The 72,089-nt window shown below is 40.1% G+C and overlaps 1 protein-coding gene across 1 annotated transcript; it reads left to right on the top strand.

Annotated features, from left to right (window-relative positions):
• Nucleotides 1-12,587: 12,587 nt before the first annotated feature.
• Nucleotides 12,588-32,496, top strand: LOC135553118 (galactose-3-O-sulfotransferase 2-like). Its single transcript, XM_064985237.1, has 4 exons — nt 12,588-12,785; nt 21,670-21,780; nt 23,709-24,513; nt 24,873-32,496. Exons 1-4 carry the CDS (start codon nt 12,712-12,714, stop codon nt 25,899-25,901), a joined length of 2,019 nt encoding a protein of 672 aa, XP_064841309.1. The 5' UTR covers nt 12,588-12,711; the 3' UTR covers nt 25,902-32,496.
• Nucleotides 32,497-72,089: the final 39,593 nt, after the last annotated feature.

Here is a 72,089-nt window from a genome sequence, read left to right on the forward strand (position 1 = left end):
GTCTAGGGTGGCCGGTAAGGTGGAGGTGAAATTATCCTTGACTTGTCTCTCAAAGCACTTCATGATGACAGAGGTGAGTGCTATAGACGGTAGTCATTTAGTTCAGTTATCTTTGCCTTCTTGGGTCCAGAAACAATGGTGGCCATCTTGAAGCATGTGGGGACAGCAGACTGGGATAGGGAGCGATTGAATATGTTAATGGCTGTGATAGCAGAAACTGGATGGATCAACAATGGATCAACAACATTGTAGTTGGCCAACAATACTAACCTAATTGGCAGAGGGAAAAGAAGGAAGCTTGTACAGAATACAAATATTCAAAAACATGTTGTTTGCAACAAGGCACTAAAGCAACACTGCAAAACATGTGGCAAAGCAATTCACTTTTTATGTTTGGGGCAAATCCAAATCATCACATTAATGAGTAGTATTCTCCATATGTTCAAGAATAGTGGTGGCTGCATCAGGTTATGGGTATGCTTGTATTCGTTAAGAACTGGGGAGTTTTTCTGGATAAAAAAGAAACGGAATGGAGCTAAGCACAGGCAAAATCTGGTTCAGTCTACTTTCCACCAGACAATGGGAGATTAATTCACCTTTCAGCAGGACAATAGCCTAAAACACAAGGCCAAATCTACACTGGAGTTGCTTACCAAGAAGATAGTGAATGTTACTGAGTTACAGTTTTGACTTAAATCTACTTGAAAATCTATGATCAACACAAATTTGACAGAGCTTGAAAAACTTTGAAAAGAAAAATCGGCAAACGCTGCACAATCCAAGTGCAGTACCTGGGTACGAATAGATTCACAGCTGTATTCACTGCCAAAGGTGCTTCTACAAAGTATTGACTCAGAAGTGTGAATACGTATTTATATACTTAATTTTCAATAAATTAGCAAAGATTTCTGAAAATGTTTTCACTTTGCCATTACGGTGTATGTGTGTAAATGAATACAAACAAATCCATTTTGAATTCAGTCTGTAACACAACATGTGGAATAAGTCAAGGGATATGAATTATTTCTGAAGGCACTGAAACAAAGAAAACTGAAACAGGGCCAGCCAACAAGTCATAGGAAGTTAAAAAAAATAGAAAACAGTGAGACAATCAAGAGTTTCTCTACTCTCCTCTCTACACAGCTCAATTCAGGAGAGGAATGAGGCTAGATGTTGTCATGGTGTGTTGTTGTGTTGGGTAAATGATGTTAGTGAAGTTGTCAGAAGGCTGAATAAGGCTTGCTAGGTATTAAAGTTTCATAGAGACTTGAGAGTAGGTCGAGACGAGAGGAAGGCTTTTTTTGCCCTGGTTTTGAAATGCATTCCAGCATCAGCAAAGAAGACTGAATTATGAAGAGAGGGAGAGTAGCTTTCACTGCTTTTTCTATGTCAGGAGGAGGGATTTGTGTAAGACGGAGAGAGAGCAACCAACTGGAGAAGGAAGTAAAAGAGAAAGAGAGACAATAAAATCAGTAAGAGCCATACTATGTCTACTTCATATACAGGCAAGTCTGCTACATACAGTTGAAGTCGGAAGTTTACATACACCTTAGCCAAGTACATTTAAACTCCGTTTTTCACAATTCTTGACATTTATTCCCAGTAAAACATTCCTGCCTTAGGTCAATGTGGATCACCACTTTATTTTAAGAATGTGAAATGTCAGAATAATAGTACAAATAATTATTTTTTTCAGCTTTTATTTCTTTCATCACATTCCCAATGGGTCAGAAGTTTACATACAATCAAGTAGCACTTGGTAACATATCCTTTAAATTGTATAACTTTGGTCAAACATTTTGGGTAGCCTTCCACAAGCTTCCCACAATACGTTGGGTGAATTTTGGCCCATTGACAGAGCTGGTGTAACTGTAGGCATCCTTGCACGCACACACTTTTTCAGTTCTGCCCACAAATGTTCTATATGTTTGAGGTCAGGGCTTTGTCATTGCCACTCCAATACCTTGACTTTGTTGTCGTTAAGCCATTTTGAAAAAAAATTGGAAGTCTGCTTGGGGTCAATATCCATTTGGAAGACCCATTTGTGACCAAGCTTTAACTTCCTGACTGATGTCTTCAATATATCCATATATTTTTCCTCCTCATGATGCCATCCATTTTGTGAAGTGCACCACTCAGTCCTGCAGCAAATCACCCTCATAACATGATGCTGCCACCCCTGTGCTTCATGGTTGGGATGGTGTTCTTCAGCTTGCAAGCCTCCCCCTTTTTCCTCCAAACATAACAATGGTCATTATGGCCAAACAGTTCTATTTTTATTTCATCAGACCAGAGAACATTTCTCCAAAATGTATGATCTTTGTCCCCATGTGCAGTTGCAAACTGTAGTCTGGCTTTTTTATGGCTGTTTTGGAGCAGTGGCTTCTTCCTTGCTGAGCGGATTTTCAGATTATGTCGATATAGGACTCGTTTTACTGTGGATATAGATTATTCTGTACCTGTTTCCTCCAGCATCTTCACATGGTCCTTTGCTGTTGTTCTGGGATTGATTTGCACTTTTTGCATCAAAGTACTTTCATCTCTAGGAGACAGAACGTGTCTCCTTCCAGAGCGGTGTGACGGCTGTGTGGTCCCATTGTATTTATACTTGAGTACTATTGTTTCTACAGATGTACGTGGTACCTTCAGACGTTTGGAAATTGCTCCCAAGGATGAACCAGACTTGTGGAGGTCTTACATTTTTTTCTGAGGTCTTGGCTGATTTCTTTTGATTTTCCCACGATGTCATGCCAAGAGGCACTGAGTTTGAAGATAGGCCTTGAAATACATCCACAGGTACACCTCCATTTGACTCAAATGATGCCAATTAGCCTATCAGAAGCTTCTAAAGCCATGACATCATTTTTTGGAATTTTCCAAGCTGTTTAAAGGCACAGTCAACTTAGTGTATGTAAACTTCTGACCCACTGGAATTGTGATACAGTGAATTATAAGTGAAATAAAAGTGAAATAATCTGTTTGTAAACAATTGTTGGAAAAATTACTTTGTCATGCACAAAGTAGATGTCCTAACCGACTTGCCAAAACTATAGTTTGCTAACAAGAAATTTGAGGAGTGGTTGAAAAACGAGTTTTAATGACTCCAACCTAAGTGTATGTAAACTTCCGACTTCAACTGTAAAGCTCAGTACCCTCTTAGCAAAGAAGCAGAAAAGGGCATAATTCCCATCCATCGGGCCCTGGTTGAAAATTGGGCTTTGAACCCATGCCCAAATTCTCCCTGTAACACCACTATTTTACCTGTCAGGAAGCCATCTGGTGAATATCGTTTGTGCAAGATCTTAGAAAAGGTCATTCGCAGGTGTTTTGCTGCCTCAATATGGAGTTGCATGTGCATTAAATCAAATTTGAGATTTGGCTACTAAAGATGAGAAATGGGAAATGCTACTAGAGACGCCTTGGTTGCTCTGTATGAGGGAGTGCAAAAATACTTTAACGATCAGTTAATTGTTTATTAATGTGGAAGAAATTATTAATTTATAAACACAATTTATAAATGCCTTATTTAATGGTTTGGGGACTCTTAAAATAAATTGTTACCCATCCTAGTTGTGAATGAATAAATACATATATTAGACAAAGTAGAGTCACTGAATTAAATGTCTTGAAGATGACCATTGACTTATATAATACTTACGTATAACAGCCTACCACCATATTTCAAATGAGTGCATTTCAAGTGTTCCTCCCTGCCCACTTAGCTAAGTGTTTTAATATTAAGCAACATATAATTAAAGGGAAACTGCTTCCTAGAAGCAACATCTCTGATTATAAACGGCCTATGTGGCATCGATATGAGTCAGAAACATTAACTATAGTGTTAAAATTGACTACAAAGTGCAAGTAGTATAATTTTGGTTATAAAGTCTTATCCAAAACGAGATATGGAAGTGAGTGTGTCACGACGGGTGGATTGTGTATTTATTATTACATGCCCACTTTTGCAAATGATGTCCAACTGCCCAGAGAGAAGTTGTGGTCCGCCCCCAGCTGCTATGTAAAATTACACAGCATGTTTCATAGTAACAGCGACAGCGTCACTAAGCTGAATCTATTCTGTACTTACAGTCACTCTATTAGTACAATTACTTGCAGATTCTAGAAGTTATTTTTCACGCGATATGTTTACTGACTGATAATATTTTATTTCATTCACAGGCTTCTTAGAAAAGAGATAGATTTGTTGTTCACCAGTGTTGTGTCAGCAAGACAAAAGAGCTGATCGTGGTCTACAGGAAACGGAGGGCCGAGCACAACCCCATCCACATCGGCAGGACTGTAGTGGAGCGGGTCGAGAGCTACATGTTCCTCTGTGTCCACATCACTAAGGAATTAACATCGTCTACACACACCAACACAGTTATGAAGAAGGCACAACGCCTCTTCCCTCTCAGGAGGCTGAAAAGATTTGGCATAGGCCCTCAGATCCTCAAAAAGTTATATACTGCACCATTGAGAGCATGTTGACTGGCTGCATCACCGCTTGTATGGCAACTGATTGGCATCCAACCACAAGGCTCTGCTGAGGGTAATGCGAACAGCCCAGTAACTCACTGGGCAGAGCTCCCTGCCATCCAGGACCTCTATACCAGGTGGTGTCAAAGGAAGGCCCTAAAAATTGTCAGAGTCCAGCCACCTAAGTCTTAGACCGCTCCCGAGTAGCGCAGCGGTCTAATGCACTGCATCTCGGTGCAAGTGGTGTCCCATAGGGCGGGGCACAATTGGCCCAGCATCGTCCGGGTCTGGCCGGGGCAGGCTGTCATTGTAAATAATAATTTGTTCTTAACTGACTTGCCTAGTTAAATAAAGGTTAAATAAAAAAATGTTGTGTATTTATTCCATAAGTAAGCGTTTCTCTGTTAGTCTACACATGTTGTTTACAAAGCATGTGAGAAATCATCTTCATTCAATTCTCGATTGGGGGTTTTCAACATACTACAGTGTGGGACAGCACCCAGTACTTCATACAGAGACCACTGTACATCAGATCAGACAGCAATACTCCGTCCGCTGTAAATTCCTCACCATAGTATATTTCAGCAATTGTCACTGCTTAGTCCATCTTTGTTGATATTCAGGGTCTTCTCCACATGAGGGGACAGCTGCTGTGCAGTGAAGATGTTCCGGGACCTCCCATGCACAGTGTTGTGGGGAGGTAAATGATCTCTCTCGTAGTCCACCATCCACTTCAGGATCGTTCAAATGCAAGGCATAATAACACTGGGACATGCATGGGTATATCCCGTTTGTAGGGGAATGGAGGGACAAACCCTCAGCAGTGCAGGTAACAGTCAGATTCATCTTGCACCTCAGATCTCTTCCCAGGATGTCTACAGGGCAGGTGGAGTACAGAAATGAATGTTTCCAACTTCTATCTTCCCATTTAACATTTTGGGGATAAGTGAAGCATTCTTCAGAGGTTAATTCCTGATGCTCCAACAGCGTGGAGGGTTTTTCTAGAGGGAGTGACCTTCAAGGCAGATTGTTTCAACACTGAGATAGCAGCCCCAGTTTCCACTAGGAATGGAATCTTCTGGCCAACTATTTCAATTTCTACCAGGGGATTTTCAGTCGAAAATGTGGAAAGTTTCAACATCATGCTTCTTGTGGTTCTTCAACATCGGAGTCCTCTTCTGTTTCCACCTCTTCCTATGTTCTTTGCCCACCAAAGGGATTTCCAACCCTTACATGTTGGAAGAATACATCCCACCACCATTCAATTCAATAATAACAAAATACAATAAAAAGTAATAGGAGTGCAAAGTCTTTAGCAGTGCAGACATGCGTATCAAACTGTCTTTAATTCAAGGGTCTCCGTGGCAAACCATCCCTCCTGTCCTCTATCTGTAGAAAAGCAAGATAGAATTGATATACTCAGCACTATTTATGTTATCAATGGATTCCAGGACAAACAGGTGATAGTATTTTGACCTATGACCAGTACAAATGTGACCAACCTTAAGTGGGACATTTTTTTAACAAGCCATGTATTTTCAAAATTCTGCCCCTGCCTGGAGCAGAACAACCTTTTCAGCTTGGGGATTTGAACTTGCAACCTTTCAGTTAGTAGTCCAACATGCTAACCAATAGGCTACCCTGCCACCCCTGGTGAATACACATACTGTCTCAATGTTCTTGGGGGGGGGGGGGGTGTTCCCATGACACTGCTGAATAAATCCATCAGGTTTTCTAAGAGGCAAGAAAAATAACTGCTCTCTAGTGTGGAGCACGCAGGAATGTGAGCGGGTGTGGATAAATTGTCTCAGCACATCCCTGCCTGTCACTTCTGTAAAATTCTCACCCTTATATTTTTGTCACAACCTGTGATAATAGCTATTTTTGAAGATTTTCCATGCAGTTGAAGATAGCCTTTTGGAACATTGGAGTACCTTCCTGGAACTTTTTGAACAAATGTTGTAATTTTTCTTTCACTTTGACATTACTAAGTATGTTGTGTAGACAATTAAACTCATTTTAATTCCACACAATGAAATGTGGAGAAAGTCAAGGGGTGTGTATACTTTCTGAAAGCACTGTAGTAGCAGATAGGGCAGTTGTGGAGACCGTATTACCGCTACACCAGAGGTCACCAGTCATGAAAGCAGTCAAATTCCACGTGAGCATTTCGTCATGGTAATAAGGCTCTGATGCTGCTGCTGGTCATTCGTAACCTACCAAACGTGCTAACTGCCTGGTACTCAGCACTCTGTTGTCCCTCTAATCACTCTGACATCAATGCAAACGTAATCAAAAATCTAATCAAACACTTCATGAGAGCCCATGAGCTCATGTTGCGCAACATTTCTATAGGCTATGCAATTGTGCTAGAAAACAGAGTGATGGGCTCTACTAAAAATAGGATGATCACATCAGCTTTCTATAGGCTAAGCCTACTATATTTATTTCTCAACGTTCCTAATATTAAGCATATTGCTTATATTTACAACAGCCTACAGTACCTGGCTGGAATGAAAACCAACCACGGGAAAAGCTTCCTCCATTCGCTCTTTAAGTGTATAGATGACATGTATTTTTTCCGCTGCCCCTGTTGTATACAGCTGCATGATAATGGTCCATTCTAAATCAAAACAAATTTAGCACATATATTATTTAGTATAAGTAAAGACAAGATTAAATCAAGAATAGTCTGATGGGTGACAATATTAGGCTATCACTTGTGAATTATAAATTGTCACCTGTGAATGATGCCCAGCATAAAAAACAAAGCCTTTTTAAAAAACGTTTTCTAATCATAGTCGCACACCTCATGTAGACTAACCCATAGGCCTATATGTTTTGATAAGGTTTGTATCGCAACTAAAGTGGCCAAATAACTTTTAAATTAAGCACATTAATCCGCTTTACAACGGGTGTAGAGCCTTACTGGCAGACATAAGCAGTGTGTGATTTTCAAGTTTGGGGAAAATAATTTTCACCGTAAAAGTGCACCTTTATAATAAAAGCCTTACATGCATAATTGCATTTGTGGTCACTTTTTATAATGGTGTTTTCCACTAATAGACCAGTCGGGCTAATAGCCTACTACCATTTGCGCATTGCTGTGCTTATAATGTGTAGAAATAGCCTAATAGTTTATCAACATTTTAAGCTAAATGTTCTGATCTGTTGCGTCAGCCACATTGTGTAAAACATTTTTTTGATGCTTGTGGTTGTATTCATTTAGGATCTATCGCATCCCACAATTGTCCCAGAGAGGGAGAGGTGATTGGGAGTGCAGGGAGAAGGGAACAACGGCCACTGCCCACAAAAAGGGTGCATTACGGACCACACAAAGGGGATGAACCATGAAATTACAGGCATTATCAAGTGCTTGTCAAATTGTGAATAAGATGTGGTGTTTACAGCCTGCACAAAAAAACAACAAATCAGAGCTCATGCCTTTCAAGCAACTTTTTTTTCGAATCATCATTAGAGTCTCATCATGCAGCCTTACACTGTATTGACAATCAAAACATATTGAAGTTACATTAATAACTCTAAATTAAGAATATATGAAAACCTATTTATTAGTTAAAGCTCAACACAGAATAGCCGCATGTGGAATAATGTGGAATAAAGGCGCCGGAGGAGATGACTGCCGTTTTACGATCCCCTAACCAATTGTGCTATTGTGTATGTTTTTCACATTATTTGTAACTTATTTTCTACATTATGTTTCTGCAACCGTGTCTTATGACCAAAAAGAGCTTCTTGATATCAGAACAGCGATTACTCACCCCGTACTGGAGGAATTCTTTATCTTCATTCGCAGGAGGAAAAGGCGGAGATATCGTGGACGACGGTCCGGGTGCCTTGTAAGGATCTGTCGCTGAGATGGTAATCTACCTTTACCATCAGTCCTATTAGCCAACGTACAATAAATTGATAATAAAATAGACAAACTATGAGCATGTATATCCTACCAACGGGACATTAAAAACTGTAATATCTTATGTTTCACCAAGACGTGGCTTAAAAGACAACATGATTAACATACAGCTGGCTGGTTTTAAGCTTTTTCGGCAGGATAGAACAGCGTCCTCTGGTAAGACAATATTTGTAAACAACAGCTGGTGCACAAAATCTAAGGAAGTCTTGAGGTTTTGCTCGCCTGAGGTAGAGTATCTCATGATAAGCTGTAGACAACACTATTTACCAAGAGAGTTATATTTTTCGCAGCTGTCTAAATATCACTGCAGATTGATGCTGGCACTAAGACAGCACTCAATGAGCTGTATATGGCCATAAGCAAACGGGAAAACGTTCATCAAGAGGCGGCACTCCTACTGGCGGGGGACTTTAATGAAGGGAAACTCAAATCTGTTTTTAACTCATCTCTACCAGCATGTTAAATGTGCAACCAGAGGGAAGGAAAAAAATCTAGACCACTTTTACTCCACACACAGAGACGCGTACAAAGCTCTCCTTGGCCCTCCATTTGGTAAAATCTGACCATAATTCTACCCTCCTGATTCCTGCTTACATGCAAAAATTAAAGCAGGAAGCTTCAGTGACTCGGTCAATAAGAAAGTTGTCAGATGAAGCAGATGCAAAGCTACAGGACGGTTTTGCTATCACAGACTGGAATACGTTCCGGGATTCTTTCGATGGCAATGAGGAGTACACCACATCAGTCACTGGCTTCATCAATAAGGGCATTGGTGATGTCATCCCCACAGTAACCGTATGTAAATACCCCAACGAGAAGCCATGGATTACAGCTAACATCCGCACTGAGCTAAAGGGTAGAGCTGCTGCTTTCAAGGAGTGGGACTTTACCCTATACCCTCCGGCGAGCCAAGTCTAGGACAAAAAGGCTTCTCAACAGTTTTTACCCCCAAGCCATAAGACTCCTGAACAGGTATTTGCATTGTGTGCCCCCCCCAACCCCTGTTTTTACGCTGCTGCTACTCTCTGTTTATCATATATGCATAGTTACTTTAACTATACATTCATGTACATTCTATCTCAATTGGGCCGATGAACAAGTGCTCCCGCACATTGGCTAACCCGGCTATCTGCATTGTGTCTCGCCACCCACCAACTGTTGTATTCGGCCCATGTGACAAATACAATTTGATGTGATTTGATTTGTGTGCACCGCCCTCAAATCATTTGGTGAAAATATTCTTTCTATTTTATTCAGCTTTGTTCAGTTGTATTCTTCATACAATAAAATAATGCCATGGAATTCTAAGCAAATCTTTTCTGCTAAATGAACTAGTGTAGCCCACAGCCATTTGGCATAGCCAGATCAGGACCTAACATAAGGACAATTCAGAGTATGCTATTCTTCTGAAATAGACTACATTTTATGCATATCATGCTTCTTTAGACCCGTGTAAAATAAATAATGGACTTATTGGACTTTTGAAAATGTAAATACTCCAAAGGTTTGCATCAAAGGCTTGTAGGCTATGTGTGGAAGCCAGGAGATGCTAAATCAAATCAAATCAAATCAAATGTATTTATATAGCCCTTCGTACATCAGCTGATATCTCAAAGTGCTGTACAGAAAGCCAGCCTAAAACCCCAAACAGCAAGCAATGCAGGTGTAGAAGCACGGTGGCTAGGAAAACTCCCTAGAAAGGCCAAAACCTAGGAAGAAACCTAGAGAGGAACCATTCTATGAGGGGTGGCCAGTCCTCTTCTGGCTGTGCCGGGTGGAGATGATAAATAACAGAACATGGCCAAGATGTTCAAATGTTCATAAATAACCAGCATGATCAAATAATAATAATCACAGTAGTTGTCGAGGGTGCAGCAAGTCAGCACCTCAGGAGTAAATGTCAGTTGGCTTTTCATAGCCGATCATTAAGAGTATCTCTACCACTCCTGCTGTCTCTAGAGAGTTGAAAACACCAGGTCGGGGACAGGTAGCACGTCTGGTGAACAGGTCAGGATTCCATAGCCGCAGGCAGAACAGTTGAAACTGGAGCAGCAGCACGGCCAAGTGGACTGGGGACAGCAAGGAGTCATCATGACAGGTAGTCCTGAGGCATGGTCCTAGGGCTCAGGTCCTCCGAGAGAGAAAGAAAGAGAGAAAGAGAGAATTAGAGCGAGCATACTTAAATTCACACAGGACACCAGATAAGACAGGAGAAGTACTCCAGATATAACAAACTGACCCTAGCCCCCTGACACATAAACTACTGCAGCATAAATACTGGAGGCTGAGACAGGAGGGGTCAGGAGACACTGTGGCCCCATCCGATGATACCCCCAGACTGGGCCAAACAGGAAGGATATAACCCCACCCATTTTGCCAAAGCACAGCCCCCACACAAATAGAGGGATATCTTCAACCACCAACTTACCATCGTGAGATAGTGATTGCAAGTGGGAATTACAAGTCAGTTGTATATTATGAGTACAGCGACTGCAATTAGAAGGCATCATGTTAATGTTACTACTTAGCTTCGGGTGTTGGAGGTCCTGATGAACCACGTCCAGATAAAGCGTCCGGAGTGAAAAAGTAGAAAGAAAAAAAGTTGAGTGAGGGAAAAAACAAAAATATTAACGGTAATTAAAAAGTAAAATATGTAAAGTTGTCAGGTAGCAAAGTAAGGTTGGCAACAAAACGCACAGCAACACGTAAACAAGTCTGCAAGTTTTGACATAAAGTTGTGACATAAACATAAATGTGTTTATGTTAATTATTGGTCAAGTACTGACCCAAACAACATGCCTGTTAAATAAAAGTAGCTCGCTACCTAATTTACAAATCCAGATTAGTTTTCATTGTCTTTGTCCGAGTTGAAAGGGGAGGGGGGGTACCTATCAGCATTTTGTCTGTTGGTACATGTTAGTTAGTTAATTTAATTTATTTTATTGAACCTTTATTGAACTAGGCAAGTCAGTTAAACAGATTCCTAACATGTTTGAAGAATACACAGCCCCCACCATTCATTTAAATAATAACAAAAGATTATGAAAAGTAATAGATGTGTCTTGTGTCTCTTCCAGTTCAGAAAATCTGCATCAACCTGTCTCTTAGTCAGGGCACTCCCTGACAAACCATCCCTCCTGTCCTCTATCTGTAGAAATGCAAGATAGAATTGATGCACACAGTACTGATTAAATTATCGATAGTTGTTGAGTGAATTCCAGGACAGACAAGAAGTGATAGTATTTTGACCTATGACCAGATCAAATGTGACCAACCTGAAGTGGGACTGGTGCCTGGTCACATACTGCCTCAGCGTTCTTCTCCTGATATGCTGGGGGGTTCCCATGACACTGCTGAACAACAAATCCACTAAGAAGCCTGTGAAATAAATAAAATATCATCATTCAGTAAACATATTGTGAGAAAAAGAAATGCTCTGTAGTTTGGAGTGCACACAGGAATGTGTGCTGGTGTGGCTAAAATGCCAGGGCTGAATTTTGCCCCAGTACGCCCCTGCCTGTCACTGCTGCAAAATTCTCACACTCTTATTTTTGTCACAACCTGTGAAAATAGCTATTCTTGAAGATTTCCCTGCAGTTGTAGATAGCATTTTGGGACAATGGAGCACATTTCCGGACCTTTTGGTATTTGGTGCCACTTTAAATGCAGACTCTCAGCTGGAAAAGTCATTATGGATGTTGCAGCTATTATATTACCGGATTTATTCCAAAAAGGACCTAAACAGCCAGGCGGTTTTATGGTTATAAGCCTGTTACAGTAAAGTGTTATTGGGCTGTAATATTAACAACCATCACCTCATAAATGTAATATGCTCCTAGATATTTCACACAAAAGACAAACCTACTCACACTTCCAGTAAATTCGGCATGAATGTGATTTTACCCAAACTGTTAATGCTACAAATCCCATTTGACGCTGAGCAAGGTTGCATGTAACTGCTTTATCCTTGTGAAGAACGGTGTGACAACTACCTAGCTGGTGACAAAGAATCCCTGCCTTTGTTCTCGATTTCATCCGCTGTAACCTCCTGCCTCCTCCCCTCTCTCTCTCCTTTCTCCATCCCTTTCTGACTCCGTCTATTTGTTTTGTCTGCGCATCGAGCCAATGAGTCGGCAGCGGGAGGAGTTATGAACTGAGAGCGGGGGGAACCCTACTCTAAAAGGGGACTAGGGAGTCTGTGGCTTGGGAACGGGGAGTCTTGGGAGAGTGACTTGGGTTGGTCGGAGTTGCATGCAGGACCGGGGTTCCTGAGCACCCCCCTCCTGGGACAGACACGCGAGATGCCACCCTCGCCAAGGAAATCTATCAAGGAGCGCGAGCTGTTCTCCCTGACCTCATCTCTACCATGTTGCTCGTAAGTGAATTATTTGTGACTTCTGGTCTTTTGTATTGTGTTACATTCCTTTAGCGATAGTTCATTGGAAAGCTGTTGGTCGGTGATGCGATTGCCCACAATAGTCCATAATATGCGAAAGAGCGGACTACAGATACATTACGTTATTCATATGCGCACGCAGAGAACGACATCTAACAGCGGAGTGCCACACGATGAGATGTTTATTTAGATTTGATTTAAAGTCCTCGTTGCTACAGCCTAGGCCAACTTGCCCATACTTTGTGAAAATAAAAGCCAGACGCAAATGATTTACTGTAATTAAATAGCTATTGCTCCCATTCACACTGACCACACACTGTCGACTATGGAGAGAAAATAATACAATGGCACTGTTGGCATTTACTCAAATCGGCAGTTATTGTAATGGATTTGGTGAATCTTTTGGTTCAGAATGATTTTTATTACCGTTCTAATAGAAGTAAGATGGCACGTTTCAAAGACGATGAGATTTAATTGCAACAACAAGCAATGTAGAATAGATCCACAAAACTCGTAAATTATTTAACTCTAACATTTAGATGCCGTAGGCGTAGATTGGCGTGTTTGGGGGGCCCTACTGAAATAATAAATAGCTCTTCTCAGTTAAACTGAAGGGAATCCTCGTTTTCTTAAAACATACATTTAAAGCCTAAACTGCACTGAGAGCACTTTTTAAAACAGTTAAATCAAATCGAACAGAAATTATGGTGAACAGGTCATGAACAGGTACAAATCTAAATGTCAGGCTAGATCTGATGTGTAATAAAGTGACTCAAAGTTCAATTTCTAATTGTCCAATAGTCAAACCCATAATAGTGTTCAAGAACATGGATGAAAAACAGTCCTGAAATTCAGTTTACAGGTCATTGGCTTGTCATTTGGAACCGATAAGAACAAGATGGAAAACGTGTAGGATGTCAGTGCCTAGTACAGCCTAATACAGCAGATATCAGCACCATAACAAACCGGTCTGCCCGACCTTACGCCACACAAGGACACAGCATCAAACACTATACGTTTTCCTTTTACTGATACAGATAATAGCTATATTACTATGAACAGACTGCATAATCTTACTGTTTACACAAGTAGCTACTACTGTATAATCCAATACAAATATTTTACACCTACGAAAAGACCTAGAAGTCATTCTGTAGGGTTGTGTGTCATGATAAGGGATCAACGTCCAGGGAGATTACCACAACTCCCTGTTTAACTGGTCAAGTCCGGATCAGCCAGGTAGGAGTTGGGTAATGTTATTAAATACATAAATGTGACCTGGGAAAGCATGCAAGCCTGCAATCCATCATATATAGTAGGACTGGGTTCAGGGCCTTTCCATCCCTTGTGACCAAAAGTCCAACCCCAGGTAGAAAGTTAGAGGGAGGGAGAGTGACGGAAAATGCTCAGTGTATGTAGGCTATGTTTGTGTGACTCTATGTGTCTGTGCATGCATGATCCTGTCTGAGTGTGTGTGTAGCGCCCAAAGTAGTATATGAGAGAATCTGATGTACTTTAAATGCCTGTGGGAATGTATGTGTGTGTGTGTGCGGGCACGTGTGTGTGGGTGTGTGCATGTGTGTGTGTACTGTGTATATGTGTCGGCTGGCATACAGGAGTGTAGCTCTGCAGCAGGCAGGGAAAGGCAGGCCATTCTCCAGATGTCTCCATAGCCTGGGAAACCTGAAGCGTTTTGGTAAAAAGCCCTTTTATTCATTCCTCATGTCCATGGCCTCCTGGTGTTTGTCTATCTCTCTGTCGGCTGCTGCTGCTCAATTTAATACCTTGGCAATATGACTGTTGTTCCTGCTCATATCACAAAATAAGTATTGTCATTGTGTGTGTGTGTGTGTGTGTGTGTGTGCGCGTGTGCGTGTGTGCGCGCGCGTGTGTGTGTGTGTGTGTGTGTGTGTGTGTGTGTGTGCGTGCGTGTGTGCGTGTGCGTGTGTAAGTATGAATTCTACAAATTGGAGAAATTGGATATAGTGCTGATCACACTATAGTCTAATCCTTAGTTTGCATGCAGTGAGTTTGCATACATCTGCTAATCATGAATGAGGTTTCCTTCTCTAAACTGTGTTTGTATTGGATCTGTGCTGAACTGTAGCGCCGTAGTTTGATTATTATCGACTGTGCTACCCTGTAGGGGTCCTCAGTGAGACATGGATGTCGGTAGTCTTCAGTGACTGACATGTATGTGACTTATGTAGAAATGTCATTCAGCTATTGGTATCACGACTATTAAATCAACTATTCTCTCTCTTCCTCTCCCTCTCTCTTCATGTGGAAGGGATTTTGGGGGTGCCACCGTCCTCCAGTTAGACTCAAACTAACCCCAGTCCCTCTCCATTTTCTGTTTGACCGGCAATTGTTTGCGGTGCAAGACTGAGGAAGGTTTTTTGGAAAGTCTGTGTTTTTATTTAGTGTAGTGGAACTGGATGTGACCACAGGGCATGACAAAACCAGTTAGCTGTTCTTATTCCACTCATTGGTTAAGTAAATCTAAATTAGTTGGCTCTGGATCTTTCTTTAGAGGTAACCTTTGATTTGTTCTCCTCAGAAGCATTTAAGCCTTTAACTGCCACATCCAAATGAGCTGCTAGTGTGTGTGTGTGTGTGTGTGTGTGTCTGTGTATCGGAGTGTGGTTTGTGTGCAGAGAATGTGTGTGTTAGGGGTTGTGAGTGGAGTCAGGCAGAGTATTTGTATCCAAGAAAGACAGAGAGCGAGAGAGAGAGACACAGACAGACAGAGTGAGAGAGAAAGAGAGAGAGAGACAGAGAATGAGAAAGAGAGTGATGGAGAGAGTGTGGTTGTCATTACTATTCTAAGTATCTGGTAAAATTGAAAATTCATTAGGCTATATCCAAACCTGATATCTTATTTCACCTGAAGGCAGGCAGGAGGCAGAGACAGAAATGTCTTCAGGGTACAAGGTCACCACAATGTTGTTTTCTTTGATTTATGTACAGCAACTTAACCGGTTGTAATTACCATGGCTTTGGACAGACTTCAATTGCAAATACTCTCTCTCCTACTGTGGTATCCTTTCCTGTGTCCTATACCCTATGAAAGTCTTGCCTACTTCCTGGTTCAAGTCACATGCAGTTTTTTTTAATGAGCTTCAAGCTTATATCATCGAATTCATGAAAATGGGGTCATTTAAGATACATGTAAAATTATAATTGTGGATTAATTTACTTTTACCTATCCAGTGCCTTCAGAAAGTATTCATACCCCTTGACTTATTCCATATTTTGTTGTGTTACAGCCTGAATTCAAAACGGATTAAATTGTTTGTTTTTTCTCACCCATCTACACACAACACCTCATAATGATGAAATAAAAACATGTTTGTAGAAATGTTTGCCATTTTATTGAAAATTATATACAAAAATACTGTCTCTCATTTAGATAAGTATTCACACTCCCTAGTCAATACTTTGTAGAAGCATCTTGTGCAGCAATTACAGCTGTGAGTCTTTCTGGGTAGGTGTCTAAGAGCTTTCTACACCTGGATTGTGCAATGTTTGCCCATTATTCTCCTGAAAATTCTTCAAGTTCTGTCAAATTGGTTGTTGATCTTTTTGGTAAGCAACTCCAGTGTAGATTTGGCCATGTGATTTAGGTTATTGTCCTGCTGAAAGTTGAATTAATCTCCCAGTGTCTGGTGGAAAGCAGACTGAACCAGGTTTTGCTCTAGGATGTTGCCATTCCGGAAATTTTGTACCTGAAAAATGATTACAAGCATACCCATAACATGTTGCAGCCACCACTATGCTTGAAAATATGGAGAGTGGTACTCAGTAATGTGTAACATTGGATTTGCCCCAAACATAACACTTTGTATTCAGGACAAAAAAATCTATTTCACTATTACTTTAGTGCCTTGTTGCAAACAAGATGCTTGTTTTGGAATATTTGTATTCTGTACAGGATTCCTTCTTTTCACTCATTCATGTACATTAGTATTGTGGAGTAACTACAATGTTGATGATCCATCCTCAGTTCTCTCCTATCACAGCCATTCAAGTCTGTAACTGTTTCAACGTCACCATTGGCCTCATGGTGATATGCCTGAGCGATTTCCTTTCTCTCCGGCAACTGGGTGTATTGATACACCATCCAAAGTTGTAATTAACAACTTCACCATGCTCAAAGGGATATCCAATGTCTGCTTTTTGATTTCGACATATCTACCAATAGGTTCCCTTCTTTTCAAGGCATTGGAAAACTTCCCTGGTCTTGGGGGTTGAATCTGTGTTTGAAATTCACTGCTCGACTTAGGGACCTTAAAGCTAATATTATGTGTGGGCTCTCGAGTGGTGCAGCGGTCTAAGGCACTGCATCTCAGTGCTAGAGGCACCAAGTCACACTGACCTGCCTAGTTAAATGAAAAAGTTAGCAGAGATTAGATTCATTATTTTTGGTAGTCATTAAACACTGTTATTGCACACAGAGTGAGTCCATACAACTTATGTGACTTAATTAAGCAACATTTTACCCCTGAACTTTAGACTTGCCATAACGAAGTGGTTGGATACTCGAGACATTTGAGCTTTAATAATAATAATTTGTAAACATTTCTAAAAACATAATTCCTCATTTACATTATGGGGTATTGTTTGTATGGGGCATTGTGTTTAATCCATTTTAAATTCAGGCTGTAACACAACAAAATGTGGAAAAGTCAAGGAGTGTGAACACTATCTGTAGGCACTGTATGTAGATCAGTGATGTATCTAAAATAACAGTCTCTCTCTCTCTCTCTCTCTCTCTCTCTATTTCTCTCTCTCGCTCACTCCTGACAAATATCAGTTCAAACAGCCAACTCTTTCATAGTGTTTTACTCCATTATTCATTAATGTCAAAAAGGAACGTCATCCCTATTCCGTTTGTGTCGTAGTGGAGTTATCCATGCACATGGGAAAGTACAGTAAAAAAAACTGATCAAACGCAAACCAGAACCCACACAAACCATGTTGCGAGCACACAACCACAGGGACATATTTAGTCAGTGCCACAATGCATAAGCAAGTTGCAACAGAGTTAAATGAAAAACCACTACAAACAGAGAGGATGGTATATAATGGTATATTAAGGGCACATGTTGTGTCATTTCCCTAGCAACTACATTGCCTGGTATTTTCATGTTTGTCTCCCTTGCCTTTACTCCATTTGTAACACGGGTCAATCAGAGTTTGCCCATTAGCTGCTTCCATGGGGGCAACTGAACTAGAGGATCAAGGGTAATGTGTAGTGTTGTTTAGTCATGGTAGTGGCATGCCTGTTTGAGTCAATCAACTAGCTCCACAGTGACATCATCATCCCATGTCTTGATGATGACCCATCAGTGATGGATGTATAAGGAAATAAGCAAACAGGAAACCACTCACCCAGAGGCGGCGCTCCTAGTGGCCGGAGACTTTAAAGCAGGGAAACTTAAATCAGTTCTACCAAATCTCTATCAACATGTTACAAAACATGTCACAAAACCAATTCTTTCTTTGGCCGCCTCTCCTTCCAGTTCTCTGCTGCCAATGACTGGAACGAACTACAAATATCTTATCTCACTTATCTCCCTCACTAGCTTTAAGCACCAACTGTCAGAGCAGCTCACAGATTACTGCACCTGTACATAGCCCACCTATAATTTAGCCCAAACAACTACCTCTTTCCCTACTGTATTTCATTTATTTATTTATTTTGCTCCTTTGTACCCCATTATTTTTATTTCTACTTTGCACATTCTTCCATTGCAAATCTACCATTCCAGTGTTTTACTTGCTATATTGTATTTACTTTGCCACCATGGCCTTTTTTTGCCTTTACCTCCCTTATCTCACCTCATTTGCTCACATCGTATATAGACTTGTTTATACTGTATTATTGACTGTATGTTTGTTTTACTCCATGTGTAACTCTGTGTCGTTGTAAGTGTCGAACTGCTTTGCTTTATCTTGGCCAGGTCGCAATTGTAAATGAGAACTTGTTCTCAGCTTGCCTACCTGGTTAAATAAAGGTGAAGAAAAAAAAAGTTAAATGTGCAACCAGACAGAAAGAAATTCTAAATCACCTATACTCCATACACAGAGACGCGTACAAAGCTCTCCCTCGCCCTCCATTTGGTAAATCCGACCACAACTCTATCCACCCGATTTCTGCTTACAAGCAAAAACTAAAGCAGGAACCACCAGTGACCTGGTCTATAAAATAATGATCAGATGAAGCAGATACGAAACTACAGGACTGTTTTGCTATCACAGACTGGAACGTGTTCTAGGATACTTCCGATCACATTGAGGAATACAACACATCAGTCACTGGCTTAATCAATAAGTGCATTGAGGACGTCGTCCCCACAGTGACTGGACGTACATACCCCAACCAGAAGCCATAGGAAACATTCGCAATGAGCTAAAGGGTAGAGCTGCCGCTATAAAGGTGCGGGACTCTAAACCGGAAGCTTACAAGAAATCCCGCTATGCCCTGCGACAAACCATCAAACAGGCAAAGCGTCAATACAGGGCTAAGATTGAATCATACAACACCGGCTCTGACGCTTGTCGGATGTGGCAGGGCTTGCAAACTATTACAGACTACAAAGGGAAGCACAGATGCGAGCTGCCCACTGACACGAGGCTACCAGATGGGCTAAATCACTTCTATGCTCGCTTCGAGGCAAGCAACACTGAGGCATGCATGAGAGCATCAGCTGTTCCGGACGACTGTGTGATCACGCTCTCCGTAAGTAAGACCTTTACACAGGTCAACATACACAAGGCTGCGGGGCCAGACGGATTACCAGGACGTGTGCTCCGGGATGTGCTCACCAACTGGCAGGTGTCTTCACTGACATTTTCAACATGTCCCTGATTGGGTCTGTAATACCAACATGCTTCAAGCAGACTACCATAGCCCCTGTGCCCAAGAACACAAAGGCAACCTGCCTAAATGACTACAGACCTGTAGCACTCACGTCCTCTGATGACACAACAGTGGTAGGCCTGATCACGACAACGACAAGACAGCCTATAGGGAGGAGGTCAGAGACCTCGCCGGGTGGTGCCAGAATAACAACCTCTCCCTCAACGTAACCAAGACTAAGCAGATGATTGTGGACTACAGGAAAAGAAGCACCGAGCACATCCCTATTCTCATCGACGGGGCTGTAGTGGAGCAGGTTGAGAGCTTCAAATGCCTTGGTGTCCACATCAACAACAAACTTGATTGGTCCAAACACACCAAGACAGTCGTGAAGAGCGAACGACAAAGCCTATTCCCCCTCAGGAAACTAAAAGGATTTGGCATGGGTCCTGAGATCCTCAAAAGGTTCAACAACTGCAACATCGAGAGCATCCTGACCGGTTGCATCACTGCCTGGTACAGCAATTTCCCAAGTCTAGGACAAAAATGCTTCTCAACAGTTTTTACCCCCAAGCCATAAGACTCCTGAACAGGTAACCAAATATCTACCCTGACTATTTGCATTGTGTGCTTCCCCAACCCCTCTTTTACACTGCTGATACTGTCTGTTCATCATATATGCATCAGTCACTTTAACAATACCTACATGTACATACTACCTCAATAAGCCTGACTAAAATGTGTCTGTATATAGCCTTGCTACTCTTTTTTCAAAAGTATTTTTACTGTTGTTTTATTTCTTTAAATTACCTACACACACACACACGCACACACACACACACACACACACACACACACACACACACACACACACACACACACACACACACACACACACACACACACACACACACACACACACACACACACACACACATACCTTTTTTTTCGCACCGTTGGTTAGAGCCTGTAAGTAAGCATTTCACTGTAAGGTCTACTACACCTGTTGTATTCACATGACAAATAAACTTTGATTTGATTTGATCTGGCTCTGTGTGTGTCATGCTTTAACCCCCTGGTGGCCAGACTAATGTACTACACTGACAAACAGCTGGGGGCAGCTGAAGAACAGGATAGTGGTGCCATGCACTTATGGTGGATGTGTGAGAGAGAGGAGTGGGAGTGGGAGATATAATGAAGGAGGAAAGTAGAAAGGGGAAGAGATGGAGGAAGGGGGAGGGAGGTAGAACTGTCTGGAAATCATTCAGGCAGAAGGCAGATGTTCCAGATGTCTCTGGATGTAGCTGTAACAGAAGCAGAAACACACACACACAGAATGGGCAGAGTGGTCCAGAGGGTGTATTGAGGATTGTTGTTTTTCTTCTTCTAATTTAGCCAACGCCAGTTCAATGGGCCGAATCAAACAGGGCAGCTAATTGCTCTGATTACAACATGAAGCACACAAACAGATGGGAAAGGTCAATGCACCACTACGCCACAGGCATTCCAATCCAACAGTCATAGTGACGTTTCCTCTACGGTTGGAAGAGTTTCTGTGAATCACTGTTCCACTCATTGAGATGCTGTTGGATTACCTTGTAAATCATTGAGATTATCTCTTCCCTCTCGCACACACCATGTGTATACAAACACATGCGCAGCAGTCATCCTAATTATAGCCACCAAGCCTCAAGAAAAAACATCCAACAGTACAGAGATCATTTCTGTGGTCCAGCATAGATCAGTACTCATTTTAATCCAAAGGTGTCAGTCATGGTTATGATTTGAAAATTAGATTTGAAAATAAAGTTACAGCTTTGGAATGAGATTATATCAGCAGGTTGGTATAAAATAATTTAGTTAAAGACACAAGATATTCTTGAGATTCTTTAAATGAGTTTATAGTCATAGAATCAGTCCCGTTGTCTGTAGTATTTCTGTACCTGATGCTGCTGCAGACTCTAAAGTGGTTCCTATGGTTGGTCTCCCCCCCTGCAGGTGGCTGAAGGTAGTTCTGTGCAGCCACATGCGTAATCTATGGATGGTGCTCATGGCCCTCACTGTGCTCTGTGTGGCCATTCAGATCCTAGGAGTCGTCTGGCAATCCAGGTGAGTCTGGTGCTACTGTACATACACATGTAGGATCTTTATTTGATCAACCTGTTGCAGGAAAACCTTCCTGCAAGGCAGGAAATGTAAAACTTTTAGTCTATTTTAGGTTATAAAAGGTTTTATAAAGATTTGTCATTTCCATTTATACATTTTAGGCTTGATTTTAAATTATGAAAAATGTAACATCCACTACAAAAATGTCCATTAATTATAATCCACTGTTGTTACAGGATCATTTTCCTGCTGTAGCAAACTGGCTCAAATTAAGATCCTACATCTGTAGGTATTAGGTCAGATCTTCATACTACCTGAATTGGTATTACAGGCAATGAAACCAGAGAGGAATGGGTGAAACGAGATGATTTTTCTATGAGAGAATGTCAAATTGAGTGAGGCTTGTTTGATCAAATATACATTCACAAAGTATTCAGACCTCTTTACTTTTTCAAAATGTTGTTACGTTACAGCATTATTCTAAATTGATTAAATTGTTATTTTCCCCCTCATCAATCTACACACAACACCCCATAATGACAAAGCAAACATTTTTAAAATATAAAAGGTTTTCAGGTCTCTCTAGAAATGTTAGATCGGGTTCAAGTCCGGGCTCTGGACATTCGGAGACTTGCTCTCAAAGCCTCTCCTCCGTTTTCTTGGCTGTGTGTTTAGGGTCGTTGTCCTGTTGGAAGGTGGACCTTTGCCCCAGTCTGAGGTCCTGAGCGCTCTTTTCATCAAGGATCTATCTGTACTTTGCTCCGTTCATTTTTCTCTCGATCCTGATTAGTCTCCCAGTCCCTGCCGCTGAAAAGCATCCCCACAGCATGATGCTGCCACCACCATGCTTCACCGTAGGGATGGTGCCAGGTTTCTACCAGACATTACTTTTGGCATTCAGGACAAAGATTTCAATCTTGGTTTCATCAGACCAGAGAATCTTGTTTCTCATGGTCTGAGAGTCCTTTTGGTGGCTTTTGGCAAACTCCAAGCGGGCTGTCATATGCCTTTTACTGGGAAGTGGCTTCCGTCTGTCCACTCTAACATAAAGACCTGATTGGTGGAGTGCTGCAGAGATGGTTGATGGAGGCCACTGTGTCTTGGGGACCTTCAATGATGCAGAAATGTTTTAGGAACATTCCCCAGATATGTGCACAATCCTGTCTCTATGGACAATTCCTTTGACCTCATGGCTTGGTTTTTGCTCTGACGTGCACTGTCAACTGTGGAACCTTATACAGACAGGGTTGTGCATTTCAAAATCATGTCCAATCAATTGAATTTACCACAGGCGGAAGTTGTAGAAACATCTAAAGGTGTAGAAACATCTATGGGATTGTAAATGGAAACAGGGTGGCCCTGATGTCAATTTCAAATCTTATAGCAAAGGGTCTGAATACTTATGTAAATAAGGTTTCTGTTTTTTTATTTTTTTATACATTTGCAAACATTTCAAAAAAACTGTTTTCACTTTGTCATTATGGGGTATTGTAGTTTAACATGTAAAACATATAATTTAATCCAGTTTAGAATAAGGCTGTAACGTAACAAAAATGTGGAAAAAGTAAGGGGGCCTGAAAACTTTCTGAATGCACTGTAAGTTTCGCAACCTTTAGTCTGTTACAAATGTTCTGATATAAGTGGATGCACTTGGAATTCTGACAACTTTGAGAAAAACAACTGTTGTTCACACACGTATCTGCCCTTTCATTGGCTAGAATAGTCCCACCTGATCGCGCCTGCCTTCAATCATTGAGGACATGTATTTTGATTGTTAGAGTGGTCACTCTCCTAACTTGTCAATATAATAGATCATGTTTGCTGAAACTAACAAGCTTTTACATTCCACTTCACTGTTCTGGATAATTGTTTTTTTTTTAAACAGGCTGACAGTGATTGGCTAACTGTAGTCTAACATTGTTTGGTTTCAGGAATGATAAGATGTTAAGTGAGAAGCTCCTGAATGTGCAGTTCACCATCAAGATCCAGAGAACGCTCCCGACGGAGCAGAGGGACTGGGTACACTTGCGCTCTTCGCACGCCCCTGTTGTGGAAGAGGAAATGAGGTCACAGGAGGAAGGAGCTCGTAAAGAACGGGCCAAAGGGAAGCAGAAGGTAGCAGAACATCAACATGGCAGAGATGAGCCAGGTGTGGAGAGGCGTGTCCAGGAGCATCACCAACATTTAAAGCTCTCATACACTGTCAATAAGGTCAAAGACTCTAGGAAAGCGACCTGGGGTAAAGTTTCAGCAGTAAAGGCAGCCCTGCCCAAAGTCACAATGGGCGATGATGAGTTGCATTTGGGGGTTCCTGGGTCTGTAGTTCTCCAGCTGAGCCACCCATCTATCAAAGTGGTATCCACCTTACCTTACAAACCTCCCAAACTCCTCTCAACCAATCAGCTGAAGAGTAGAAACAGCCCTGCCCCTTTAGGCACCAACTCTGTAGTTGCCGGGGTGATAAACGAGGTGAAATCTGAGGTAGCCAGCGCCACCTGTCGGCCGAAGAACCACATCGTCTTTCTCAAGACGCACAAAACGGCCAGCAGCACCATCCTGAACATCTTATATCGCTATGGCGACAGCCGCAATCTGACCTTCGCCCTTCCACTGAACAAGCACAGCCAGCTGTTCTATCCCTTCTTCTTCGCCTCACACTTTGTGGAGGGAGTGAGGAGCCGCAGTGTCAAAGAGTTCAACATCATGTGCAACCACATGAGGTTCAGACCACCAGAGGTGAGTTCTATCATCATAGCACAGGAGGTTGGTGGCACTTTAATTGGGGAGGATGGGCTTGTGGTAATGTCTGGAGCGGAATCAGTGGAATGCTATCAGATACATCAAACACATTGTTTCCATCACACTCATGGTTTCCATGTGTTTGATGCCATTCCATTTGCTCTGTTCCGGCCATTATTATGAGCCGTCCTCCCCGAAGCAGCCTCCACTGCATCATAGGTAATATTGAGGTTCAGACTAACACAAGATTAATTTTACTAGATTTTTTAGCCAATAATTGTTAAATTATTATACACCACCAAGGCATCCCACTAACACATTTTGTTCTTGTTTTGGTCTTTTCTGTTGTGTCTCAGGTGAGGAAAGTGATGCCCCAGGACACGTTCTACTTCTCCATCCTGAAGAACCCCGTTGCCATGATGGAGTCCATTTTCATCTACTACAAGAGCATCCCTGCCTTCCACAAGGCCCGCAGCCTGGACGACTTCCTTGACAATGGTTGGCGTGGTTACAACACTTCCCTGCCCAACAACCATTATGCCCGTAACATCCTGACCTTTGACTTTGGCTTCGACAACAACGTCGCAACAGAGACACCCGGAGACCTGGAGACGCGGGGCGCCAAAGCCATTGCCGCCATTGAGCAGGACTTCCACCTCATCCTCATCTCAGAGTACTTTGACGAGTCCATGATCCTGCTCAAGCGCGCCCTCTGCTGGTCTCTGGACGATGTCGTCTCCTTTAAGTTGAACAGCCGAAGCGAGCGCACACGGCACATGCTCTCCCCGCACACCGCCGACAAGATCAGAGCCTGGAATGCCCTTGACTGGCAGCTCTACCTGCACTTTAACATCACCTTCTGGCGACGCGTGGACGCTACTGTGGGGCGTGAGGAGATGAGACGGGAGGTGACTCGGCTGCAGGAGCGACGTGCCGAACTAGCCAAAACCTGCCTGAAGGATGGTGGTGCAGTGGACCCGTCGCAGGTGAAGGATGCCGGGCTGAAGCCCTTCCAGTACGGGGCGGCCATCATCCAGGGATACAACCTGAACCCTGGGCTGGTCGGGCCTACCAAAACACACTGTCAGAACCTGGTCACTCCAGAGCTACAGTACACAGACACTCTCTACACCAAGCAGTTCCCTGAGCTTGCCGCCAGGCAGAGACAGGCTGCCAAACTGGTCGCCTCACAGCGTCAGCCTAGTTCAGTTAAGGTCAACCCGAACAAAGCAGCCATGACAGGGCCGGTGAGGGTGAGAGAGGCCAGACACAGTAGGACAGCCAGGAGTGGACATAGAAACCCTCATGCTCAGAAACAAAATGACCTCCCCTCAAGTGCCCTGTCTAAAATCACTGCAGCTAGAAGTGGCAGAAACATGCCTTAAGGGGGGGGCTCTTTCAACACAGACTGGGGACTAGTGGGAAGATCCACAGGAGCTCATTGCTGCTGCGTACTGGGGTCTTTTTAAGCTGAACAGCCAATGGCTATGTTTTGTCTATACAGTGAGGACCTTTCGCTGCACGTTATGTTCACTCTGGCTGGCTGCAGTGCACGGGGCCAGTTGGCTGACTTTGGCGGCACTAGGATAAGCTCTAGTGTTTCTGCCAAACGATGCTGGACCTGTGTGGGTGGAGGGGATGGAGTTGGGGGACGAGAGAAGGAAGAGTAGGAAAGAGAAGGAGAGTGCACCTGCGGTGACTGTCCTGCCTTGGCTGCTTGGACTGGAAGTAGCCTTTGGTGGCACACATCTCCTAAACCCTCTCATCTAATATTTCCCCTGGATCTTGTTACACCCTGAGGTTTACAATTTGAACCCTTGGGGTGTACAGTCATGGTCAAAAGTTTTGAGAATGACACAAATATTAATTTTCACAAAGTCTGCTACCTCAGTTTGTATGATGGCAATTTGCATAAACTCCAGAATATTATGAAGAGTGATCAGATGAATTGCAATTAATTGCAAAGTCTCTCTTTGCCATGCACATGAATTAAATTCCCCCAAAAACATGTCCACTGCATTTTAGCCCTGCCACAAAAGGACCAACTGACATCATGTCAGGAATTCTCTCGTTAACACAAGAGTGAGTGTTGACGAGGACAAGGCTGGAGATCACTCTATCATGCTGATTGGGTTCGAATAACAGACTGGAAGCTTCAAAAGGAGGGTGGTTCTTGGAATTATTGTTCTTCCTCTGTCAATCATGGTTACCTGCAAGGAAACACGTGCCATCATCATTGCTTTGCACACAAAGGGCTTCACAGGCAAGGATATTGCTGCCAGTACGATTGCACCTAAATCAACCATTTATCGGATCATCAAGAACTTCAAGGAGAGCTGTTCAAATGTTATGAAGAAGGCTTCAGGGTGCCCAAGAAAGTCCAGCAAGCGCCAGGACCATCTCTTAAAGTTGATTCAGCTGCGGGATTGGTGCACCACCAGTACAGAGCTTGCTCAGGAATGGCAGCAGGCAGGTGTGAGTGCATCTGCACGCACAGTGAGGCGAAAACTTTTGGAGGATGGCCTGGTGTCAAGAAGGGCAGCAAAGAAGCCACTTCTCTCCAGGAAAAACATCATAGACAGACTGATATTCTGCAAAATGTACAGGGATTGGACTGCTGGGGACTGGGCTAATGTTGTTGTCTCTGATGAATCCCCTTTCCGATTGTTTGGGGCATCCGGAAAAAAGCTTGTCCGGAGAAGACAAGGTGAGCCCTACCATCAGTCCTGTGTCATGCCAACAGTAAAGCATCCTGAGCCCATTCATTTGTGGGGTTGCTTCTCAGACAAGGGAGTGGGCTCACTCACAATTTTGCCTAAGAACACAGCCATGAATAAAGAATGGTACCAACACATCCTTCGAGAGCAACTTTTCTGAACCATCCAGGAACAGTTTGGTGATGAACAATGCCTTTTCCAGCATGATGGAGCACCTTGCCATAAGGCAAAAGTGATAACTAAGTGGCTCGGGGAACAAAACATCGATATTTTGGGTCCATGGCCAGGAAACTCCCCAAACCTTAATCCCATTGAGAACTTGTGGTCAATCCTCAAGAGGGGGGTAGACAAACAAAAATCCACAAATTCTGACAAACTCCAAGCATTGATTATGCAAGATTGGGCTGCCATCAGTCAGGATGTGGCCCAGTTAATTGACAGCATGCCAGGGCGGATTGCAGAGGTCTTGAAAAAGAAGGGTCAACACTGCAAATATTGACTCTTTGCATCAACTTCATGTAATTGTCAGTAAAAGCCTTTGACACTTATGAAATGCTTGTAATTATACTTCAGTATTCCATAGTAACATCTGACAAAAATATCTAGACACTGAAGCAGCAAACTTTGTGGAAATTAATATTTGTGTCATTCTCAAAACTTTTGTCCACGACTGTACTATGGTTTGAATGGGACATACTTGATACCATTGATTAAATTGATTGGGGTTGGGTAAGACCTGCAGTACAGTCTGTCTGCTAACACCAAAAGACAAGCAAATACCTCCACTTTACCACGTGCTCTCTCATTTAGACAGGACATATCTCAGGTCTCATTTCTCTGAGTTGATCTAATCTTTACTCAGAGATAAGGTGGCTCAATTTGGAGATGAATAAAATACATGATGGTCTGGTAATTATGTAGACATCAGAGGAGGCTGGTGGGCAGAGCTATAGGAGGAGAACAAGCTCATTGTAATGGCTGGAATGGAATCGATGGAATGTTTCCAAACACATCAAACCCATGAAAACAAGGTGTTTGACTCCGTTGCATTGATTCAATTCCAGCCATTAGAATGAGCCCATTCTCCTATAGCTCCTCCCACCAGCCTCCTCTGGTAGAGATTTAAGGGAAATTGGTTTTCCTCAAGATGTAGTCAAGATGTATAGAAATACAATTCCAGAATGTTTAACTTAAGAGCACATCTCAGCTCTTCTGATACCACCTAAAGAGAGCAAGGGCTTGTAACATTCTGTAATAATAGATTTGTACATAAACTCAAATGCAGACAGCAGAAAGTTCCTAGAATTGTATCATCCTTTTAGGTTAGTAACTAAGAGAGATTGAGTTACTGAAGTTATTCAGTAACTGAAAGACATTCAGTAGGCCACTATGGGAAAAAATTCAGTTACCAAGACATAACAATGGAGGTCTCAATTCTCACCGAGATGGGAATCACATTAAAATATTGTATTTCTTAGAAGACCAAATGATTTGTCTCTTTAAATTAAAGTGTGCTTTTACAGTTTTTTTTACAATCACCTTGGCACTAATTTCGGAACCTTGATGTCATTTTTCAAAACTTTAGACACAAAACTCACAACCAATGGTCAAAATGCTAATTTTTCAAAACTCTTAACACTTTTTCCAATTGCTTGGATACAGTACACATAAAGCTAACATAATTTGTTCATTGAACTAAAATCACCTGTTCAATCTGACACAACTTAACATCAAAGTATTACCATTTCAAAATGCAATTCACACATTGCATCTGAAATGACTGTCTATTAATTTCATTACAATGATCTAACTATCAATTGATACAACTGCTCAAAATGATAAGTAACTGTTGCATTACTCTTAATGCATAGTTTTATGGAAACTGACAAACAATATTCCATGTTTAGATCATGAAAGTTTCAGGATAACGAGATCCATTGACACCACTTACCGTGGAACATGAACCAATTAAACTACATTATCTATGGATGTCATATTTAATTATCATTCTTTATCAGACCACGTTTCTATGGTCCCATGTACCACTTTTCCAGACCATGTTTTCAGATTTGACATTACTGTACACTCACCGGCCACTTATCTAGTACTGGGTAGGACCCCTTTTGCCTCCACAACAGCTTGAATTATTCACGGTGTTGTACAATAAGAGAAGCCCTTCTGCACCACTGTTTTAAACAGCTGTTATTTGAGCATTTGTGGCCTTTCTGTTAGCTTGAATGAGTCTGGACATTCTCCTCTGACCTCTCTCATTAACAAGGTGTTTTGCCCCCAGAACTGCCACTCACTGAATGTGTTTTGTTTATCGCACCATTCTCTGTAAACTCTAGAGACTGTGGTGCGTAAAAATCCCAGGAAGGCAGCTGTTTCTGAGATGCTGGAATCACCATGTGTGGCATCAACAATCATACCACGGTCAGTTGCTTAGATTATGCATCTTGCCCGTTCTAATGTTTGGTCGAACAACATATAAAGCTCTCTACTCTATATACTCTATATATTGAGTTGCAGGCAGCCACATGATTCACTGTTCGAATGTAACCTTCCTGATGAGCTAAATCAGGTCTGTAGAGCTGATTGCATGACCTATGTCATTGTGTGGGATAATGTCAGGTTCCACCATGCTCAAATGGTGCAAGTCTGGTTTCAGGCCCATCCACAGTTTACCACCCTGTACTTACCCCCATACTCTCCTTTCCTAAAACCCGATTGAGGAATTTTTCTCCACATGGAGGTGGAAGGTATATGATAGGTGCCCTCATGAACAAGCCACCCTTCTCCAGGCCATGGATGACCCATGTAATGACATCACGGCAGACCAGTGTCAGGCCTGGATTCGCCATGCCCGAAGATTCTTCCCAAGATGTTTGGCTAATGAAAACATTCATTGTGATGTGGATGAGAACCTGTGGCCAAATCCACAAGACAGTGTTGATGGAAATATAGAAGTACAGTAATCAATCTTTTGTTTTACAGTAAGCCAGGTGGGGAACACTGCAGTGATGTTTTACAGTAAGCCAGGTGAGGAACACTGCAGTGATGTTTTACAGTAAGCCAGGTGAGGAACACTGCAGTGATGTTTTACAGTAAGCCAGGTGAGGAACACTGCAGTGATGTTTTACAGTAAGCCATGTGAGGAACACTGCAGTGATGTTTGACAGTAAGCCAGGTGAGGAACACTGCAGTGATGTTTTACAGTAAGCCAGGTGAGGAACACTGCAGTGATGTTTTACAGTAAGCCAGGTGAGGAACACTGCAGTTGAGATTTAACTGTTTTTTTCTTTTTTGTAGCAAATGATTTTTGCTTTGATTCAAAGAAACCTATATTGGGATTTTATTGTATTTCATCAATAAATTTCATATTTTGTTCAGTGTCTGTAGTATTCTCTCAACTAGTCCTTTTACAGTGATGTATTTACGTGTAGTAGCATAATGAAACATGTTTCACATGTTTTGTACTACAATATTTAATGATTGTACGAAAAACTACACAGTAAAACTATCGGTACCTTGTGTGTGGGTGATCTAAATGAATGTTCCTATGGCATTTCATGATAAATTAGTTATTTGAACCTATGATTCTGCAAGTGCAAGGTTTCTTTAAATATGAATGCACAATGCCATGTGATGACCGTTCTGAGTTTTGTGTCTAGGGTTTTGAAAAATGACCACAAGGTTCTGAAGTTAGTGCCAAAGTGATTTTTAAAAACTGTAAATCATACTGCACTTTAGAGTAAATATATTTGGGTTGTAAAGAATTGATCGTAAAATGGAAATGTAGATTTTGTATTTAGAGATGATTTTGTGATGTGATTCCTTACAGCCTCATTCTAAAAGTGATTATATAAAAAGCGAAAAAAGTTTTTTAAAATTTAATAATAATACAAAATGTATCAGAAATAGAAAACAGAAATACCTTATTTACATAAGTATTCAGACCCTTTGCTATGAGACTCAAAATTGAGTTCAGGTGCATTCTGTTAAGGATCATCCCTGAGATGCTTCTACAACTTGATTGGAGTCCACCTGTGGTAAATTCAATTGATCGGACATGATTTGGAAAGGCACACACCTGTCTATATAAGGTCCGACAATTGACAGTGCAGATCACAGCAAAAACCAAGCGATAAGGTCAAATGAATTGTCCGTAGAGCTCCAAGACAGGATTAAATCGAGGCACAGATCTTGGGAAGCTTACCAATTTTTTTTGCTGCATTGATGGTCCCCAAGAACATAGTGCCCTCCATCTTTCTTAAATGGAAGAAGTTTGGAACCACCAAGACTCTTCCTGGAGCTGGCCGCTGGCCAAACTGAGAAATTGGGGGAGAAGGGCCTTGGTCAGGGAGGTGACCAAGAACCCGATGGTCACTCTGAGAGAGCTCTAGAGTTCCCCTGTGGAGATGGGAGAACCTTCCAGAAGGACGACCATCTCTGCAGCACTCCACCAATCAGGCCTATATGGTAGAGTGGCCAGACGGAAGCCACTCAGTAAAAGGCACATGACAGCCCGCTTGGGCTAAAGTCTATCAGACCATGAGAAACAAGATTCTCTGGTCTGATGAAACCAAGATTGAAGTCTTCGGCCTGAATGCCAAGCATCACGTCTGGAGGATACCTGGCACCATCCCTATGGTGAAGCATGGTGGTGGCAGCATCATGCTGTGGGGATGTTTTTCAGCGGCAGGAACCGGGAGGCTAGTCAGGATCGAGGCAAAGTTGAACAGAGCAAAGTACAGAGAGATCCTTGATGAAAATCTGCTCCAGAGCACTCAGGACCTCAGACCTGGGCAATGGTTCACCTTCCAACAGGACAACGACAGAGAAGAATGGGAGAAACTCCCCAAATACAGGTGTGTCAAGCTTGTAGCATCATACCCAAGAAGACTCAAGGCTGTAATCACTGCCAACGGTGCTTCAACAAAGTACACAGTGAAGGGTCTGAAAACTTATGTAAATGTGGTATTTCAGTTTCTTTATATAAAACATTAGCAACAATTTCTAAAAAACTGTTTTGCTTTGTCATTATGGGGTATTGTGAGTAGATTAATCAGGGGAAAATATGATTTAATCCATTTTAGAACAAGGCTGTAATGTAACAAAATGTGGAAAAAGTCAATGGGTCTGAATACTTTCCGAAGACCCTGTGTTTATTTTTCTCATTGTTTTGAGCAGTGATGTTGCCACTGACTCGGGAAGCACAGATTTCAAAATTGAAATGGTCAAATAAAAGGGTGATGTATTATAACTGGTTCTTACTTTCGTGTCTGTTTCCACTTTTGCACGATAAAACAATTGAACCTGAGCAGTATTTTGTTTGGTCTTGGGTAAAAATTTCTGTACAGTGGGGTTGTACTTTGCAGATCAGACAACAGGTGGCAGCCTTGTCTTCATCTTCCTCTCAGCCTTGTCTTCATCTTCCTCTCAGCCTCGCTCGACGACAACTTCATGATGGAGAGTAGACTCCTGTGCTAAAATATTATTCTCTCCCCCCTCTCTTTTTTTCAGAGAGTACTAACGGTACTGTCCCCACTACAACAACGAAATACTTAAATATATCTAACTATGTCCTTGGAACATTTAATTGGAGGTCTGCTCCTTCTGGGGAATATCAATATGGTCGCAGGTGGCTTCATAGCATCAGCAATCCAGGGTTTATATATGTACATCATTATCTCTCTCTTGATCCTTCTGTCTTCAGCTTTTCAGACAATAGTTATTTTTATACAGTACATCAACAGCTCCACCTATTGTTCATTATTAGTATGTGCCGAGATCCAATACGAATTTGTTCTTTCTTCATGATCACAGAGAAGATAATTAGTTTATTTAACAAGCTGACTAACAACATACATGAGCATGCATGTGTCAATCTGTGACTTGTTTACACTAGAACATGAATGATGGGTGAACATGTGTTTGTATCTGTGTGCTGTTGTTTGTAGGGTTGTGTGTGTGTGCTGTTGTTTGTAGGGTTGTGTGTGTGTGTGCTGTTGTTAGTAGGGTTGTGTGTGTGTGCTGTTGTTAGCAGGGATGTGTGTGTGTGTGTGTACTGTATGTGTGCTTATGCAAATTACTTGAGTAGATTTGTAACAGAATGTTTCTGTGTGTGTGTGTGTGTGTGTGTGTGTCAGTGTAAGCTTGCATGGCAGCAGGGAGGTCTAATCACCAAACCTTGTGGTACAGGAATGACTTGACAGGACATCTTTAATATTTACTCATCAATCAAATCTGCTCTAAAGGGTAGCGGCTTAAGCAAACAGAAACACACAAAAGCCAACGTCTGGCCTCGCATCTATCACACACCCACAGCAGGGTTTGACAAATAGCCTGCTTGGCGTGTGCGGTCACACCTCAATGTGTGCGTGAGAAATTGTTGCCAGGCTATCCAGTCACAAGCCTTGCTATCTTGAGCCAGCCATAAAGTAACCTAGGCCTGCTGGAATACTGTATTGTTCATGACTATGTAGCTATTTAATTGATATGGAATGACAAAATGGACCACATTTACAAAGGTAAGGTTGTCATCAAAATATGGTCTAATCCAGTTTAAGTCATACGTTTACATACACCTTAGCCAAATACATTTAAACTCAGTTTTTCACAGTTCCTGACATTTAATCCTATTAAAAATTCTGTGTCTTAGGTCAGATAGGATCACCAATTTATTTAAGAATGTCAAATGTCAGAATAATAGTAGAGAGAATGATTTATTTGAGCTTTTATTTCTTTCATCACATTCCCAATGGGTCAGAAGTTTACATACACTCAATTAGTATTTGATAGCATTGCCTTTAAATTATTTAACTTGGGTCAATCGTTTCGGGTAGCCTTCGACAAGCTTCCCATAATAAGTTGGGTGAATTTTGGCCCATTCCTCCTGACAGAGCTGGTGTACCGAGTTAGGTTTGTAGGCCTCCTTGCTCACACACACTTTTTCAGTTCTGCCCACAAATTTTCTATAGGGTTGAGGTCAGGGCTTTCTGATGGCCACTCCAATACCTGGACTTTGTTGTCCTTAAGCCATTTTGCCACAACGTTGGAAGTCTACTTGGGGTCATTGTCCATTTGGAAGACCCATTTGCGACCAAGCTTCAACTTCCTGATTGTTGTCTTGAGATGTTGCTTCAATTTGATCCATCCTTCCTCATGAAGCCATCTATTTTGTGAACTGCACCAGTCTCTCCTGCAGCAAAGCAACCCCACAACATGATGCTGCCACCCCCGTGCTTCACGGTTGGGATGATGTTCTTCGGCCTGCAAGCATCCCCCTTTTTCCTCCAAACATAACGATGGTCATTATGGCCAAACAGGTCTATTTTTGTTTCATCAAACCAGATGACATTTCTCCAAAAAGTATGATCTTTTCCCCATGTATAATTGTAAACCGTAGTCTGGCTTTTTTATGGCGGTTTTGGAGCAGTGGCTTCATCCTTGCTGAGCGGCCTTTCAGGTTATGTCGATATAGAACACATTTTACTGTGGATATAGATACTTTTGTACCTGTTTCCTCCAACGTCTTCACAAGGTCCTTTGCTGTTGTTCTGGGATTGATTTGCACCAAGTACGTTCACCTCTAGGAGACAGAACGCGTCTCCTTCCTGAGCGGTGTGACGGCTGTGTGGTCCCATGGTGTTTATACTTGCGTACTATTGTTTGTACAGATGAACGTGGTACCTTCAGGCGTTTGGAAATTGCTCCCAAGGATGAACAAGACTTGTGGAGGTCCACAATTTTTTTCTGAGGTCTTGGCTGATTTCTTTTGAATTTCCCATGATGTCAAGCAAGAGGCACTGAGTTTGAAGTTAGGCCTTGAAATACATCCACAGGTACACCTCCAGTTGACTCAAATTATGTCAATTAGCCAATCAGAAGCTTCTAAAGCCATGACATAATTTTCTGGAATATTCCAAGCTGTTTTAAGGCACAGTCAATTTAGTGCATGTAAACTTCTGACCCACTGAAATTGTGATACAGTGAATTCTAAGTGAAATAATCTGTTTGTAAACAATCGTTGGAAAAATAACTTTTGTCATGCACAAAGCAGATGTCCTAACTGACTTACCAAAACTATAGTTTGTCATCAAAAAATTTGTGGAGCGGTTGAAAATGAGTTTTAATGACTCCAACCTAGGTGTATGTAAATGTCGACTTTCCAACTGTACAGTACATTCCCAAGGGAGGGCTTGGTAACACATAAACTGTGTTTAGATGGCCATTTACCGCAATGATATTGCGTGTAGTGGTGTGTTCACTTTTTAAAACCAATTACCATGTTGTTTTCCTGGTCGACATATATTTACATTACATTTAAGTCATTTAGCAGACGCTCTTATCCAGAGCGACTTACAAATTGGTGAATTATATGGTGTCACTTATGATATTAATTAGACAATGAGTTTTAATTTCAAGCGGACGAATGGCATCTTGGTTTAATCTGGTTCCTTTGATGCAGAGGAGGCCGGGTAATTTAAAATATACTTAAACATGACAAGTATGTGGTGCTAAACTACATTTTTCTTTCATGTTCTTCTTCCTTTTCTAATTTTCTGCTCCCAGAAAAGTTTAGAACCTATCAAACAGTCAGAGGAAAATCACCATGTACCTGCTTGTGTTTGTGTGCGGTTTTGCTGCTGGACCAGGATTAGATTTGAAACTGTTCCAAGGCCAGGCTTGACTGCCTCCTCCCATTTGTCCGGCTCTACTCTGCCCTACTCCGTTCTGTTCTCTCAACAGCCTGCTAGCTCTAGTCTGCCCTACTCTGTTCTGTTCTCTCAACAGCCTGCTAGCTCTAGTCTGCCCTACTCTGTTCTGTTCTCTTAACAGCCTGCTAGCTCTACTCTGCCCCACTCTGTCCTGTTCTCTCAACAGCCTGCTAGCTCTAGTCTGCCCTACTCTGTTCTGTTCTCTTAACAGACTGCTAGCTCTACTCTGCCCTACTGTCGCGACTTCCTCCGAAGTCGGTCCCTCTCCTTGTTCGGGCGACGTTCGGCAGTCGACGTCACCGGTCTTCTAGCCATCGCTGATCCACATTTAATTTTCCATTGGTTTTGTCTTTGTTTTCTACACACCTGGTTTTCATTCCCTAATTACATGTTCATATATTTAACCCTCTGTTTCCCCCATGTTTTTGTGTGTGATTGTTTCTATGTTCATTTCGGTTCATTATGACTGTTTTTTTGACGGGTACTGTTCTCACCCGTGCCTTATATTTACCGTTTGTATTTGGTAAAGTGTATTTGTTTACCTTGTGCTTTTATTTTTGAGTAAAGTACATTGCTCACTCATTTTGCTCTCCTGCGCCTGACTTCATGCACCAGCTACACTCACCAACTGACACCTACTCTGTTCTGTTCTCTTAACAGACTGCTAGCTCTACTCTGCCCTACTCTGTTCTGTTCTCTTAACAGCCTGCTAGCTCTACTCTGTTCTGTTCTCTTAACAACCTGCTAGCTCTACTCTGTTCTGTTCTCTTAACAACCTGCTAGCTCTAATCTGTTCTGTCCTCTTTACAACCTGCTAGCTCTACTCTGCCCTACTCTGTTATGTCCTCTTCACAGCCTGCTAGCTCAGCTCTACTCTGCACTACTCTGTTCTGTTCTCTTAACAGCCTGCTAGCTCTACTCTGTTCTGTTCTCTAAACAGCCTGCTAGCCCTGCGCTCTCATGCCAGTCAGACAACCTCACTCCAGATATCACTGTAAACCAATGTCTCCCTGACACTGTCTGCTCTAACGAATGTATGTATGTGTGTGTCCATCCACAGAGACATCAGAAGTTTCGCCGAGCAGTTCTCGCTGTGCAGTTTGTCTGTAACATGATATAAATGTACAAAGCAAGTATCACTACAGTACCACCCAGCATACATTCTTTTTTACTCCTTGGTATTGCAGTGCATCAGATCCATTCACTGTGTGAAATGCCTCTAGATTCAGGTGAACGTGGTGTAGTTTATCAAGCTGCTGGTTGGTACACAGCCATGGTCTCTGTAGGGTTGGACTGCTGAGGATTGATATCAGACAGCTTTCTCTCTCATCTGTGTTTGCTAACCAGGATTTCCTGACCAGATTAAAACATTCACACCTCACTGCCCACGTTCAGGCTGTTCCGCCCCTGGCTGTGCCTCATTGCTCTGCACCCCCTCCATCCATCCCTCTCTCAATCCATCCCTCCCTCTCCAACGAATTGGGCCCAGCCTGGTTGGAGCTGGCAGCTATCTCCAGTGTTGGACATGAGATATGATATACTCAGCTGGCTTCTGTCCTGAATGAGTGTGTCAGTATGTGAGCAGGTGGATGTGTGAGAGAGAAGATAGGAGGAGTGGGAGGGACGGAGGGACGGAGGGACGGAGGGACGGAGGGAGGGAGATCTGCTGCTGTCTGTCTGGAAATTATTGAAGCGGGAAGGCAGATGTGTTTTTTAAACGATGTGAGTCTGTTGTTCCAGATGTCTCTAATGTAGCTGTAAGACATGCAGACACACACGCCACACATACACACGCCACACACACTTCATGCACACATACACACCACATGCACACCACACACACATACCACAAGCACACACAAAATATTCTTGTGGGGACCGACGGAATGACCCACTTGTCCGAATTGTCCTTGTATTACTATCCTTGTGAGGACTTCTGGTAACCACAAGGATAGTAAAACCAAACACACACACACATGAAATCCCATGCAATGTTTGTATATGTGTGCATTTACTGTTGCAAATGTGCATTACCACCCAGAGACTATGCTGCATCCCAGGCAGAGAAGCTGTCCTTTGCTGAGCTCACCACCCGGGCTGTTGCTACCCGGAACCACAACCTGGTGTTTCATGTGTCGTGGTACAGAGCCAGCAAGGAGGTATGAGTGCTGGAGCACATCAACCCCACACAGCTTCACCCTCTCTGGGCAGCTCAACCACCGTAACCTCCCTCTGGGCTGGTGGAAGATATGGAGGGAAGATGGAGGCATGGTTTTTGAACCACTTCTCTGTTTGTCTGTTGGTCTGTCTCTCTCCCTTGCCTTCTTTCACATAGATAGTTGATTGTTGATTGATATATTGCCGACAGAGATGGTCTCCTCGCTTCGCGTTCTTAGGAAAGTGTGCAGTAGTTTGTTTTTTTATGTATTCTTTTTTACATTGTTACCCCAGGAAATCTTAAGAGCCCCAGAGAAGCACTTCCCAACATGGTGGGTCATAGCTCTAGACTGGGCAGTGAAACAGACTGCTTGAAACATTGTTAAGGTCATCCAGAAGGTCATAAGAATACCATTAGGCTTTAGATGGACTGGGCTTAATCTGTGTCTGGGAAACCGGCCCTAAAACTTGGGAGAACCATTGTCTTCCATCTTATTGTCTGAGGGCAGCTATACTGGCTGTACTTTGATTGGCTTTGCTGAGATCATATAAATTGATACTTATCTACTTCCTCCCAAGGCTCCCCTTCTCTGGAACACACAACAGGTAGCTTATTAACTTACTTACAGAACTATTTTCCTTAAGTCAATATAAAGCCCAGGAGGGAAATATAAAATAAACATAAAACCTCCAATGAAGCCTACTTAATGGCGATATTGAACAGAATCATGCTAACTAATAATGAAAATAATGTAGCCACGGGCTAGCAGGCAGAAACTGAGGAGGTCTGTGGAAAACACACTCACTGTTCTGGAGGCTGACTCAGTACTCTCTGGCGTGGATTTCAGGAAAGCACTATGGGTTTCCTCATAGGACATTACCATCATATTAAATTTACCACTGCTTTTTATGTTATTTGGAAAATTCATTCAGTTTGGTGCGATTTTATATTAATTAAATTACTGTTACAGAAAGAGTAATGAGAGAGCTATGGTAGTTAAAGAAGTTTAAGTTGGGTTTTGTGGAGTACAGATGTAGGATCTTAATTTGAGCCAGTATGCTATGGCAGGAAAATAATTATGCAGCAACAGGAAATGTTAATTATTGTGTGGATTATAATTAATGGAAATTTTTGTAAGGGTCGATACACATTTCAAAGTGGAAATTACAAACTTAAAAAAGCACTTAAAAAAGTTAAATACAATGCAAGTTCGCATTTCCTGTTATGCAGGATCATTCTCAGCAACCTATGAGTGATCAAATTAAAATCTTACATCTGTATTGACCTTTTATGTCCCTGAATTTTGTTTTCCTCATCTTCAGGAGGAACACAGTCATATCAAAGGACACAAGATCTTCTGCTTTCGTCGTTGTTGTTAAATCAGTTAATTGATCTATTACGTGGTCAGTCTAGTTACTAGCGATTCAAAAGTTATTTAACTTCTTAAGGTATAAGGGGCAGCATTTGGATAAATAGCATGCCCAATTTCAACTTCCTGCTACTCATGCCAAGAATATAAGATATGCATATTATTAGTAGATTTGGATAGAAAACACTGAAGTTTCAAAAACTGGTTGAATTATGTCTATGAGTATAACAGAACTTATGTAGCAGCCAAAACCCCGAGGACTAACCGTTCAGATTTTGTTTTTGAGGTCTCTGTCTGTTCATTGAGTTCTCATTGGCAAATTATATTTCTTAGGAACTTGTTTTCAGTTCCAACCGCTTCCACTGGATGTCACCAGTCTTTGGAATTTGGTTGAGGTTATTCCTTTGTGCAATGAAGGAGTCTGGCCATCTATGAACTGCATAACACTGTTGAGAGTAGAGTAAGACTTGAAAAGTAGCTTGGTTTGTTGTGTTCCTGTATTGAACACAGATAGACCCGTCTTCAATTTGATCAATTATTAACGTTTAAAAATACCTAAAGTTGCATTACAAAAGTAGTTTGAAATGTTTCGGCAAAGTTTAAAGGCAACTTTTGAAATATTTTGTAGTGACGTTGCGCATTTTGGAAGCTGTTTTTTTCTGGATCAAACGGGCCAAGTAAATTGACATTTTGAATATATATGGACGGAATTAATCGAACAAAAGGACCAATTGTGATATTTATGGGACATATTGGAGTGCCAACAAAAGAAGCTCGTCAAAGGTAAGGCATGTTTTATATTTTATTTCTGCGTTTTGTGTAGCGCCCGCAGGGTTGATATATGCTACCCTCTTTGTTTACTGTTGTGCTATCATCAGATAATAGCTTCTTATGCTTTCGCCGAAAAGCCTTAAAACCTTACAGTGAGTAAGGTTGGATGACCTCTTGTCTGCAATGGTGTGTGCCTATGTGTGTGTGTACCTGTGTGTGTGTGTGTGTGTGTGTGTGTGTGTGTGTCTGTCTGTGTGCGTGCCTGTGTGTGTGCCTGTCTGTGTGCGTGCCTGTTTGTGTGCTTGCCTGTGTTTGTGTGTGTGTGTGTGTGTGTGTGTGTGTGTGTGTGTGTGTGTGTGTGTGTGTGTGTGTGTGTGTGTGTGTGTGTGTGTGTGTGTGTGTGTGTGTGTGTGTGTGGACCAGGGATGGCCAGTAAACCAGCAGGACATCTGGAAATATCCGTTTATAGTCTGAGGTCTGTCTAATTTGAATTATTCAACACCTCGTCTCAAACCAGATTGCTGAGGTGACAACACACTGTCATTTACATATGCCACTATCAACTCTCACAGAGGATCTACTGTACTTAGCAATTTATTTCAGCAAAATAGAAAAACCAACAACAGCAACAACAACAACAGTATTTCATGGGTGCCATTAGCTATCAGTGTAACTTCAGAAGGGGGGTGGGAGGGAGAGGCTCAATTATCTCAACGCGAAGGCAATTTCACAAGGCCATGCCATTACCTCTTTGGAGAGGGAAAACAGAGTGCTTGTGTTTACTGCTGGAGCTTAATTAAGGGAAATTGGAGATGCAGAGCGTTTTTTGGTACTACACCGGTGTTTGGGTTGAAAGAGACACTTATGTAATGAAAGTTTGAGGAACGTTTAAAGGCCATTCAGTTCTCCTGAACGGCTGGAATAGTTTGATTATATTTCATTGCTCCGCGCTTCACAGAGGGAGGTAGAGAAATGGAAGTGTATAGAGGATGATTGTCGTCCAACATGAGCTTTTGTTTGGACAAAAAACTTTTTCCTTTCGACTGTATTTTCTTTTCATTGCATGTTTTCTGGTAATTAGGTTTGCCAGCAGGACTGCTTGCTGAATGAAATAAATGGATTGTGTTTGTATTTTGAAGGCTTTCAGGTGGTTGGAATACAAGGAAAACCAAACCGAGTGGAAGGTATGCCTACTGAGACATGATAATAATAATAATAGTAACATTCAAACTACAAAAAGTTGAATTGTGTCAGGGTGTGATTTGGGTGGGCATTCTATGTTCCTTTCTCTATGTTTTTGTTTTTGCTTTTTTTGGCCGGGTATGGTTCTCAATCAGGGACAGCTGTCTATCGTTGTCTCTGATTGGGAACCATAGCTTTTTCCCACAGGGTATTTGTGGGTAGTTAATTTCTGTTTAGTGTTTTGCACCTTTCAGGACTGTTTCGGTTATTCCCTTTGTTATTTTGTTATAGTGTCCAGTTTTAATACAGAAAGCATGAGCATTTACCATGCTGCGCTTTGGTCCGATGATGGCTCTTCTTCAGATGCCGAATACTGTTACAAATTGGCAGATCTACACACCTGCTGTACATTTAGGATTGAGATTAATCGTGACACAGCCCTACAAGATTCTCTCTATTGTGCATCTGCAAAAGTTTGTCAGGGTTTTGGGTGACAGGCAAAATTTCTTCAGTCTCCTGAAGTTGAAGAAGCGCTGTTGCGCCTTATTCACCACACTGTCTGTGTGGGTGGACCATTTCAGTTTGTCTGTGATGTGTATGCCGAGGAACTTGAAACATTCCTTCTTCTCCACCGCTGTCCCTTTGATGTGGATAGGGGGGTACTTCCTCTGCTGTTTCCTGAAGTCCACGATCTTCACTTTTGTTTTGTTGAGAGGTTGTTTTCCTGACACCACACTCCGAGTGCCCTCGCCTCCTCCCTGTAGGATGTCTTGTCCTTGTTGGTAATCAAGCCAACTGTTGTGTCATCTGCAACTTGATGATTGAGTTGGAGGCGTGCATGGTCACGCAGTCGTGGGTTAACAGGGAGTACAGGAGAGGGCTGAGCACACACCCTTGTGGAGCCCCAGTGTTGAGAGTCAGTGAAGTGGAGATGCTGTTTCCTACCTTCACCACCTGGGGGCGGCTCGTCAGAAAGTCCAGGACCCAATTGCACAGGGCGGGGTTGAGACCCAGGGCCTGCAGTTTGATGATGAGCTTGGAGGGACTAGGTATTCCTCTTGTCCAGATGGGATAGGGCAGTGTGCAGTGTGATGACGATTGCATCGTCTGTGGGCCTGTTGGAGCGGTATGCAAACTGAAGTAGGTCTATGGTGGCTGGTAAGTTGGAGGTGATATTATCCTTGTCTAGTCTCTCAAAGCACTTCATGATGACAGAGTGAGTGCTACGGGGCAGTAGTCGTGTAGTTCAGTTATCTTTACCTTCTTGGGTACAGGAACAATTTTGGCAATCTTGAAGCATGTGGGGCCAGCAGACTAGGATAGGGAACGATTGAATATGTCCATAAACACACCAGCCAGCTGGTCTGCACATGCCTGAGGACACAGCGAGGGATGCCGTATGGGCCAGCAGCCCTGCGAGGGTTAACACCTCCAGCGACGAGCAATCCCGTATCCGGGAGCGTAATCATAGCCTCAAGTGCATTACCATAACGCAACGTTTCCTATTCATGAAAATCGCAAATGAAATTAAATAAATATATTCAAACACAAGCTTAGCCTTTTGTTGACAACACTGTCATCTCAGATATTCAAAATATGCATTACAGCCAACGCTAGACAAGCATTTGTGCAAGTTTAGCATGGCATAATGCTTATGCGAGGCTGTGCTGGCAGCAGGCAACATTTTCACAAAAATAAGAAAAGCCACCAAATTAAATCATTTACCTTTGAAGAACTTCAGATGCATTCACTCAGGAGACTCCCAGTTAGATAGCAAATGTTCCTTTTTTCCAAAAATAATATTTTTGTAGGCGAAAAACGTCACGTTTGTTCATCCTGCTTGGCTGAGAAATCGAGAGAAAAATACTTCAACTATAATGCCTTAGCATAACGCAACTTTTTCTATTAATGAAAATCGCAAATGAAATGAAATAAATATATTGAAACACAAGCTTAGCCTTTTGTTAACAACACTGTCATCTCAGATTTTCAAAATATGCTTTTCAACCAAAGCTACACAAGCATTTGTGTAAGAGTATTGATAGGCCAGCATAGCATTAAGCCTAGCATTCAGCAGGCAACATTTTCACAAAAACAAGAAAAGCATTCAAATAAAATAATTTACCTTTGAAGAACTTCGGATGTTTTCAATGAGGAGACTCTCTGTTAGATAGCAAATGCTAATTTTTTCCAAAAAATATTAGTTGTGTAGGAGAAATCGCTCCGTTTTGTTCATCACTTTTGGCTAAGAAAAAAAAAAGAAAATTAATTCACTACAACGCCAAACTTTTTTCCAAATTAACTAATATCGACAGAAACATGGCAAACGTTGTTTAGAATCATCCTCAAGGTGTTTTTCACATCATTCGTGGCAGTTGGGTTTCTCCTCCGTAGCAAACGGAAAAGTACTGCAGCTGGAGATTACGCAATAATTGCAATGGAGGACACCAAGCAACCACCTGGGGCGGCAGGGTAGCCTAGTAGTTGGAGCGTTGGACTAGTAACCGACAGGTTGCAAGTTTGAATCCCCGAGCTGACAAGGTACAAACAAATCTGTCATTCTGCCCCTGAACAGGCAGTTAACCCACTGTTCCTAGGCCGTCATTGAAAATAAGAATTTGTTCTTAACTGACTTGCCTAGTAAAATTAAGGTAAAAAAAAAAATGTTTCTTATGGTCAATCTTCCAATGATATGCCTACAAATACATCACAATGCTGCAGACACCTTGTGGAAAACGTAAGCTGACTACAAGCTCCTCCACAGCCATATAAGGAGTCATTGCCATGAGGCGGTTTCAAAAAATGCGGCACTTCCTGATTGGATTTTTATCTGGGTTTTTTCTGTAACATCAGTTCTGTGGCACTCACAGACAATATATTTGCAGTTTTGGAAACGTCAGAGTGTTTTCTATCCAAAGCTGTCAATTATATGCATAGTCGAGCATCTTTTCGTGACAAAATATTTTGTTTAAAATGGGAACATTTTTCATCCCAAAATTAAAATAGCGCCCCCTATATCCAACTGGTTAAATGTCTTACTCACGTCGGCCACGGAGAAGGAATGGGGGGTGGGGGGGCACAGTCCTTGTTAGGGGGCCGCATTGGTGGCACTGTATTATCCTCAAAGCGGGCAAAGAATGTGTTTAGTTTGTCCGGAAGTGTGACGTCGGTGTCTGTGACGTGGCTGGTTTTCTTTTTGTAGTTTGTGATTTCCTGTAGTCTCGTGTCTGAGCTATTGAATTGCGACTCCACTTTGTCCCTGTTCCGGCATTTCACTTGTTTGATTGCCTTACAGAGGGAATAACTACAGTGTTTATATTCAGCCATAATCCCAGACCTCTTTCCATGGTTAAATGCGGTGGTTTGAACTTTCAGTTTTGTGCCAATTCCGGTATCCATCCACGGTTTCTGGTTATGGTAGGTTTTCATAGTCACAGTGGGTACAACATCTCCAATGCACTTCTTTACAAACTCACTCACCGAGTCAGCGAATAGGTTGATGTTGTTATCTGAGGCTGACCAGAACATATCCCAGTCCGCGTAATTAAAACAATCTTCAATCGTGGAATCCGATTGGTCAGACAGGCGTTGAAAGGTTCTCTTCACTGTTACATCCTGTTTTAGTTTCTGCCTATAATGCGTAAGGAGAAAGATGGCGTCGTGGATTGCCGAAGGGAAGGCGGGGAGGGCTTTGCATGCATCATGGAAGTTAAAGTAGCAGTACACTGTATTAAATGTAGTCCCCTTCCCCTTTTCAGGGCCTGGCCTACCTGGTTTTGAGGACACCTGCTCCATGACGCTGGTGTCTCAGGAGACAACATCTACAGCAACACACTGATGACATCTACATCAACACACTGACAAAACAGGTACCCCAACACACTGACCAAATATCTACATCAACACACTGTCCAAACAGGTACCCCAACACACTGACCAAACAGGTACCCCAACACACTAACCAAACATCTACATCAACATACTGACCAAACAGGTACCCTAACACACTGACCAAACAGGTACCCCAAAACACTGACCAAACATCTACATCAACACACTGACCAAACAGGTACCCCAACACACTGACCAAACATCTACATCAACACACTGACCAAACAGGTACCCTAACACACTGACCAAACAGGTACCCCAACACACTGACCAAACAGGTACCCCAACACACTGACCAAACAGGTACCCCAACACACTGTCCAAACATCTACATCAACACACTGACCAAACAGGTACCTCAACACACTCATCAAACAGGTACCGTGACCTCAACACGCTGATAACATCTACTACAACACACTGACCAAACAGGTATCTCAACACACTCACCAAACAGGTATCTCAACACACTCACCAAACAGGTATCTCAATACACTCACCAAACAGGTATCTCAACACACTCACCAAACAGGTATCTCAACACACTCACCAAACAGGTACCTCAACACACTCACCAAACAGGTACCTCAACACACTCACCAAACAGGTATCTCAACACACTCACCAAACAGGTATCTCAATACACTCACCAAACAGGTATCTCAACACACTCACCAAACAGTTATTTCAACACACTCACCAAACAGGTATCTCAACACACTCACCAAACAGGTACCTCAACACACTCACCAAACAGGTACCTCAACACACTCACCAAACAGGTATCTCAATACACTCACCAAACAGGTATCATCTGTGTCAGTCCCTGACAACCCAGAACATTGTATTTCCATTTGAGTTGACTACGGTGGAGGAGTGCTCGTTTGAACACTGCTACATTGTCAGGATTACCAGCTTCAAAGAGCCAATTAATTTCTCAAGGTCCTTCATTGATTAACTTTTTCTCCTCTGCACTGACAAGGTAGTTTGGAGAAAGAGATAACGGCCTTCTCATCCCAACATGCTCTTCCAAAGTTAGAGGATTCAAGGATAGGAAGCTTCAATTAAGCAAACAAACCTCTCACTACTGTAGGTCGTTAGTCAGTCGAACACTGCAATGTGTTTTAAAGGAGTGTTTGGATCCAATCAAAACAATTACCAATGTAAAGTTAGCTTGATGTCATTTATTCTTATTTAACTTTTAGCACTAAGACATTGGGGTGGGTTCTACTAATCTAACATAAAGCATAATAGCTAAATGATCCATGGTATAACCATCTTAAAAAAATATTATATGTATTAGTCATATGTTGGATTAAACAGGATACATGCATGCAGTATATCACTGGTATGTCTATAGGTAGACTGTACAGTATATGCCCCTCCTTCCACAGATCCAGCCACACCCCTCAGAGAGCACACTACAGAGCCAGCTTCAGGAGCATGTCAACTGGGAGCACACAGATACACCCCTCAGAGAGCACACTACAGAGCCAGCTTCAGGAGCATGTCAACTGGGAGCACACAGATACACCCCACAGAGAGCACACTACAGAGCCAGCTTCAGGAGCATGTCAACTGGGAGCACACAGATACACCCCTCAGAGAGCACACTCAGAGAGCACAATACAGAGCCAGCTTCAGGAGCATGTCAACTGGGAGCACACAGATACACCCCTCAGAGAGCACAATACAGAGCCAGCTTCAGGAGCATGTCAACTGGGAGCACACAGATACACCCCTCAGAGAGCACACTACAGAGCCAGCTTCAGGAGCATGTCAACTGGGAGCATAGAGATACACCGTCCTCAGAAGCATCCTCCAACGCTTATGAAGCGAGGAAGTAGAGAATGAGATCTGAAATTCCACTCTGGCTTTATTTATATTGTGTGTTGGAGACAGTTTTTTTGTAATTTTGTATTGTGTGTTTGTCATTAAATATGTATCGTGTTATTGAGGAACTGAAGTGACGAAGACCATAGACAAGCACTGGCACAGATGTAGATCGTTTTGGTTCCTTATTTGATCACTGAATGATATTGAGCTTGGAAAAGTGTGCCCTCTCCGTGTAGCGTTTTCATTTCACTTTGTTCTCTGGGACAATTATAGAGATTAAATATATATACAGTACATCTATGTCAAGGTGCCTTTTCTGCAGAATATGAAGCCAGCAGCAAGGTGTGGTTGATACTGTATATAATGGCGGGTTTTCTATTACAGAACAGGGGTATATGATCCAGTGTTGCAGAGATATTCTCATCTGTATTCAGCTCTGCTGCTGAGGTCAAAGAGCATGCTTGGAGGGCATGTGTGTGAGAGCACACTGCTCTCTCACACACACACACACACACACACACACGCACGCACACACACACACACACACACACACACACACACACACACACACACACACACACACACACACACACACACACACACACACACACACACACACACACACACACACACACACACGCATGCATGCACACACGTACACATACACAAGCACACACACACACACACACGCACACACGCACGCACACACGTACACAAACACACACACACCCCACACATTATCATATATTGTCAGTATGCTAAGATTCTCTAGTCAGCCATGTATGTTAACCACTAGTGTCGACGCCCAGATCCCCCTACTCCCCACTCTCCATTTTCACACACAACACAATTATCATAATAGGGGGTTTAATGGAATTCGTGCTGGTTCAGAACGCTCTGCCTGCCCGTGTAGCTACAACACCTTGATTGATACTGTGGTCCATCTGTCGCCATCTGCTCCCCCCTGGACTGCAGTAAACACAGTCATTACCAAGGCCCTGGCTGGTCAGGGGGAGAGACGCCCTATCTCAACCCCAGAAAAGAGCAACACAGATGGGGACGGCTCAGACAACACCCCCCCACCCCTTCCTCCCACCACCTCCTCTGGAAACCTGCCCAGAGCAGAACACGTAGAGGGCGAATGGAGAAGAGAGAGTGAACACAGCATCAGCAGGACCACAGATGATAATCTGCTCTCCTGTGGAATCCAATGAGGATGTGTGAAGGGGGTTGAGGTGTGTGTGTTTCTGCAGCCTGAATGTATACACAGGTAGTAAGGGCATGCAGTGAGGTGGAGGTTGGTGGTTAATGAGTGTAGATATATGTTAGGGTTGGTGATTAATGAGGAGGTTGGTGGTGAATGAGGGTATAGATGGAGGTTGATGGTTAACAAGGGTATAAATGGAGGTTGGTGGTTCTTGAGAGTATATATGGAGGTTTGTGGTTAATGAGGATATATATGGAGATTGCTAGTTTATATATTTGAGTAACCTTTATTTAACAAGGCAAGTTAGATAAGAACAAATTCTTATTTTCAATGACAGCCTAGGAACAGTGGGTTAAGTTCCTTGTTCAGGGGCAGAACGACAGATTTTTACCTTGTCAGCTCAGGGATTCGATCTAGCAACCTTTCAGTTACCGGCCCAATGCTATAACTAGAAGGCTACCTGCCGCACCAAAATGAATTAATGAATTAATGAGAGTATACACAGAGGTTGAATTAATGAGAGTATACACAGAGGTTGAAATAATGAGAGTATACATGGAGGTTGAATTAATGAGAGTATACATGGAGGTTGAATTAATGAGAGTATACACGGAGGTTGAATTAATGAGAGTATACACGGAGGTTGAATTAATGAGAGTATACACGGAGGTTGAATTATAGAGAGCATACACGGAGGTTGAATTAATGAGAGTATACACGGAGGTTGAATTAATGAGAGTATACATTGAGGTTGAATTAATGAGAGTATACACGGAGGTTGAATTAATGAGAGTATACACGGAGGTTGAATTATAGAGAGCATACACGGAGGTTGAATTAATGAGAGTATACACGGAGGTTGAATTAATGAGAGTATACACGGAGGTTGAATTAATGAGAGAATACATGGATGTTGAATTAATGAGAGTATACACGGAGGTTGAATTAATGAGAGTATACACAGAGGTTGAATTAATGAGAGTATACACGGAGGTTGAATTAATGAGAGTATACACGGAGGTTGAATTAATGAGAGTATACACGGAGGTTGAATTAATGAGAGTATACACGGAGGTTGAATTAATGAGAGTATACACGGAGGTTGAATTAATGAGAGTATACACAGAGGTTGAATTATAGAGAGTATACACGGAGGTTGAATTAATGAGAGTATACACGGAGGTTGAATTATAGAGAGTATACACGGAGGTTGAATTAATGAGAGTATACACGGAGGTTGAATTAATGAGAGTATACACGGAGGTTGAATTAATGAGAGTATACACGGAGGTTGAATTATAGAGAGTATACACGGAGGTTGAATTAATGAGAGTATACACGGAGGTTGAATTAATGAGAGTATACACGGAGGTTGAATTAATGAGAGTATACATGGAGGTTGAATTAATGAGAGTATAAACGGAGGTTGAATTTATGAGAGTATACATGGAGGTTGAATTAATGAGAGTATAAACGGAGGTTGAATTAATGAGAGTATACATGGAGGTTGAATGAATGAGAGTATACACGGAGGTTGAATTAATGAGAGTATACACGGAGGTTGAATTAATGAGAGTATACATGGAGGTTGAATTGAGAGTATACACGGATGTTGAATTAATGAGAGTATACACGGAGGTTGAATTAATGAGAGTATACACGGAGGTTGAATGAATGAGAGTATACACGGAGGTTGAAGTAATGAGAGTATACATGGAGGTTGAATTGAGAGTATAAACGGAGGTTGAATTAATGAGAGTATACATGGAGGTTGAATTAATGAGAGTATAAACGGAGCTTGAATTAATGAGAGTATACACGGAGGTTGAATTATAGAGAGCATACACGGAGGTTGAATTAATGAGAGTATACACGGAGGTTGAATTAATGAGAGTATACATTGAGGTTGAATTAATGAGAGTATACATTGAGGTTGAATTAATGAGAGTATACACGGAGGTTGAATTAATGAGAGTATACACGGAGGTTGAATTAATGAGAGTATACATGGAGGTTGAATTAATGAGAGTATAAACGGAGCTTGAATTAATGAGAGTATACACGGAGTTTGAATTAATGAGAGTATACATGGATGTTGAATTAATGAGAGTATACACGGAGGTTGAATTAATGAGAGTATACACAAAGGTTGAATTAATGAGAGTATACACGGAGGTTGAATTAATGAGAGTATACACGGAGGTTGAATTAATGAGAGTATACACGGAGGTTGAATTAATGAGAGTATACACGGAGGTTGAATTAATGAGAGTATACACGGAGGTTGAATTAATGAGAGTATACACGGAGGTTGATTTATAGAGAGTATACACGGAGGTTGAATTAATGAGAGTATACACGGAGGTTGAATTAATGAGAGTATACACGGAGGTTGAATTATAGAGAGTATACACGGAGGTTGAATTAATGAGAGTATACACGGAGGTTGAATTAATGAGAGTAAACACGGAGGTTGAATTAATGAGAGTATACACGGAGGTTGAATTATAGAGAGTATACACGGAGGTTGAATTAATGAGAGTATACACGGAGGTTGAATTAATGAGAGTATACACGGAGGTTGAATTAATGAGAGTATACATGGAGGTTGAATTAATGAGAGTATAAACGGAGGTTGAATTTATGAGAGTATACATGGAGGTTGAATTAATGAGAGTATAAACGGAGGTTGAATTAATGAGAGTATACATGGAGGTTGAATGAATGAGAGTATACACGGAGGTTGATTTATAGAGAGTATACACGGAGGTTGAATTAATGAGAGTATACACGGAGGTTGAATTAATGAGAGTATACACGGAGGTTGAATTAATGAGAGTATACACGGAGGTTGAATTAATGAGAGTATACATGGAGGTTGAATGAATGAGAGTATACACGGAGGTTGAATTAATGAGAGTATACACGGAGGTTGAATTAATGAGAGTATACATGGAGGTTGAATTGAGAGTATACACGGATGTTGAATTAATGAGAGTATACACGGAGGTTGAATTAATGAGAGTATACACGGAGGTTGAATGAATGAGAGTATAAACGGAGGTTGAATTAATGAGAGTATACATGGAGGTTGAATTAATGAGAGTATAAACGGAGCGTGAATTAATGAGAGTATACACGGAGGTTGAATTAATGAGAGTATACATGGATGTTGAATTAATGAGAGTATACATGGAGGTTGAATTAATGAGAGTATACACGGAGGTTGAATGAATGAGGGTATACACGGGGGTTGAATTAATGAGAGTATACATGGAGGTTGAATTGAGTGTATAATCTGAGCTTGAATTAATGAGAGTATACACGGAGGTTGAATTAATGAGAGTATAAACGGAGGTTGAATTAATGAGAGTATACATTGAGGTTGAATTAATGAGAGTTTACACGGAGATTTAATTAATGAGAGTATACACAGAGGTTGAATTAATGAGAGTATACACAGAGGTTGAATTAATGAGAGTATACATGGAGGTTGAATTAATGAGAGTATACATGCAGGTTGAATTGAGAGTATAAACGGAGGTTGAATTAATGAGAGTATAAACGGATGTTGAATTCATGAGAGTATACATGGAGGTTGAATTAATTAGAGTATAAACGGAGATTGAATTAATGAGAGTATACACTGAGGTTGAATTAATGAGAGTATACACGGAGGTGGAATTAATGAGAGTATACACGGAGGTTGAATTAATGAGAGTATAAACGGATGTTGAATTAATGAGAGTATACACGGAGGTTGAATTAATGAGAGTATACACGGAGGTTGAATGAATGAGAGTATACACGGAGGTTGAAGTAATGAGAGTATACATGGAGGTTGAATTGAGAGTATAAACGGAGGTTGAATTAATGAGAGTATACATGGAGGTTGAATTAATGAGAGTATAAACGGAGCTTGAATTAATGAGAGTATACACGGAGGTTGAATTAATGAGAGTATACATGGAGGTTGAATTAATGAGAGTATACATGGAGGTTGAATTGAGAGTATAAACGGAGGTTGAATTAATGAGAGTATAAACCGATGTTGAATTAATGAGAGTATACATGGATGTTGAATTAATGAGAGTATACACGGAGGTTGAATTAATGAGAGTATACACAGAGGTTGAATTAATGAGAGTATACACTGAGGTTGAATTAATGAGAGTATACACAGAGGTTGAATTAATGAGAGTATACACGGAGGTTGAATTAATGAGATTATACATGGAGGTTGAATTAATGAGAGTATACATGCAGGTTGAATTGAGAGTATAAACGGAGGTTGAATTAATGAGAGTATAAACGGATGTTGAATTCATGAGAGTATACATGGAGGTTGAATTAATGAGAGTATAAACGGAGATTGAATTAATGAGAGTATACACTGAGGTTGAATTAATGAGAGTATACACGGAGGTGGAATTAATGAGAGTATACACGGAGGTTGAATTAATGAGAGTTTACACGGAGATTTAATTAATGAGAGTATACACAGAGGTTGAATTAATGAGAGTATACACAGAGGTTGAATTAATGAGAGTATACATAGAGGTTGAATTAATGAGAGTATACATGCAGGTTGAATTGAGAGTATAAACGGAGGTTGAATTAATGAGAGTATAAACGGATGTTGAATTCATGAGAGTATACATGGAGGTTGAATTAATGAGAGTATAAACGGAGATTGAATTAATGAGAGTATACACTGAGGTTGAATTAATGAGAGTATACACGGAGGTTGAATTAATGAGAGTATACACGGAGGTTGAATTAATGAGAGTATAAACGGAGGTTGAATTAATGAGAGTATACATGGAGGTTGAATTAATGAGAGTATAAACGGAGCTTGAATTAATGAGAGTATACACGGAGGTTGAATTAATGAGAGTATACACGGAGGTGGAATTAATGAGAGTATACATGGATGTTGAATTAATGAGAGTATACATGGAGGTTGAATTAATGAGAGTATACACGGAGGTTGAATGAATGAGAGTATACACGGGGGTTGAATTAATGAGAGTATACATGGAGGTTGAATTGAGTGTATAAACTGAGCTTGAATTAATGAGAGTATACACGGAGGTTGAATTAATGAGAGTATAAACGGAGGTTGAATTAATGAGAGTATACATGGAGGTTGAATTAATGAGAGTATACATGCAGGTTGAATTGAGAGTATAAACGGAGGTTGAATTAATGAGAGTATAAACGGATGTTGAATTCATGAGAGTATACATGGAGGTTGAATTAATGAGAGTATAAACGGAGATTGAATTAATGAGAGTATACACTGAGGTTGAATTAATGAGAGTATACACGGAGGTGGAATTAATGAGAGTATACACGGAGGTTGAATTAATGAGAGTATAAACGGATGTTGAATTAATGAGAGTATACACTGAGGTTGAATTAATGAGAGTATACACGGAGGTTGAAGTAATGAGAGTATACATGGAGGTTGAATTGAGAGTATAAACGGAGGTTGAATTAATGAGAGTATACATGGAGGTTGAATTAATGAGAGTATAAACGGAGCTTGAATTAATGAGAGTATACACGGAGGTTGAATTAATGAGGGTATACATGGAGGTTGAATTAATGAGAGTATACATGGAGGTTGAATTGAGAGTATAAACGGAGGTTGAATTAATGAGAGTATAAACCGATGTTGAATTAATGAGAGTATACATGGATGTTGAATTAATGAGAGTATACACGGAGGTTGAATTAATGAGAGTATACACAGAGGTTGAATTAATGAGACTATACATGGAGGTTGAATTGAGAGTATAAACGGAGGTTGAATTAATGAGAGTATAAACCGATGTTGAATTAATGAGAGTATACATGGATGTTGAATTAATGAGAGTATAAACGGAGGTTGAATTAATGAGAGTATACATTGAGGTTGAATTAATGAGAGTTTACACAGAGATTTAATTAATGAGAGTATACACAGAGGTTGAATTAATGAGAGTATACACAGAGGTTGAATTAATGAGAATATACATGGAGGTTGAATTAATGAGAGTATACATGCAGGTTGAATTGAGAGTATAAACGGAGGTTGAATTAATGAGAGTATAAACGGATGTTGAATTCATGAGAGTATACATGGAGGTTGAATTAATGAGAGTATAAACGGAGATTGAATTAATGAGAGTATACACTGAGGTTGAATTAATGAGAGTATACACGGAGGTGGAATTAATGAGAGTATACACGGAGGTTGAATTAATGAGAGTATAAACGGATGTTGAATTAATGAGAGTATACACGGAGGTTGAATTAATGAGAGTATACACGGAGGTTGAATGAATGAGAGTATACACGGAGGTTGAAGTAATGAGAGTATACATGGAGGTTGAATTGAGAGTATAAACGGAGGTTGAATTAATGAGAGTATACATGGAGGTTGAATTAATGAGAGTATAAACGGAGCTTGAATTAATGAGAGTATACACGGAGGTTGAATTAATGAGAGTATACATGGAGGTTGAATTAATGAGAGTATACATGGAGGTTGAATTGAGAGTATAAACGGAGGTTGAATTAATGAGAGTATAAACCGATGTTGAATTAATGAGAGTATACATGGATGTTGAATTAATGAGAGTATACACGGAGGTTGAATTAATGAGAGTATACACAGAGGTTGAATTAATGAGACTATACATGGAGGTTGAATTAATGAGGATATACACGGAGGTTGAATGAATGAGAGTATACACGGGGGTTGAATTAATGAGAGTATACATGGAGGTTGAATTGAGTTTATAAACGGAGGTTGAATTAATGACAGTATACATGGAGGTTGAATTAATGAGATTATAAACGGAGCTTGAATTAATGAGAGTATACACGGAGGTTGAATTAATGAGAGTATGCACGGAGGTTGAATTGAGAGTATAAACGGAGGTTGAATTAATGAGAGTATACATGGAGGTTGAATTAATGAGAGTATAAACGGAGCTTGAATTAATGAGAGTATACACGGAGGTTGAATTAATGAGAGTATACACGGAGGTGGAATTAATGAGAGTATACATGGATGTTGAATTAATGAGAGTATACATGGAGGTTGAATTAATGAGAGTATACACGGAGGTTGAATGAATGAGAGTATACAGGGGGGTTGAATTAATGAGAGTATACACGGAGGTTGAATTGAGTGTATAAACTGAGCTTGAATTAATGAGAGTATACACGGAGGTTGAATTAATGAGAGTATAAACGGAGGTTGAATTAATGAGAGTATACATTGAGGTTGAATTAATTAGAGTTTACACGGAGATTTAATTAATGAGAGTATACACAGAGGTTGAATTAATGAGAGTATACACAGAGGTTGAATTAATGAGAGTATACATGGAGGTTGAATTAATGAGAGTATACATGCAGGTTGAATTGAGAGTATAAACGGAGGTTGAATTAATGAGAGTATAAACGGATGTTGAATTCATGAGAGTATACATGGAGGTTGAATTAATGAGAGTATAAACGGAGATTGAATTAATGAGAGTATACACTGAGGTTGAATTAATGAGAGTATACACGGAGGTTGAATTAATGAGAGTATACACGGATGTTGAATTAATGAGAGTATACACGGAGGTTGAATTAATGAGAGTATACACTGAGGTTGAATTAATGAGAGTATACACGGAGGTTGAATTAATGAGAGTATACACGGAGGTTGAATTAATGAGAGTATACACAGAGGTTGAATTAATGAGATTATACATGGAGGTTGAATTAATGAGAGTATACACTGAGGTTGAATTAATGAGAGTATACATGGAGGTTGAATTAATGAGAGTATACACAGAGGTTGAATGAATGAGAGTATACACGGAGGTTGAATTAATGAGAGTATAAACGGAGGTTGAATTAATGAGAGTATAAACGGAGCTTGAATTAATGAGAGTATAAACGGAGGTTGAATTAATGAGACTATACACAGAGGTTGAATTAATGAGAGTATACACGGAGGTTGAATTAATGAGAGTATACACGGAGGTTGAATTAATGAGAGTATACACGGAGGTTGAATTAATGAGAGTATACACGGAGGTTGAATTAATGAGAGTATACACGGAGATTGAATTAATGAGAGTATACACAGAGGTTGAATTAATGAGAGTATACACGGAGGTTGAATTAATGAGAGTATACACGGAGGTGGAATTAATGAGAGTATACATGGATGTTGAATTAATGAGAGTATACATGGAGGTTGAATTAATGAGAGTATACACGGAGGTTGAATGAATGAGAGTATACACGGGGGTTGAATTAATGAGAGTATACATGGAGGTTGAATTGATTGTATAAACTGAGCTTGAATTAATGAGAGTATACACGGAGGTTGAATGAATGAGAGTATACACGGGGGTTGAATTAATGAGAGTATACACGGAGGTTGAATTGAGTGTATAAACTGAGCTTGAATTAATGAGAGTATACACGGAGGTTGAATTAATGAGAGTATAAACGGAGGTTGAATTAATGAGAGTATACATTGAGGTTGAATTAATGAGAGTTTACACGGAGATTTAATTAATGAGAGTATACACAGAGGTTGAATTAATGAGAGTATACACAGAGGTTGAATTAATGAGAGTATACATGGAGGTTGAATTAATGAGAGTATACATGCAGGTTGAATTAATGAGAGTATACACGGAGGTTGAATTAATGAGATTATACACAGAGGTTGAATTAATGAGAGTATACACTGAGGTTGAATTAATGAGAGTATACACGGAGGTTGAATTGAGTGTATAAACTGAGCTTGAATTAATGAGAGTATACACGGAGGTTGAATTAATGAGAGTATAAACGGAGGTTGAATTAATGAGAGTATACATTGAGGTTGAATTAATGAGAGTTTACACGGAGATTTAATTAATGAGAGTATACACAGAGGTTGAATTAATGAGAGTATACACAGAGGTTGAATTAATGAGAGTATACATGGAGGTTGAATTAATGAGAGTATACATGCAGGTTGAATTAATGAGAGTATACACGGAGGTTGAATTAATGAGATTATACACAGAGGTTGAATTAATGAGAGTATACACTGAGGTTGAATTAATGAGAGTATACACGGAGGTTGAATTAATGAGAGTATACACGGAGGTTGAATTAATGAGAGTATACACTGAGGTTGAATTAATGAGAGTATACACGGAGGTTGAATTAATGAGAGTATACACGGAGGTTGAATTAATGAGAGTATACACTGAGGTTGAATTAATGAGAGTATACACTGAGGTTGAATTAATGAGAGTATACACGGAGGTTGAATTAATGAGAGTATACACGGAGGTTGAATTAATGAGATTATACACGGAGGTTGAATTAATGAGAGTATACACGGAGGTTGAATTAATGAGAGTATACATGGAGGTTGAATTAATGAGAGTATACACAGAGGTTGAATGAATGAGAGTATACACGGAGGTTGAATTAATGAGAGTATACACGGAGGTTGAATTAATGAGAGTATAAACGGAGGTTGAATTAATGAGAGTATAAACGGAGCTTGAATTAATGAGAGTATAAACGGAGGTTGAATTAATGAGACTATACACGGAGGTTGAATTAATGAGAGTATACACGGAGGTTGAATTAATGAGAGTATACACGGAGGTTGAATTAATGAGAGTATACACGGAGGTTGAATTAATGAGAGTATACACGGAGGTTGAATTAATGAGAGTATACACGGAGATTGAATTAATGAGAGTATACACAGAGGTTGAATTAATGAGAGTATACACGGAGGTAGAATTAATGAGAGTATGCACGGAGGTGGAATTAATGAGAGTATACATGGATGTTGAATTAATGAGAGTATACATGGAGGTTGAATTAATGAGAGTATACACGGAGGTTGAATGAATGAGAGTATACACGGGGGTTGAATTAATGAGAGTATACATGGAGGTTGAATTAATGAGAGTATACATGGAGGTTGAATTGAGAGTATAAACGGAGGTTGAATTAATGAGAGTATAAACCGATGTTGAATTAATGAGAGTATACATGGATGTTGAATTAATGAGAGTATACACGGAGGTTGAATTAATGAGAGTAGGCTGAGAAGTGCACTTTTCATGCCGCCTCTGTCCCTTTTCTCGGTTCCGTTATTTCCGCTGAGGGCATTAAGATGGATCCCGCTAAGGTCCAGGCTGTCATTGATTGGCCCGTTCCTAAGTCACGCGTCGAGGTTGAATTAATGAGAGTATAGCACGGAGCGCTTTCTGGGCTTGCTAATTTCTATGAGTTTCATCCGTAATTTCGGTCAGGTGGCAGCTCCCCTCACAGCCCTTACTTCTGTTAAGACGTGTTTAAGTGGTCCGTTTCCGCCCAGGGAGCTTTTGATCTTCTTAAGAATCGTTTTTACATCCGCACCTATTCTTGTTACACCTGACATCTCTAGTCAGTTTGTTGTTGAGGTTGATCAGAGGTGGGCGTGGGAGCCATTCTTTCTCAGCGCTCTCTCTGGACGGGGTCCATCCTTGAGAGTTTTCTCTCATCGCTTATCGCCATGCTTATGGACCGTTCGCTGATCGATGATTTCCTCCGTTGCCGCCAGGTTTCCTCCTCGAGTGCGCCAGGAGGCGCTCGGTGAGTGGGGGGGTACTGTCATGTCTTGTTATGTCTGTTCCTGAATTTCTGAGACTCTGTCTCTCTCTGCTGGTCTTTTTAGGTTACCTTCTCTGTCTCTCATTCTTCAGCTGTTGTTCTACATCTTCCCTAACTAGCTCATTCACTCTTTCCCACCTGTTCTCTCTTCCCCCTCTGATTAGGTCTCTATTTCTCTCTCTGTTCCTGCTACTTTCAGTGTCTGATTCTTGTTTGTGTTTTTGATGCCAGAAGCAAGCTGTCGTCTCGTTTGCTTCCACCTTGTCCTATCCTGTCGGTCTGCCTGGCAGGTGCATCCTGCACTATACTACGTTCTTTTTGTTCCATTGTCAACGTTGGAAGAGGATTTATGCCATTCCTGTTTTTCATTAAAGAACTCTGTTTTCTGTTAAAACCGCTTTTGGGTCTTCACTCAAGTACATAACAGGAGGTTGAATTAATGAGAGTATACACGGAGGTTGAATGAATGAGAGTATACACGGGGGTTGAATTAATGAGAGTATACATGGAGGTTGAATTGAGTTTATAAACGGAGGTTGAATTAATGACAGTATACATGGAGGTTGAATTAATGAGAGTATAAACGGAGCTTGAATTAATGAGAGTATACACGGAGGTTGAATTAATGAGAGTATACACGGAGGTTGAATTGAGAGTATAAACGGAGGTTGAATTAATGAGAGTATACATGGAGGTTGAATTAATGAGAGTATAAACGGAGCTTGAATTAATGAGAGTATACACGGAGGTTGAATTAATGAGAGTATACACGGAGGTGGAATTAATGAGAGTATACATGGATGTTGAATTAATGAGAGTATGCATGGAGGTTGAATTAATGAGAGTATACACGGAGGTTGAATGAATGAGAGTATACACGGGGGTTGAATTAATGAGAGTATACACGGAGGTTGAATTGAGTGTATAAACTGAGCTTGAATTAATGAGAGTATACACGGAGGTTGAATTAATGAGAGTATAAACGGAGGTTGAATTAATGAGAGTATACATTGAGGTTGAATTAATGAGAGTTTACACGGAGATTTAATTAATGAGAGTATACACAGAGGTTGAATTAATGAGAGTATACACAGAGGTTGAATTAATGAGAGTATACATGGAGGTTGAATTAATGAGAGTATACATGGAGGTTGAATTGAATGAGATAAACGGAGGTTGATTAATGAGAGTATAAACGGAGGTTGAATTAATGAGAGTATACATGGAGGTTGAATTAATGAGAGTATAAATGGAGATTGAATTAATGAGAGTATACACGGAGGTTGAATTAATGAGAGTATACACGGAGGTTGAATTAATGAGAGTATACACGGAGGTTGAATTAATGAGAGTATAAACGGAGGTTGAATTAATGAGAGTATAAATGGAGGTTGAATTAATGAGAGTATAAACGGAGGTTGAATTAATGAGAGTATACACGGAGGTTGAATTAATGAGAGTATACACGGAGGTTGAATTAATGAGAGTATACACGGAGGTGGAATTAATGAGAGTATACATGGATGTTGAATTAATGAGAGTATACATGGAGGTTGAATTAATGAGAGTATACACGGAGGTTGAATGAATGAGAGTATACACGGGGGTTGAATTAATGAGAGTATACATGGAGGTTGAATTGAGTGTATAAACTGAGCTTGAATTAATGAGAGTATACACGGAGGTTGAATTAATGAGAGTATAAACGGAGGTTGAATTAATGAGAGTATACATTGAGGTTGAATTAATGAGAGTTTACATGGAGATTTAATTATTGAGAGTATACACAGAGGTTGAATTAATGAGAGTATACACAGAGGTTGAATTAATGAGAGTATACATGGAGGTTGAATTAATGAGAGTATACATGCAGGTTGAATTGAGAGTATAAACGGAGGTTGAATTAATGAGAGTATAAACGGATGTTGAATTCATGAGAGTATACATGGAGGTTGAATTAATGAGAGTATAAACGGAGATTGAATTAATGAGAGTATACACTGAGGTTGAATTAATGAGAGTATACACGGAGGTGGAATTAATGAGAGTATACACGGAGGTTGAATTAATGAGAGTATACACGGAGGTTGAATGAATGAGAGTATACACGGAGGTTGAAGTAATGAGAGTATACATGGAGGTTGAATTGAGAGTATAAACGGAGGTTGAATTAATGAGAGTATACATGGAGGTTGAATTAATGAGAGTATAAACTGAGCTTGAATTAATGAGAGTATACACGGAGGTTGAATTAATGAGAGTATACATGGAGGTTGAATTAATGAGAGTATACATGGAGGTTGAATTGAGAGTATAAACGGAGGTTGAATTAATGAGAGTATAAACCGATGTTGAATTAATGAGAGTATACATGGAGGTTGAATTAATGAGAGTATAAACGGAGGTTGAATTAATGAGAGTATACACAGAGGTTGAATTAATGAGACTTACATGAATTAATGAGAGTATACACGGAGGTTGAATAAATGAGAGTATACACGGAGGTTGAATTAATGAGAGTATACATGGAGGTTGAATTAATGAGAGTATAAACGGAGCTTGAATTAATGAGAGTATACACGGAGGTTGAATTAATGAGAGTATACACGGAGGTTGAATTGAGAGTATAAACGGAGGTTGAATTAATGAGAGTATACATGGAGGTTGAATTAATGAGAGTATAAACGGAGGTTGAATTAATGAGAGTATACACGGAGGTTGAATTAATGAGAGTATACACGGAGGTGGAATTAATGAGAGTATACATGGATGAATTAATGAGAGTATACATGGAGGTTGAATTAATGAGAGTATACACGGAGGTTGAATGAATGAGAGTATACACGGGGGTTGAATTAATGAGAGTATACACGGAGGTTGAATTGAGTGTATAAACTGAGCTTGAATTAATGAGAGTATACACGGAGGTTGAATTAATGAGAGTATAAACGGAGGTTGAATTAATGAGAGTATACATTGAGGTTGAATTAATGAGAGTTTACACGGAGATTTAATTAATGAGAGTATACATGGAGGTTGAATTAATGAGAGTATACATGCAGGTTGAATTGAGAGTATAAACGGAGGTTGAATTAATGAGAGTATAAACGGATGTTGAATTAATGAGAGTATACATGGAGGTTGAATTAATGAGAGTATAAACGGAGATTGAATTAATGAGAGTATACACTGAGGTTGAATTAATGAGAGTATACACGGAGGTGGAATTAATGAGAGTATACACGGAGGTTGAATTAATGAGAGTATAAACGGATGTTGAATTAATGAGAGTATACACGGAGGTTGAATTAATGAGAGTATACACGGAGGTTGAATGAATGAGAGTATACACGGAGGTTGAATTAATGAGAGTATACATGGAGGTTGAATTGAGAGTATAAACGGAGGTTGAATTAATGAGAGTATACATGGAGGTTGAATTAATGAGAGTATAAACTGAGAGGTTGAATTAATGAGAGTATACACGGAGGTTGAATTAATGAGAGTATACATGGAGGTTGAATTAATGAGAGTATACATGGAGGTTGAATTGAGAGTATAAACGGAGGTTGAATTAATGAGAGTATAAACCGATGTTGAATTAATGAGAGTATACATGGATGTTGAATTAATGAGAGTATACACGGAGGTTGAATTAATGAGAGTATACACAGAGGTTGAATTAATGAGACTATACATGGAGGTTGAATTGATGATATAATGAGAGTATACGGAGGTTGAATAAATGAGAGTATACACGGAGGTTGAATTAATGACAGTATACATGGAGGTTGAATTAATGAGAGTATAAACGGAGCTTGAATTAATGAGAGTATACACGGAGGTTGAATTAATGAGAGTATACACGGAGGTTGAATTAATGAGAGTATAAACGGAGGTTGAATTAATGAGAGTATACATGGAGGTTGAATTAATGAGAGTATAAACGGAGCTTGAATTAATGAGAGTATACACGGAGGTTGAATTAATGAGAGTATACACGGAGGTTGAATTAATGAGAGTATACATGGATGTTGAATTAATGAGAGTATACATGGAGGTTGAATTAATGAGAGTATACACGGAGGTTGAATGAATGAGAGTATACACGGGGGTTGAATTAATGAGAGTATACACGGAGGTTGAATTGAGTGTATAAACTGAGCTTGAATTAATGAGAGTATACACGGAGGTTGAATTAATGAGAGTATAAACGGAGGTTGAATTAATGAGAGTATACATTGAGGTTGAATTAATGAGAGTATACACGGAGATTTAATTAATGAGAGTATACATGGAGGTTGAATTAATGAGAGTATACATGCAGGTTGAATTGAGAGTATAAACGGAGGTTGAATTAATGAGAGTATAAACGGATGTTGAATTAATGAGAGTATACATGGAGGTTGAATTAATGAGAGTATAAACGGAGATTGAATTAATGAGAGTATACACTGAGGTTGAATTAATGAGAGTATACACGGAGGTGGAATTAATGAGAGTATACACGGAGGTTGAATTAATGAGAGTATAAACGGATGTTGAATTAATGAGAGTATACACGGAGGTTGAATTAATGAGTATACACGGAGGTTGAATGAATGAGAGTATACACGGAGGTTGAAGTAATGAGAGTATACATGGAGGTTGAATTGAGAGTATAAACGGAGGTTGAATTAATGAGAGTATACATGGAGGTTGAATTAATGAGAGTATAAACTGAGCTTGAATTAATGAGAGTATACACGGAGGTTGAATTAATGAGAGTATACATGGAGGTTGAATTAATGAGAGTATACATGGAGGTTGAATTGAGAGTATAAACGGAGGTTGAATTAATGAGAGTATAAACCGATGTTGAATTAATGAGAGTATACATGGATGTTGAATTAATGAGAGTATACACGGAGGTTGAATTAATGAGAGTATACACAGAGGTTGAATTAATGAGACTATACATGGAGGTTGAATTAATGAGAGTATACACGGAGGTTGAATAAATGAGAGTATACACGGGGGTTGAATTAATGAGAGTATACATGGAGGTTGAATTGAGTTTATAAACGGAGGTTGAATTAATGACAGTATACATGGAGGTTGAATTAATGAGAGTATAAACGGAGCTTGAATTAATGAGAGTATACACGGAGGTTGAATTAATGAGAGTATACACGGAGGTTGAATTAATGAGAGTATAAACGAGGTTGAATTAATGAGAGTATACACGGAGGTTGAATGAATGAATATACACGGGGGTTGAATTAATGAGAGTATACATTGAATTGAGTGTATAAACTGAAATTAATGAGAGTATACACGGAGGTTGAATTAATGAGAGTATAAACGGAGGTTGAATTAATGAGAGTATACATTGAGGTTGAATTAATGAGTTTACACGAATTTAATTAATGAGAGTATACATGGAGGTTGAATTAATGAGAGTATACATGGAGGTTGAATTAATGAGAGTATAAACGGAGGTTGAATTAATGAGAGTATAAACGGATGTTGAATTAATGAGAGTATACATGGAGGTTGAATTAATGAGAGTATAAACGGAGATTGAATTAATGAGAGTATACACTGAGGTTGAATTAATGAGAGTATACACGGAGGTGGAATTAATGAGAGTATACACGGAGGTTGAATTAATGAGAGTATAAACGGATGTTGAATTAATGAATATACACGGAGGTTGAATTAATGAGAGTATACACGGAGGTTGAATTAATGAGAGTATACACGGAGGTTGAATTAATGAGAGTATACATGGAGGTTGAATTAATGAGAGTAATTGAGAGTATACATGGAGGTTGAATTAATAAGCGAGGTTGAATTAATGAGAGTATACATGGAGGTTGAATTAATGAGAGTATAAACTGAGCTTGAATTAATGAGAGTATACACGGAGGTTGAATTAATGAGAGTATACATGGAGGTTGAATTAATGAGAGTATACATGGAGGTTGAATTGAGAGTATAAACGGAGGTTGAATTAATGAGAGTATAAACCGATGTTGAATTAATGAGAGTATACATGGATGTTGAATTAATGAGAGTATACACGGAGGTTGAATTAATGAGAGTATACACAGAGGTTGAATTAATGAGACTATACATGGAGGTTGAATTAATGAGAGTATACACGGAGGTTGAATAAATGAGAGTATACACGGGGGTTGAATTAATGACAGTATACATGGAGGTTGAATTAATGAGAGTATAAACGGAGCTTGAATTAATGAGAGTATACACGGAGGTTGAATTAATGAGAGTATACACGGAGGTTGAATTGAGAGTATAAACGGAGGTTGAATTAATGAGAGTATACAATGAGGTTGAATTAATGAGAGTATAAATGGAGGTTGAATTAATGAGAGTATACACGGAGGTTGAATTAATGAGAGTATACACGGAGGTGGAATTAATGAGAGTATACATGGATGTTGAATTAATGAGAGTATACATGGAGGTTGAATTAATGAGAGTATACACGGAGGTTGAATTAATGAGAGTATACACGGGGTTGAATTAATGAGAGTATACACGGAGGTTGAATTGAGTGTATAAACTGAGCTTGAATTAATGAGAGTATACACGGAGGTTGAATTAATGAGAGTATAAACGGAGGTTGAATTAATGAGAGTATACATTGAGGTTGAATTAATGAGAGTATACACGGAGGTTTAATTAATGAGAGTATACATGGAGGTTGAATTAATGAGAGTATACATGCAGGTTGAATTGAGAGTATAAACGGAGGTTGAATTAATGAGAGTATAAACGGATGTTGAATTAATGAGAGTATACATGGAGGTTGAATTAATGAGAGTATAAACGGAGATTGAATTAATGAGAGTATACACTGAGGTTGAATTAATGAGAGTATACACGGAGGTGGAATTAATGAGAGTATACACGGAGGTTGAATTAATGAGAGTATAAACGGAGGTTGAATTAATGAGAGTATACACGGAGGTTGAATTAATGAGAGTATACACGGAGGTTGAATGAATGAGAGTATAAGGTTGAAGTAATGAGAGTATACATGGAGGTTGAATTGAGAGTATAAACGGAGGTTGAATTAATGAGAGTATACATGGAGGTTGAATTAATGAGAGTATAAACTGAGCTTGAATTAATGAGAGTATACACGGAGGTTGAATTAATGAGAGTATACATGGAGGTTGAATTAATGAGAGTATACATGGAGGTTGAATTGAGAGTATAAACGGAGGTTGAATTAATGAGAGTATAAACCGATGTTGAATTAATGAGAGTATACATGGAGGTTGAATTAATGAGAGTATACACGGAGGTTGAATTAATGAGAGTATACATGGAGGTTGAATTAATGAGAGTATAAATGGAGGTTGAATTAATGAGAGTATACACGGAGGTTGAATAAATGAGAGTATACACGGAGGTTGAATTAATGAGAGTATACATGGAGGTTGAATTAATGAGAGTATAAACGGAGGTTGAATTAATGAGAGTATACATGGAGGTTGAATTAATGAGAGTATACATGGAGGTTGAATTAATGAGAGTATACATGGAGGTTGAATTGAGAGTATAAACGGAGGTTGAATTAATGAGAGTATACACGGAGGTTGAATTAATGAGAGTATACACGGAGGTTGAATTAATGAGAGTATACACGGAGGTTGAATTAATGAGAGTATAAACTGAGGTTGAATTAATGAGAGTATACACGGAGGTTGAATTAATGAGAGTATACACGGAGGTTGAATTAATGAGAGTATACATTGAGGTTGAATTAATGAGAGTATACATGGAGGTTGAATTAATGAGAGTATACATGGAGGTTGAATTAATGAGAGTATACATGGAGGTTGAATTAATGAGAGTATAAACGGAGGTTGAATTAATGAGAGTATAAACGGAGGTTGAATTAATGAGAGTATACATGGAGGTTGAATTAATGAGAGTATAAACGGAGGTTGAATTAATGAGAGTATACACTGAGGTTGAATTAATGAGAGTATACACGGAGGTTGAATTAATGAGAGTATACACGGAGAGTTGAATTAATGAGAGTATAAACGGAGGTTGAATTAATGAGAGTATACACGGAGGTTGAATTAATGAGAGTATACATGGAGGTTGAATTAATGAGAGTATACACGGAGGTTGAATTAATGAGAGTATACATGGAGGTTGAATTAATGAGAGTATAAACGGAGGTTGAATTAATGAGAGTATACATGGAGGTTGAATTAATGAGAGTATAAACTGGAGGTTGAATTAATGAGAGTATACAGCGGAGGTTGAATTAATGAGAGTATACATACATGGAGGTTGAATTAATGAGAGTATACATGGAGGTTGAATTAATGAGAGTATAAACGAGGTTGAATTAATGAGAGTATAAACCGAGGTTGAATTAATGAGAGTATACATGGAGGTTGAATTAATGAGAGTATACACGGAGGTTGAATTAATGAGAGTATACATGGAGGTTGAATTGAGAGTATACACGGAGGTTGAATTAATGAGAGTATACACGGAGGTTGAATTAATGAGAGTATACACTGAGCTTGAATTAATGACAGTATACATGGAGGTTGAATTAATGAGAGTATAAACGGAGCTTGAATTAATGAGAGTATACATGGAGGTTGAATTGAGAGTATACATGGATGTTGAATTAATGAGAGTATAAATGGAGGTTGAATTAATGAGAGTATACACGGAGGTTGAATTAATGAGAGTATAAACGGAGGTTGAATTAATGAGAGTATACACGGAGGTTGAATTAATGAGAGTATACACGGAGGTTGAATTAATGAGAGTATACATGGAGGTTGAATTAATGAGAGTATACATGGAGGTTGAATTAATGAGAGTATAAACGGAGGTTGAATTAATGAGAGTATACACGGAGGTTGAATTAATGAGAGTATACACGGAGGTTGAATTAATGAGAGTATAAACTGAGGTTGAATTAATGAGAGTATACACGGAGGTTGAATTAATGAGAGTATACACGGAGGTTGAATTAATGAGAGTATACATGGAGGTTGAATTAAGAGTTGAGATTGAATTAATGAGAGTATACATGGAGAGTTGAATTAATGAGAGTATACATGGAGGTTGAATTAATGAGAGTATACATGGAGGTTGAATTAATGAGAGTATACACGGAGGTTGAATTAATGAGAGTATACACGGAGGTTGAATTAATGAGAGTATACACGGAGGTTGAATTAATGAGAGTATACACGGAGGTTGAATTAATGAGAGTATACACGGAGGTTGAATTAATTGAATTAATGAGAGTATACATGGAGGTTGAATTAATGAGAGTATACACGGAGGTTGAATTAATGAATTATACACGGAGGTTGAATTAATGAGAGTATACACGGAGGTTGAATTAATGAGAGTATACACGGAGGTTGAATTAATGAGAGTATACATGGAGGTTGAATTGAGAGTATAAACGGAGGTTGAATTAATGAGAGTATACATGGAGGTTGAATTAATGAGAGTATACATGGAGGTTGAATTAATGAGAGTATACACGGAGGTTGAATGAATGAGAGTATACACGGGGGTTGAATTGATGAGAGTATACATGGAGGTTGAATTAATGAGAGTATACACGGAGGTTGAATTAATGAGAGTATAAACGGATGTTGAATTAATGAGAGTTAATGAGAGTATACATGGAGGTTGAATTAATGAGAGTATAAACGGAGGTTGAATTAATGAGAGTATACATGGAGGTTGAATTAATGAGAGTATACACGGAGGTTGAATGAATGAGAGTATACACGGGGGTTGAATTAATGAGAGTATACATGGAGGTTGAATTGAGTATATAAACGGAGGTTGAATTAATGAATGAATTAATGAGTATACACGGAGGTTGAATTAATGAGAGTATACACGGAGGTTGAATTAATGAGAGTATACACGGAGGTTGAATTGAGAGTATAAACGGAGGTTGAATTAATGAGAGTATACATGGAGGTTGAATTAATGAGAGTATAAAAGGAGCTTGAATTAATGAGAGTATACACGGAGGTTGAATTAATGAGAGTATACACGGAGGTGGAATTAATGAGAGTATACATGGATGTTGAATTAATGAGAGTATAAAAGGAGCTTGAATTAATGAGAGTATACACGGAGGTTGACTGAATGAGAGTATACACGGGGGTTGAATTAATGAGAGTATACATGGAGGTTGAATTGAGTGTATAAACGGAGGTTGAATTAATGACAGTATACATGGAGGTTGAATTAATGAGAGTATAAACGGAGGTTGAATTAATGAGAGTATACATGGAGGTTGAATTAATGAATGGAGGTTGAATTACACGGAGATTGAATTAATGAGAGTATACACAGAGGTTGAATTAATGAGAGTATACACAGAGGTTGAATTAATGAGAGTATAAACACGGAGGTTGAATTAATGAGAGTATACATGGAGGTTGAATTGAGAGTATAAACGGAGGTTGAATTAATGAGAGTATAAACGGATGTTGAATTAATGAGAGTATACATGGAGGTTGAATTAATGAGAGTATAAACGGAGGTTGAATTAATGAGAGTATACATTGAGGTTGAATTAATGAGAGTATTACACGGAGATTGAATTAATGAGAGTATACACAGAGGTTGAATTAATGAGAGTATACATGTAGGTTGAATTAATGAGAGTATATACGGAGGTTGAATTAATGAGAGTATACACGGAGGTTGAATTAATGAGAGTATACACAGAGGTTGAATTAATGAGAGTATACACGGAGGTTGAATTAATGAGTATACACGGAGGTTGAATTAATGAGAGTATACACGGAGGTTGAATTAATGAGAGTATACATGGAGGTTGAATTAATGAGAGTATACACGGAGGTTGAATTAATGAGAGTATACACGGAGGTTGAATTAATGAGAGTATACATAGGTTGAATTGAGAGTATATACGGAGGTTGAATTAATGAGAGTATACACGGAGGTTGAATTAATGAGAGTATACATGGAGGTTGAATTAATGAGAGTATACATGGATGTTGAATTAATGAGAGTATACATGGAGGTTGAATTAATGAGAGTATACACGGAGGTTGAATTAATGAGAGTATACACGGAGGTTGAATTAATGAGAGTATACAGGTTGAATTAATGGAGGTTGAATTAATGAGAGTATACACGGAGGTTGAATTAATGAGAGTATACACGGAGGTTGAATTAATGAGAGGAGGTATAAACGGAGGTTGAATTAATGAGAGTATACATGGAGGTTGAATTAATGAGAGTATACATGGAGGTTGAATTAATGAGAGTATACACGGAGGTTGAATTAATGAGAGTATACACGGAGGTTGAATTAATGAGAGTATACACGGAGGTTGAATTAATGAGAGTATACATGCAGGTTGAATTGAGAGTATAAACGGAGGTTGAATTAATGAATTAATGAGTATACACGGAGGTTGAATTAATGAGAGTATACACGGAGGTTGAATTAATGAGAGTATACACGGAGGTTGAATTAATGAGAGTATACACGGAGGTTGAATTAATGAGAGTATACAACGGAGGTTGAATTAATGAGAGTATACATGGAGGTTGAATTAATGAGAGTATACACGGAGGTTGAATTAATGAGAGTATACACGGAGGTTGAATTAATGAGAGTATACACGGAGGTTGAATTAATGAGAGTATACACGGAGGTTGAATTAATGAGATTATACATGGAGGTTGAATTAATGAGAGTATACACAGAGGTTGAATTAATGAGAGTATACATGGAGGTTGAATTTGAATGAGAGTATACACGGAGGTTGAATTAATGAGAGTATACACGGAGGTTGAATTAATGAGAGTATAAACGGAGGTTGAATTAATGAGAGTATAAACGGAGGTTGAATTAATGAGAGTATACAACGGAGGTTGAATTAATGAGAGTATACATTAGAGGTTGAATTAATGAGAGTATACATGGAGGTTGAATTAATGAGAGTATACACGGAGGTTGAGTATACACGAGGTTGAATTAATGAGAGTATACACGGAGGTTGAATTAATGAGAGTATACATGGAGGTTGAATTAATGAGAGTATAAACAGAGGTTGAATTAATGAGAGTATACACGGAGGTTGAATTAATGAGAGTATAAACGGAGGTTGAATTAATGAGAGTATACACGGAGGTTGAATTAATGAGAGTATACATGGAGGTTGAATTAACACGGAGGTTGAATTAATGAGGTTGAATTAATGAGAGTATACATGGAGGTTGAATTAATGAGAGTATACATGGAGGTTGAATTGAGAGTATAAACGGAGGTTGAATTAATGAGAGTATAAACGGAGGTTGAATTAATGAGAGTATACATGGAGGTTGAATTAATGAGAGTATAAACGGAGGTTGAATTAATGAGAGTATACATGGAGGTTGAATTAATGAGAGTATACACGGAGGTTGAATTAATGAGAGTATACACGGAGGTTGAATTAATTGAGAGTATACATGGAGGTTGAATTAATGAGAGTATACACGGAGGTTGAATTAATGAGAGTATACATGGAGGTTGAATTAATGAGAGTATACACGGAGGTTGAATTAATGAGAGTATACATGGAGGTTGAATTAATGAGAGTATAAATGAGAGTATACACGGAGGTTGAATTAATGAGAGTATACACGGAGGTTGAATTAATGAGAGTATACATGGAGGTTGAATTAATGAGAGTATAAATGGAGGTTGAATTAATGAGAGTATACATTGACTGGAGGTTTGAATTAATGAGAGTATACATGGAGGTTGAATTAATGTATAAACGGAGTTGAATTAATGACAGTATACATGGAGGTTGAATTAATGAGAGTATAAACGGAGCTTGAATTAATGAGAGTATACATGGAGGTTGAATTGAGAGTATACATGGAGGTTGAATTAATGAGAGTATACACGGAGGTTGAATTAATGAGAGTATACACGGAGGTTGAATTGAATTAATGAATGAGTATACATGGAGGTTGAATTAATGAGAGTATACATGGAGGT

The sequence above is a fragment of the Oncorhynchus masou genome, chromosome 13 (genome assembly GCF_036934945.1).
Source record: "Oncorhynchus masou masou isolate Uvic2021 chromosome 13, UVic_Omas_1.1, whole genome shotgun sequence".
NCBI classification, from domain to species: domain Eukaryota; kingdom Metazoa; phylum Chordata; class Actinopteri; order Salmoniformes; family Salmonidae; genus Oncorhynchus; species Oncorhynchus masou.

Coding starts and splice junctions, on each gene's coding strand:
- LOC135553118 (XM_064985237.1), top strand. CDS start 12,712: ATGCCACCCTCGCCAAGGAAATCTATCAAGGAGCGCGAGCTGTTCTCC. Junction 12,786..21,669: donor TCATCTCTACCATGTTGCTC/GTAAGTGAATTA, acceptor CCCCCCCTGCAG/GTGGCTGAAGGTAGTTCTGT. Junction 24,514..24,872: donor TGAGGTTCAGACCACCAGAG/GTGAGTTCTATC, acceptor GTTGTGTCTCAG/GTGAGGAAAGTGATGCCCCA.